This window comes from Arachis ipaensis, chromosome B4, assembly GCF_059453495.1.
Source record: "Arachis ipaensis isolate K30076 ecotype BB chromosome B4, ASM5945349v1, whole genome shotgun sequence".
NCBI lineage: Eukaryota > Viridiplantae > Streptophyta > Magnoliopsida > Fabales > Fabaceae > Arachis > Arachis ipaensis.
In genome coordinates, this window is record NC_142439.1 from 68,477,262 (window position 1) to 68,549,350 (window position 72,089).

The following is a 72,089-nucleotide window of genomic DNA, read 5'->3' on the forward strand; positions in this document are numbered from 1 at the left end:
CCTCTCATTTATGGATGCATATTCCGGATACAACCAAATCCCCATGTATCCACCAGATCAAGAAAAGACCTCGTTTTTTACGCCAAAAGCAAATTACTGCTACATTGTGATGCCTTTCGGTCTCAAGAATGCGGGAGCTACTTATCAAAGGCTAATGAATAAAGTCTTTTCAGATCATATCGGAAAAATCATGGAAGTCTACGTGGACAACATGTTAATAAAGACACAAAGCGAAGAAACATTATTTTCCGACCTGGCCCAAGTGTTCGACACTATAAAGAAGCATAACATGCGACTCAATCTCACAAAATGCACCTTTGCAGTAGAAGCGGGCAAATTCTTAGGTTTCATGCTCACACAAAGAGGAATTGAAGCAAATCCAGACAAATGCCAGGCTATACTCAACATGAAGAGCCCAACTTGTGTCAGAGAGGTACAACAACTCAACGGGAGATTGGCAGCCTTATCCAGATGCTTAGCAGGATCAGCTATAAGATCTCTCCCCTTCTATGCCACTTTAAGGAAAGAAAAGAAGTTTGAATGGACAATGGAATGCGAGCGAGCCTTCCAGGATTTTAAAAATTTCCTGGGACGACTACCTATCGTAACTCGACCATGAGAGGAAGAACCACTCGTATTATACCTTGCAGTAGGAAGTCAGGCAGTAGCCTCAGCACTGGTTTGAGAGGACGACAAAGGGCAACAGCCTGTATATTTCATCAGTAAAGTGCTGCAGGGATCCGAGCTGAATTACCAAAAATAAAAAAGTTCACCTACACTCTCATACTGACATCTCGACGACTTCGCCCGTACTTCCAGGCCCACACCGTTAGGGTTCGGACCGACCAGCCCATAAAGGGGATACTGCAGAAAACAGATCTAGCAGGCAGAATTTTACAATGGGCAGTCGAGTTATCCGAGTTCGACCTCCAATATGAAGCTCGGACAGCCATTAAATCACAACACTTGGCCGATTTCATCGCAGAATTCACAGATACCCTAGAAACCCCCACAGAATGGAATCTCTACGTGGACGGGTCTTCAAATAAAACTGGAAGCGGCGCATGTGTGATAATAGAAAGCAACCAAGGAACCCAAGTTGAGCTTTCCCTTAAATTTGGGTTCCCAGCCTCAAACAACCAGGCGGAATATGAAGCGTTACTAGCTGGTTTGAAGCTGGCTAAGGAGGTTGGAGCTCAAAAACTCAACATCTTTAGCAATTCACAAGTAGTCACCTCACAAATAACAGGAAACTACCAAGCCAAAGATCCCACCATGAAAAAGTATTTGGATAAAACCAAGGAACAGCTCGGACAATTCAGGGAATATAAGATCTGCCATATACCCCGTGAACAAAATGCCCGAGCCGATGCACTCTGAAAACTAGCCAGCACCAAACCAGGGGGCAACAATAGATGCCTCATCCAGGAAATGCTGCAGAATCCATCAATCTCGGAAGAGGAAAAAGTCCTAGCCATAACAAGTCAAGATCAAGGATGGATAACCCCCATAATTAATTACCTCAAAACAGAAACACTCCCCACAAATGAGAAGGAGGCAAAGAGGTTAAAACGGGAGGCTCAGTACTACACCATCATAAACAACACCCTATATAAAAGAGGGATCTCAACACCACTACTAAAATGTGTGCCGACCTCCAACACAAGGGAAGTTTTAGAGGAAGTACACAGTGGCATTTGTGGCAATCATCTTGGGGCACAAGCTCTCACCAAAAAGGTACTTCGGGCGGGATTCTACTGGCCAACTCTACAAAAAGAAGCTACAGAGTTTGTAAGAACATGCCCACCATGCCAGAAACATGCCAACTTTCACATCGCCCCGCCAGAAGAGCTCATCAGCGTAACCTCACCTTGGCCATTTGCAAATGGGGACTTGATCTTCTCGGACCCTTTCCCCAGGGATCAGGACAAGTCAAATTCCTCATAGTCGGAGTAGACTATTTTACAAAGTGGATTGAGGCAGAGCCCCTAGCCAACGCCACTGCTCAAAGAAGCCAGAAATTCCTATATAGGAACATTATCACGAGGTTCGGAGTTCCATACTCCATCATCACAGACAATAGCACTCAATTCACAGATGCAGGCTTCAGGAGATTAATAGCCGACTTGAACATAAAGCACCAGTCCACCTCCGTCGAACATCCTCAAGCCAATGGACAGGCCGAAGCTGCCGACAAAGTCATATTGGCTGGGTTGAAATGGAGACTGCAAGATGCAAAGGAAGCTTGGGCCGAAGAACTTCCACAAGTCCTATGGGCATATCGAACAACGCCACATTCCACCACAAACGAATCACCATTTCGACTAGCATATGGAATGAAGGCAATGATCCCAATAGAGATCGAGGAATGGTCGCCTAGAGTAGTCCACTACAATGAAGAAGCCAACTCTCAACTTCAAAGAGAAGAGCTCGACCTACTTCCGGAAATCCAAGAAAGTGCCCGGATCAGGGAAGAAGTGCTAAAGCGAAAAATGGCTTCAAGATATAATCAAAGGGTAGTGCCAAGAGGTTTCGCTGAGAATGATCTCATCCTAATCCGAAATGATATTGGGACAACTCGACCCGGAGAATGAAAGCTGGCAGCAAACTGGAAAGGACCCTACCGAGTCATAGAAGTACTTGGAAAAGGCTATTACAGACTCGCCGAACTCGATGGACGAGAGCTTCCCAGATCATGGCACGCCTGCAACCTAAGAAGGTATTATAGCTAGAGAAGGTAACAGATCTCGGATGCACTCTTTTTCCTGAAAAGGTTTTTTAATGAGGCACCAAGTTGAGATCCAGAAATTATACGACTTAAAGGGATGAAAAACTCCCGCATGAATATATTTGCACTTGCTTTTGAATAAAATATATTTTTAGATATTCTACAAATTCTCAAGACACATTAATCTGAAGCATTCATCGTCCGATTATAAAGCAACAGATCGGAAGAAAGTGAAAAACAGATTCACTGCACGATCACAATGGAGGACCAATAAAGGTCGACCGAAGAAAGACAGAAACCACCTTCTACAAATCGGCAAAGATGAACACAGAATAATGCAAGAAGTTATCGAAAGTGATCCAAAAAAAGAACCTGACGAGGTCTTATGGATTGCTAAATAATAACTTAAAGACTGGCCGACATAGAGAAGTCAGACCAAGTCAACCCAAGTTATCAGCAAATCCCTGGAAAGAGGTCTGGCCAACCCTATAAAAGAGAAATTGCTATAACTTAGAAGAGATCGACCTAACGAAGTCGGTCTCCTACAAAAATAAGTTATAAAAGTAATCCCTGAAAGAGACTTGACAAAGGTCCAAGAAAGAGGATTACAAAATAACTTAGAAGAGATCGACCTAACGAAGTCGGTCTCCTACAAAAATAAGTTATATAAGTAATCCCTGAAAGAGACCTGACAAAGGTCCAAGAAAGAGGATTACAAAATAACTTAGAAGAGATCGACCTAACGAAGTCGGTCTCCTACAAAATAAGTTATATAAGTAATCCCTAAAAGAGACCTGACAATGGTCCAAGAAAGAGGATTACAAAATAACTTAGAAGAGATCGACCTAACGAAGTCGGTCTCCTACAAAATAAGTTATATAAGTAATCCCTGAAAGAGACCTGACAAAGGTGTAAGAAAGAAGATTACAAAATAACTTAGAAGAGACCGACCTAACGAAGCCGGTAACCTACAAAAATAAGTTATAAAAGTAATCCCTGAAAGGTACCTGACAAGGGTCCAAGAAAGAGGATTACAAAAATAACTTAGAAAGAAGACAACATAAAGAAGTCGACCTCCTACGAAAAGTTATAAAAGTAGTCCTTAAAAGAGACCTAACAAAGGTCCAAGAAAGAGGATTACGAAATAACTTAGAAGAAATCGACGTGACAAAGTCGGTCCACTACAAAAATAACTTGGAAAAAGACGACGTAAAGAAATCGGTTATAGATAATTACAAGCAAGTAAACCGAAATACAAATTGGATCCACACATCTACGACCTCCAAGTACAAAGCAGTTCAAAGAGGCCGAGCAGCAAGGCTCCAGTATTCTAAAAACCCAGAAAAGTGCCAAGACAAGTGTAAACAAGCATGCTATACAATATTATAAACCTTTAGGGTCAAGCCCAAAAGCTTGAAAGCTACTTTTTTTTAAAACAAAAGTTGCTAAAGAAGCAACCAAAAGGAGTACCAGCAGTCAGAAAAATATTCAACTATACAAAATAAAGAGTTTTAAAGCCCACAAGCCGGGCCAACTACGCAAACATCCAAAGAAAATTCAGCTAAGATTAGAAGACTTCTCGGCAGCATCAGTCTGAGGAGAAGGAAGGCGAGTCTGAATAGGCACAGCATCCACGGTTCCATCATCCCGGTTCAGAATCTGGCAATCTTGGTTAGACATAACTGGAGGAACTGAAGAGGTTGACACTTTGGCAGAAGACACAGGGGGAGGTTCAACATCATCATCATCCTGGTCATCAGGGACAATCTTACCATCCTTCACAACATTATCCAAGCTAAAAAGAGTAAGGCCGGCCTCAGGAGCAATAATCCGAACCTGCTCCCTCAAGCTCTCATAGGCAGCAGTTATGCTCCCAACAAGATGACCTTGGAGCTCGGAGTAATCAGCTCGGGCATTCTCCAACTCCTCCCTCAGGCGCACCACCTCCCGATAAGATGTCACATAACTGTCCTTATGCCTCAATGCCGTGTCCTCGGCCAACCACATAGAAGCCGCCAGAGCAAGGGAACTCGCCTTTTCGTTCTCCAGATCCTTCTCCAACTTGGCTATCTTTACCTCAAGCTCTTCCTTCAGGCCCTTCATCCAGTCGAACTCCTGTTTAGCCTCCTCCATAAATTCCTTGGTGGCATGGAGAGGAAGATTCTGAGCAGTTCGGTACAGGGCGGCCCCCATATATGCCATTTTAACACTGTTTCGGGTCATAAAATCCAGATGGCGAAGGATTGACACATCATCCATGGGGAGGATACCGTAGGGACCGATTTGCTGATCTACGAATTCGATTGCATTAAAATCAGGTGCGTCAAGGTTAAAGGCCTCAATTGTTTTCTGTTTCTTATTGGGAGGAGCACCAGAAGCAATGGCAGAAGCCTGTGGAGGACCAGTTAGACGAACTCGAGGAGTGAGAATCACTTTCCTTGGCCTAGGAGAACTTGGCATGGGCGGCTTCACTGGAACTTGAGAAGACCCCTCTCCGGCCGCCTTGGCCGAGATGTTTTGAGCAGCAGAAGCCTTCTTCGCCTTCTTGTAGGCCTTCATGGAATCATTATTTTTTGACATCTCTGAAAATACAGAATCAACCATAAATGATGAGTTACAACATAGGAGAAGAAAAGCTCAGACACAAGCATAAAAACAAGTCAGACAGTACCCAAAGCAGTTCGAACCAAAGATGGGTCACTCAAGAATCTTTTTGTATCCAGATGGGGTGGTTCCCCCCACAAATCTTCAAGAACGACTACAAAAGCCCGCTCAACCTCATTAAGCATCTCCCAGTTATAATGTGGCACTCTCACATTCTTTTGCCACTCTAGAGGAAAAGTAGGCTCGTCATTCTCATCAAGAAAAAAGGGGCAGACCCCCTCAACAGCACGGACTCGGAAGAAATATTTTTTAAAATCTTTAAAAGACTCATCATACATGGCAAAAACTTTATGATCCTGGGCCGATCTGAAAAAAACCCAGGAAGCTTTCTTTTTGGAAGAACCTCCGGGCTTGGCCGAGACAAAAAGATAGAGGAAAAGAGTTTGAGAATGTGTTATGCCTAACTCTTGGCAAAACAGTTGAAATATCTTGATAAAACCCCAGGAATTCGGATGAAGCTGGGATGGAGCAATGTTACATGACCACAACAAGTCGGTTTCGAAAGCAGTAAAAGGAAAAATAACGTCCAACTGGCTGAAGAAATATTCATAGGCGTAGAAAAAGGGACGCTCCCCCTCGACGAAAGTAGGAAAACAAGCCCTCTCATCAGAGTCAGAAGCTACAAGCTCATAATCCCTCTCCCAAGCACTGTTACCACAGATCCTATGACGTTTCCTCAGTTCTACACAAAATTCAGCATCCACGACAGAGACACACATTAGGATAAGGGAGTCCAGCCAATCGAACATCCCCTCGGGAAGTTTGGAAGACACCTCTACAATGTTAGTGCGAGATGACATGAGGCCAACTAATACTACAAAAAGAAAAAAATATTGGATTACTAAAAAACATCTCGGAGGAAGGGCAAAGCAACTTGACTAATGTGATACAGACGAACAAACAGAAAAGGAAAACCCCAAGACTCAAACTAAAGTCCTGGGGCATCCTTTGAAGGCAGTGGCAAAGAAAGGTTTCAGGAAAAATCTACATCTTACGTCTCGGCATCCCCCAAACAAAAAGAAGATTTCAAACAGCAAACATTTTCATAGGAGAAAGACAAAACACAAAAAAGTACAAAAAGTCATCAAAGCCACTGTCTTTTTACAAAAAGCTTCGACAACACCAAACATACCAAGCAGAGAATCATCAAAGACACAGCCTTTTCTCCAGAATCAAACAAAAACCATCATCGAAAGCACAAGCAGAAACGGTGATAACATGCAAAATCCCTAGAAGCATCAAGTAACAGGAAAGGCGAAAAAGTTCATACGAAAGACGAAGAAACTCCCAGAACGTACCATACAACAGCAATTAGGCACAACAAAAATAGAAAGATCCAAACTTTCTCCAAGCAAAATCAAAACTTCACCACAAAACCAGAGCCAAAGCAACAAAAGAGAAAAGTAATTGCAAAATGGAACTAACCTGGAGAAATGAGAAGTTTCGGAAGAAGTAGAAAGGAAGGAATCACTGGACCACTGGAAGGCACCGCAACGCAAGAAAAGACAGAGACAGAGAAAACGAAGGAGTTACAAAGAAAAAGGAAGAAGAGAAATCATTTTTCTGAGGAAGCAAAATTCAAAATAAGGCCAGGAGAAACGGGGCAATTAATACGAATTAATGAAGGTATTAAACCCTCGCACGTTCCCTAGAACAAAGCGCTAACACAAAGCGTGCATTTTTAGAGAAAAAACGTTCTACATTCAAAAAAAGCTCTACAAAGAAAGGAATCAACAAAAGTGCTTGAGTTCGGCTTCGCTATAAAAAGTTCGAAGTCAAAAAACTCGACCTCAAAGCAGAAGACCGAGCTCAAGCAGGGGCACTGTTCATACCCTGGGTCGAGCTATCCGACCTGTGATGATTGGCGACAAAGCGACCGACCTCTTCAGGTCAGGCTACCCGACCTCTTCTCAAAGAGGTCGGCCAAATCGACAGGAAAGCCCAATAAAGGGCCCAAATAGAGGAACACGACCCAAATCCAAAAGCAATCTAAGCCTACAGAGATAAAGGCGGTTCCCTTAAAGATAAGCTGACTTCACCATAAGATAAGATAAGATAAGATAACTAACTTATCTTATCGAGAAAGGTCAGCCCACAGTATTATAAATACACTAGAGCACCTAGGTATAACTCATACTCTGATTCTACTAAAAACCTGTTTAATACCCATGCTAACTTAAGCATCGGAGTCTCTTGCAAGTACCCCCCACCCTCCGGTGACCAAGGATCAAAGGTGCAGCCAGTCCAACAAGTCGGACACAACAGTACCGGCCACAACTAGCCAGCCGAACACGTCATCTCTGACCAGTACAGAAGATCTCATTCGAGATCGACCTATAGTTACAGGTAACCCTCGGAACAACAAGAAATTAAGGAGATGACTAGCGAGAAGCGACGCGGACGCATGGCTTACGTGACCGCGCGAAATGGAGAAATTGTAGTGATGCGCTCGCGTGCCTGACGCGAACACATGGATTGGAAACTGCACAAGTGACGCGAATGCATGGACGACGCGCATGCGTGGCAAGGCAAAATGCTGGATGACGCGAATGCGTGGATGACGCGATCGCATGACGTGCGCGATCTGCAGAATTCGAAGAATTCGTTGGGGGAGATTTTGGGCCATGTTTTGACCCAGTTTTTGGCCCAGAAAAACAGATTAGAGCCAGGGAACATGCAGAGACCAGGGGAGATTCATTTCGCATGATTTTTTTAGTTTGAGATCTGATTTTACTCCTCTTCTAGATTTTCTCTCTACACATTCATAGTTCTTAGGATTTTGTTTTTATTGCTTTTTGGATTGGGATATTGAGAAGAGTTGTTACCTCCACCAAGACTTCATCATTCTAGTTTGTTTCCTTACTTGTCACTTACTCTTTCATATCTTTAATTTGTTCAGAGTTACTATTGGATTATTTTTAGAATTTATTAATACAAGAACTATTTTTTTTTTAATTAATCTTTTTTATTATTATTCATCATGTTTTCCTTTATTTCCCTTTCGTATTTTGTGAAGTTTACATTCATAATGAGCGAGTAGTTCCATAACTTAATTGGGAGTGATTGAAAGGTGAACCTTGAGTTAGAATGCTCAAGAGTAAAATTGTAATTGGGTTTATTGTTGGATCGCTCTCTAATCACTGACACTAATCCTTCCCAAGGGAGAGGATTAGAACTTGTGAATAGAAATAGACTTCCAACTTGCTTGACTTTCCTCTACCTGGTAAGGGATAACTAAGCAGAACAACCTTCAATTATCGATTAATCTTGGGAGAACTCCAACAAGGATAGGACCTCCGACTAATCTACTCCCGGTCAAGATTTTTATTTAAATTACATAAATTCTCTGATTTAATTTCCTGTTTATCAACTCAAAACCATTTTTGAAAATATCTGATTAATAAAATAGCACATCTTTCTGCAACTCATTGGGAGACGACCTGGGATTCATACACCCAGTATTTTAATTCTAATTTTGTGATAACCCTTCTAAATTGATAAGTGAATTTTTGTTGGTTAAGAACTGTACTTGCAACGTATCTCTTACATTAATTTCTTAATCCGCCAATTTTTGCCACGTCAATTTTTGGCACCATTGCCGGGGAGTTGCAATAGAGTGCTAAGTTATTGATTGGAATTTATTTATTTGAATTTTATTTTATTTTGCTACTATGAGCTGCATGTTTCTTTTATTAAATGACGCGTTCACTTCCTGATCCAAGCTTGCCAGTATTTGATCCTGAGATTGAAAGAACTATTTCACGTATAAGGCAAGCTCGGCGTCGGTTAGTCCTCTCCGAGGGCGAATCTGAAACGTCACTTGAGGAAGAAACAAGCTCCCTTTCTACTGATTTGGTTGATTTACGTGCAGGTGACATGGCAGCACCTAGGAGAGTTACTATCCAGGAGGCTGGAGCCCATGATTTTACACTGCAACCGTTTCAAGCGCAGCACCCAGCGGTGGCTACAGATTTTGAAATAAAGACTGCACTACTTAACTTGATGCCTAAGTTTCATGGCTTACCTACTCAAGAGCCTATCAAGCACCTTAGGGATTTCTAGGCAGCCTATTCTACTGTCAGGCGTGATGGTGCAGATGAAACTTCTATTCTGTTAAAAGCCTTCCCATTCTCTCTTGAGGGAAAGGCGAGAGAGTGGTACTAGACTCAACCCGCAGCAACTGTTTCTGACTGGGATATGCTTAGAAGAGAATTTTTGGAAAAATTCTTTCCAGCTGAAGTTACTGATAAACTGAGGAAAGACATTTCCGTGATTGTTCAGGACGAATCCGAGACTCTCTACGAATACTGGGAGCGCTTCAACAATCTTCTGGAAGCATTCCCCCACCATATGATTGACAAGATAGTGTTGCTCGGCTACGTCACACAGGGCATGAGGCCTCAAGATAAGACCACATTGGAAAGTGCTAGTAATGGGTCTATGAAAAAGTACAAGACCACCGATGAGGCATGGAAATTGATCAGCGATTTAGCTGAATCTACTCAGAAACACAGGCAGAAACAAAGCCGGTCAAAAGCTGTTGCAGAGGTATCTTCTAGCAAAGAGACTACTGCTCTGACTCAGAGTATATGTGAAATGACCAACTTACTGAAGCAGATGCAGTTGAGTCAACAACAGGCTCAGTAAAGCCAACAGTTAGTCCCACAGAGAGTGTGCGGAATTTGTGCTGATTATAGTCATTATACTGATGAATGTCTGCAGCTCCAACAGGAAGACAATACTGTAGCAGCCACTCTTAACTTTTATGACTGCCCCAATCAAGGATACAATCAAGGTGGCAGATACAACCATAGATGGCAGGACAATTCCAACCAAGGTTGGAGAGATAATTCTAACCAGGGCTGGAGGGACAACAATAACAGAGGAGGCAGAGACAATTAGGGAAATCAGAGGTGGAATAATAACATCAACAGGTAGCAGAACCAGAACCAACCTTACAGAGCACCTCACCTGAGGCAATCCCAAGGACCACAGCACAACCAACAACAAGTTCCTCAGATCACTTATTCTAATTCCTCTCCAAATGACGAGGTATTTTAATCTCATATGGGATCATCCAATACTTCAAACACTCAACATGCAAGCTCCAGTGGAATTCCTTTTCAACCCTTACCCAATCCAAAGGGTGGCATCAATGCCATCACCCTAAGGTCCGGAACCACACTGCAAGAGAGGAATCAGGAGGAGCCAAACCCACCAGAACATGCCTCAGCTGAAGAGGTGGTGGAAGTAGAAGATGCTGAAGAGGAAGAGGACATACAAGACATGGTTGAAGAAGAAGAAGCTCAACCACAGAAAGAAGCACCAAAGGATGCTGACGCTGCAGAAAATGCCCTTCCTATTCCATTTTCACAAATTGCAAGGAAGCCCAGGAAGAAAATGGAACTTGATCCCAAAATGGTAGAAATATTCAAAAAGGTTGAGGTAACTGTTCCCCTTTTTGATGTTATTCAGTAGGTACCTAAATACGCAAAGTTTCTAAGAGATTTATGTATACATAAAGACAAAATTAATGAATTAGAAACTATTCCTTTAGGTAGTTCTATATCTGCTTAATGGGAGGTATACCTGAAAAGTGTAGTGATCCAGGTCCATGTATGGTTAATTGTACTATTAGAGGTGTGATCTTTTTTGACTGCATGTGTGATTTAGGAGCATGTGTTAGTATAATGCCTTTGTCTATATATGATAATTTGAGGCTCCCTCCCTTAAAAAGGTCGGCAGCTCATTTTGTGTTAGCAGATAAAAGCATTATTACAGTGGTTGGAATTGCTGAAGATGTATTAGTGAGCATTAAGGGGCTCATATTTCCCATTGACTTCTATATCCTGGAAATGCCCCCTAATGACTCAGGAAGGCCATCATCAATTCTGCTTGGAAGACCATTCTTGAAGACTTCAAAGTTCAAGATGGACCCATTTTCAGGAACTTATTCTTTTGAAATAGATGGCAGAATAGTAAAATTCAGTTTAAATAAAGCTATGAAGCACCCTCCGGATGATCATTCTATCTCCCAGTGTGACATCATAGATGAAACCGTGGCTGAAGTTCACCAGGAGGAATTAGAAGAGAAGTACATAGGATAAGGTCCAAGTGTGGGGACATTTTCAGAGGACAATGAGAGCACTTCACCATTATCACCAGCTCCAGATGATCCAGACCCTGGCTATAAGCAGAAGTTAGAATTAAAACCCCTCCCTCCACACCTCAAGTATGCTTACCTTGAGAACAAGCAGAAGTTTTCAGTTATCATTGCAAGGGGACTCACTTCCCAACAAGAAGAACAGCTACTCAGTGTGCTGAGAAAACACAAGAAAGCAATTGGATGGAGCCTAGTAGATATAGTGGGCATCAACCCTCAAGTTTGCGAGCACAGAATATTCATAGAAGAGGGAGAAAAGCCTGTCCGTCAACCTCAAAGAAGACTGAATCCCACCATCTTAGAAGTTGTCAAGAAAGAAGTGACCATACTACTTGAAACAGATATTATTTACCCCATCTCAGATAGCGAATGGGTCAGTCCAGTACAAGTGGTGCCCAAGAAGTCTGGAATCACAACAGTGAGAAATGAGCATGGAGAGCTTCTGACAACTAGAGTGCAGAATTCATGGAGAGTTTGCATTGACTATAGGCGTCTCAACCAAGCCACTCGCAAGGATCATTATCCCTTGCCATTCATTGATCAGATGCTTGATCGCCTGTCAGGTAAATCCCATTATTGCTTTTTAGATGGTTATACAGGCTATTTTCAAATCCATATAGCTCCTGAAGATCAGGAAAAAGGCTACTTTTACATGTCCTTTTGGAACTTATGCTTATAAGAGAATGCCCTTTGGCTTATGCAATGCACCAGCCACTTTCCAAAGGTGCATGATGAGACTTTTCACTAACCTTATTGAGAACTGTATGGAGGTTTTTATGGATGATTTTAGCGTCTAAGGTGATTCATTTAGCCTTTGCTTAGATAGTTTATCTAGAGTATTAGATAGATGTGTTAGTACGAACCTTGTATTGAATTTTGAAAAATGTCACTTTATGGTAAAACAAGGGATTGTACTAGGACATGTTATGTCTAGTACTGGCATTTTTATAGATCCAGCAAAGGTGGATGTTATTTCTAGTTTACCTTACCCCTCCTCTGTGAGGGAAGTCCGTTCGTTCCTTGGCCATGCAGGTTTTTACCGGAGATTCATTAAGGACTTCAGTAAGATAGCACTACCCTTATCCAGACTACTACAGAAAGACACTGAGTTCGAGTTCAGTGAGGATTGCAAACAAGCGTTTGATAAGCTGAAGACCGCCCTGACTCAAGCTCCAATTGTGAGAGGACCAGACTGGAGCCAGCCATTTAAAATCATGTGCGATGCTTCCAATCATGCAGTAGGAGCGGCGCTGGCTCAGCGTGAAGGTAAGGATCCTTTTGTAATTGCTTATGCGTCTAAGACTTTAGACGCCACTCAGTCTAATGACACTACTATGAGAAAGAGCTTCTTGCTATTGTTTTTGCTCTGGATAAATTCCGAGCCTATTTACTTGGTGCTAAAGTAGTAGTGTACTCAGACCACGCAGCTCTAAAGTATTTATTAGCTAAAAAAGAGTCCAAACCAAGGCTTATACGTTGGATACTGCTACTACAAGAATTTGATTTAGAAATTAAGGATAGGAGTAGTAATCAGAATCTAGTGGCAGACCACTTGAGTCGCCTTGAGCACATTAGGGATGACTCCACTCCTATAAATGATAATTTCCCATTCGACAACTTACAAGTAGTATCTGAAGTAGTCCCTTGGTATGCGCTTGTAGCTAATTATCTAGTTAGCCACACTTTTCCTCCAGACTTTACTAAGCATCAAAGAGACAAGCTGAAAGGCGAGTCCAAATATTATATATGGGATGACCCATATTTATGGAGATGTGGCGCTGACCAGGTAATTAGACGGTGTGTGCCTCAATCAGAATTCCAGTCCATTTTTGAGGCCTGCCACTCATCTGAGAGTGGAGGACATTTTGGCCCTCAAAGAACAGCTAGAAAAATTTTAGACTGTGGATTCTGGTGGCCTACTCTTTTTAAAGACGCTGCTGAATTTTGTAAATCTTGTTCCCCATGCCAAAGGTTTGGTAATATATCCAAGAAGGATGAGATGCCTCAACAGATTATGCTTTTCTGTGAAATTTTTTATGTTTGGGGCATTGACTTCATGGGTCCATTTCCAAATTCTAAAGGTTATTTTTATATATTGTTAATTGTAGATTACGTTTCTAAATGGGTGAAAGCAATTCCTACCCGCACTGATGATGCTAACACTATTGTTTCCTTTGTTAGAAACCATATTATTTGTCGCTTTGGATCACCACGAGCAATCGTGAGCGATCAAGGCACCCATTTCTGTAACAGGAGACTAATAGGATTACTGAAGAAGCATGGGATAATTCATAAAGTGGCAACAGCCTACCATCTCTAGACCAATGGGCAAGCCGAGGTGTCTAACAAAGAGATAAAGCGTATATTGCAGAAGATAGTCAAACCTCATAGAAGAGACTGGAGCACCAGGCTACAAGATGCACTATGGGCATACATAACAGCATACAAGACACCCATTGGGATGAGTCCCTTCCGCTTAGTTTATGGAAAAGCCTGTCACCTCCCAGTTAAGGTAGAGCACAAAGCCTTTTGGGCAGTGAAGGAGTGCAACATGGGATTCGAGAAAGATGGAGCTGAAAGGAAGTTGCAACTGCAAGAGATAGAAAGCCTTCGCCTAGAAGCTTATGAGAACTCAAGGCTGTACAAGGAAAAGATGAAGGTTGTGCATGATAAGCACATCAAGAGGAGAGAGTTTAAACCTGGGGACTTTGTCCTCCTTTACAACTCTAGACTGAGGCTCATGCCAGGCAAGTTGAGATCAAGATGGGAATGTCCATATAGAGTAGAGAAGGCTGGGCCATACGGAGTTTTCCACCTGAGTCATCCTTCAAGCTCTGAATTCATCAAAATTAATGGACATCGCTTAAAGCTATATCATGGTGAGAAGGTGATGAAAAACAAGGAGCTAGAGATCTTTCTCTTGGAGGATCCACCCACAGCAGAAGACTGAGCTAGTGGAGCGTCCAACTTAAGGACGTTAAAGCAAAGTGCTAGGTGGGAGACAACCCACCATGCTACGATCGTTCCTTTCTTTCTTCTTAGTTTTCTTTTTTTTCAATAACTCTTCTCATTTTTAGCACATATAGTTTGCATCTTCATTTGCATAATTGCATATACAAAAAAAAAAAAGCGAAGAGAGAGGAAGAAAGCGGCATGTGACGCGACAGCGTCACCGACGCGTCCGCGTCGTATTGGCCCTGGGAAGAAAAAGCAAACTTAACAGAAAGTCACGCGAGACCGTGGCTGGAGGCGTGCCTGTGGCACAAATTGACCCACGCGACCGCGTCATTGATGCATCCACGTCATGTGGGAGAAATGCCTCCCACGCGTCCGCGTCAAGCACGCGAACGCGTGCCCTGAAAATTGACATAAGAAAGGGTGCACGGCAGCAAATTGTGATGGAGTGGCGCTAGAATAGTGCTAGTTGCACAAGCCCTACCACGCGAACGCGTGCCCAACGCGTCCGCGTCGTCTTCCAATATTGGTCATCCACGCGATCGCGTGCACCACGCGAACGCGTCACCCTGGAATTTGGCAACAATGAGTCTCGAACAGAGAGTTGTGCGAGCGCGAGGCTGCCCTCGCGCCAGTAGCACAGAACGAGTCACGCGTCCGCGTGAGCAACGTGTCTGCGTCGATTCATCTAAGCCCCATTCACGAGAACACATACCCCACGCGTCCGCGTCGCTCGCGCCGCACAGCTTATCCAAACCTGCCAAAATATCTTATCTTTTTCTTCCCCAAATCCTACTTTTCTTTTCCCTCCTTATTTTCTTCCCCTTCCTTCCTTCTTCCTTCTTTCTCACTTTCTACTTTCTCTCTCTCACCACCATTATCAAGGTTTCTTTTCTTCTTTCCTCCTTACTTTTCTATCCTTCTTCTTGTTTCTATGTTTTCTTCTTTTCTTTTTCTTTTTACTTTCATTATCCATGTTTCCTTTTTCTTTCCTTTTCTTTTAATTGGTGTTGGAAATTTATTTGGGTCATTCTTATTTATTATGATTTGCTTGTGAATTGTTACAAATCTTGTTTGACAATTTTATATTAATTTTTAAGGGTTGGTTGCATGTTCAATCTAATACTTTCAATAGTTTATTTACCATGCATGCTATGTGTTTGTGAAAACGCCCGTATGGCATTGTTCACTATTTTTAGGATTTCTTTTATTCTTCTACTTTAAATGCTTTCTTTTCACAAAACCCTTTTTATATTATATTATTTCAATATAATTGTTATTACAAATAGGTTATTAGTTTGAAAGGCTTGGTAATCTAACTTGGACATTGAATGCTTGATCTATGCTACTCATGCCTTTGCCGGCATGCCAATAAACACCTTGCATTTCATTGTCATCATATGCACTTGCTATATTTCTATTGATGATTTTTCACATGTAGTCATGACCATGTGTTAACATCATTCATCTTTTAATGTGCATTGATTACCACCTTTCCTGTTCTCTTCCTTGCCCTAACCCTTGACATTTTAACATACTTTCTTTTTTCTTTCTTTTAGGATGGCCACCAAGAAAGGCAAAGAAAAAGCTACCCCCAAACCACCAGCAAGAAGAGGAATAAAAAGAGCTTTAGTGGCAGAGCCATCTTCAACTGCAGTCAAGCCCTCAACAAAAAGAACTAAGAGGATTATAAAGGTTGATGAAAAAGAGAGAGCCTTCCCAGCAAAGGACACTGCGTGATTTACCAACCGCTACTGTGAGCAGATGTTCCCCATCCTGGCAGAAAGGAGTTACAACAACGAATACCTTCTTATCCTCCCGACCCGTATTGCTGAATTTGTTGAGCCGCGAATTCAGCGCTGACAATGGGTTTCCTACAGAGACAGCCACGGCAGGTTAATCTTTCTTGGGTAGTCGAGTTCTACTCTAATTTTCACCTGCCATTCCTGTAGTCTGTCTATGTCTATCAGAAGCAAGTCCCCATTACAAAAGAGGCCATTCAACGAGCTCTAGATCTCCGCCTACTCCAGAAGGACTGGATGCATTTCAAGAAGCCTCACTCAAGCGCCAGACGTACTAATTTGACTGGAACGATGTTCTCAGAGTTATCGCACTACCTGGCAGCAGATGGATTTATGGATACCATCGTTTCTTACCTAAAGGGATATCGGCTTCAGCACTTACCCTGGAAGCTCGAGTATGGGCACAGATCATGTCACATTATGTCTTTCCGAGCACCCACGAGTCCTCCTTCACTGCAGACATGGCTGTTTTACTTTGATGTATCCTTACAGACCAGCACCTAAACTTACCAAGACACATCCGGAATGCCATGGGACACGTACAAATTACGGGTAACTTACCTTTTCCCGCCTTAGTCTCAGATCTTATCTCAGCAGCCGGAGTCTCCTACAGAGCTGGGGACACCAAAGCCATGCTTTCACGGGATGATCAGTACGTCCCTAACGGGAAATATATCAGGCCTCCAGCTGTCACTACAAGCCTACTTACTGAACCGGCTGAAGACATTCCTCCTTCAACACCACAAGCACCTACAACAACCCAACTGCTCCATCAGATACTTGAGAGGTTGGATCGGCAGGAACACAAAGCAAAGCTAAGAGAGCACCGTAACAAGCGTCGATTCACATACCTCAAGGAGCTACTTATGGAAAATACAAAGACCCAGACACCCCGGACCCCACTTCTTTTACTAGCACAGGGAGCCATGACGGTCCCGACTGTGGAGATACTGCTACCAACCCACCTTTGTTCCTGATAGATGGCACCGAGGACGGTGCAAAGCCTTAAGTGTGGGGAGGTCGGTCAGTACCTGACTTCCGGAGGTAATTTCTCTTCCTTAACACCAATAAAATAGGATATTTAGTTAGTGTTTCTTTTGTAGAATAGGATAAATTGCAAAGTAATAGGTTAGTTGCATGCATGTTCTACTTGATTGAAAGGATAATAAGTTTCTTTTAAGATCCTATTTTTTTGAAAATTTTTTTTCACTAATTTAAATAAATAAAACCTTTATATTAAATTTGTTTGAAGTTGTAATTGGAACATGGTTTTTGAGCTAAAGAACACACAACCTGTGAGACTTTGAGCTTAGTTACATGGTTACATTATTTAACCATAAATATTTTATTCTTGTGTGTTTACTTCTCTATGATTGTAAGCTATATTTTGTTTCACCCTATATGTCCAATGTTTAATATATTTATATGCTTGCATATAATTGAGGCCATTATTTGTTTAGCTCACTTATCCAAATTAAGCCTACCCCTTAAGTATTAATTGTTAGCCACTTTGAGCCTTTGAATCCCATTTATTCTGTATTTTACCACATTACTAACCTTAAGCGGAAAAATAATTACATATCCCAATTGAATCTTTGGTTAGCTTAAGATAGAATTATGTGTTAATTGAGTATGGGAAGATTGGGAGAACAAAAGATAACAAGGGAATGTGTCATGATAATATAATGGAAATTTGGGTACCTACTCATGTGAGACTATAAAAATTAGAAATCCATGTGCATTGATAAGCTATGTTTAATTTTTATTTAAAAAAAATCCAAAAATATTCAATAAATAAAATAAGGGGGCAAAATTACCCCAATGCTATTTTAAAATTTAAAGATCAATGCACATATGATAAAATCAAAATAAAGGTTGATGCATGAGTATGGAATGTGAAAGGAAAATTTTGGGTAGCTAGGTATGAAATTTAAAGTTATATAGAATATACATACATGATCAGGTGAAAGCTTAGTTTAATTAAAGATTCAATTTATAAGCTCACTTAGCCATATATGTATCCTTACCTTTACCTTAACCCCATTACAACCTTGAAAAGACCTCATGATGTTTGCATTGGTACATTAAATGTTGTTGATTGGTTAGGTGAAGAACAAAAAATTAGAGAGCATGATTAGAGAAGGGTAGAGTGATTACCCTATACACTAGAGAGATTAGAGTGTACATACATCATCAGTGAGGGTTCAATGCTTAAATTCTATGTTCCTTGCTTTCATGAGCCACCTTCTTGAATTTTTATCTGTTCTTACTGTATAAGAATTGAATTAGTGGAATTTGATTTGTGATTGTCTTGAAGAGCTTATTTACTTTTAACCAAGTGGACAAGAATCATATAGTTGGATTCATATGTATAGGCTGCATTGCATTGCATGAGTTTTACATGTTCCTACTCATTTATTTTATCTCCTTCAACTAAGCATGAGGACATGCTAATGTTTAAGTGTGGGGAGGTTGATAAACCATTATTTTATGGTTTATATTGTGTTTAATTGTGTGGTTTTATCAAATCTTTACCCACTTATTCATATGATTAGCATGTATTTACAATTCCTTCCCAAAATTACTCCATGGTTGAAAGCTTGCTTCCTATAGACTTTTAATTATGTATTTTAATTCTCCTTTATTCCACTCGATGTCGTGACCCCTGTGTTAAGTGTTTCAGGCTTTATAGGGCATGAATGACTTGGAAATTGGAGAAGAGGCTTGCAAAAATGGAAGGAACACAAGAAATTAAGGAGATGACCAGCGAGAAGCGACGCCGACGCATGGCTCACGCGACCGCGCGAAATGGAGAAATTGCAGTGACGCGCTCTTATGCCTGACACGAACGCATGGATTGGAAACTGCACAAGTGACGTGAATGCGTGGATGACGCGCACGCGTGGCAAGGCAAAACGCTGGATGACGCGAACGCGTGGATGACGCGATCCCGTGACGTGCGCGATCTGCAGAATTTGCAGAATTCGCTGGGGGCAATTTTGGGCCATGTTTTGACCCAGTTTTTGGCCCAGAAAAACATATTAGAGCCAGGGAACATGCAGAGACCAGGGGAAATTCATTCAGCATGATTTTTTTAGTTTGAGATCTGATTTTACTCCTCCTCTAGGTTTTCTCTCTACACATTCATAGTTCTTAGGATTTTATTTTTATTGCTTTTTGGATTGGGATATTGAGAAGAGTTATTACCTCCGCCAAGACTTCATCATTCTAGTTTGTTTCCTTACTTGTCACTTACTCTTTCATATCTTTAATTTGTTCAGAGTTACTATTGGATTTTTTTTAGAATTTATTAATACAAGAACTATTTTTATTTTTAACTGATCTTTTTTATTATTATTCATCATGTTTTCCTTTATTTCCCCTTCTTATTTTGTGAAGTTTACATTCATAATGAGCAAGTAGTTTCATAACTTGATTGGGAGTTGATTGAAAGGAGAACCTTGAGTTGGAATGCTCAAGAGTAAAATTGTAATTGGGTTTATTGTTGGATCGCTCTCTAATCACTGACACTAATCCTTCCCAAGGGAGAGGATTAGAACTTGTGAATAGAAATAGACTTCCAACTTGCTTGACTTTCCTCTACCTGGTAAAGGATAACTAAGCAGAACAACCTTCAATTATCGATTAATCTTGGGAGAACTCCAACAAGGATAGGACCTCCGACTAATCTACTCCCGGTCAAGATTTTTATTTAAATTACATAAATTCTCTGATTCAATTTCCTGTTTATCAACTCGAAACCATTTTTGAAAACATCTGATTAATAAAATAGCACTTCTTTCTGCAACTCGTTGGGAGACGACCTGGGATTCATACTCCCAGTATTTTAATTCTAATTTTGTAACAACCCTTCTAAATTGATAAGCGGATTTTTGTTGGTTAAGAACTGTACCTGCAATGTATCTCTTACATTAATTTTTTAATCCGCCAATTTCTGCCACGTCAGCATCAATGACTAAAGAGGTCAGACATGATTAAAAGCTCAAAGAGTTGTTTCCTTAGTCATATGCTTGTGGTGTTCTTGTGTCAAGTAATCCTTGAGACAGAATATTTAGAGTCGAGACCAAATGCATTTGGCAGAGTATGCCCAAGGCTTTCAACACCACTGTCTGGGAGTAATTGAAAGAAAAATCAGAACTTAAAGAGAGTTCCACAGTTAAGTGCTTGTGGTGTTTTTGTGTCAAGTGAAACTTGAGACAAAACATTTAAAGTCACGGCTAGGCTCAAGGTGCAAAGCACCATAGAAAAGAGAATTAAAGGAAATTTGTTGTGTTCAAGGATTAAACTGAAGTAGAAAGATCAGAGAATTCATAATATAATCCAGATTCTAATTCCGAATGACAGTGATAGTCCTCTGATTTAAAGGAGAGTGAGATGCCAGAACTGTTCAGAATTGCAGGAGATAAACCCCACTTTAAGAATAGACTTAAGCATAACTGAACTCTCACTTCTCATGCAAATTCACATCTTAATCATGCACTTATTTTGGTTGCTTAAGGACAAGCAACAATTTAAGTTTGGTATTGTGATGCGTGAGCATCTTATCTATCTTTTCCTTGTGAATTTGCACTTGAATTACTAAGTTTAATCAAAATTTAAATATCTTTTGGCCACTATGGATGCTACTTTGAGTTTTGCACAATTCTATTTATTTCAGGTAGCATTTGGATGGATTTGACGGAGTTTTGTAGCAGAAAAGGAAGAAAGCGAATGATGCTGTCAATCCTGACCTCCTTATACTCAAACAAGAATAACTTGAGCTACAGAGGTCAAATTGATGTGATTCTAGCGACATTGGAAAGTTAACTTCTAGGGCTTTCCAAGGAAATATAATAATGCACATTTCTCTTCCTGCAACCTCTGCATCATCCACGTTGAACTTGGTTCTTGCCAAGTTCAGCGTGGATTTGAGAACTCCCAGGGAAGCACACGCTGCCTTCTCTACGCTGAACTTGGGAAAAGCCAAGTTCAGCGTGGATTCAAAGGAACACGCTAAAGACCACACTGCCTTCTCCACGTTGAACTTGGAAAAAGCCAACTTCAGCGTGGAGATTAATGAATCCATGGTCCCCACGCTCCTCAAGCCCTGCACGGATCAATCAAATTAATTTTGATTCAACTTTTATTTTATTTACAATTAGAAAAAGATATTATTTTAGTTTTAGACAATGTATTTTACATTAATTAGGATTAGATATAAAAGGGAAAAGAATCAGCCCTTCGGGCTCTCTCTTCTCTCCTACCTCATTCCATAATTTACTGTTTTTCAGAATCCTTATTTTCTCTTTGAACCATGAGCAACTAAACCTCCATTGTTAAGGATAGGAGCTCTATCTATTGTATGGATTGATACTATTATTTTTCTATTTTAATTCATGTATTGATTTCTTTTTCAAGAATCATTTTCGTTCTTTATCTTATGAATTTGGGTGGAACGAAAGTATGACCCTTATTCTAATTGAGTTCTTGTATAACTTGGAAAAGCTCTTTACTTGAACAACAGCTTGAAAATAATTTCTCCTAAACTTCTAATTATCTGGACTTAACGGGATATGTGACATATAATCCTTTTATATTTGGGTAATTAGAGTTTCTGTGGTACATAAATTAGAATTGAACTTCATCCTCTAATTGGAATTAAATGACCAAGGAATTGGCGGTTGATGAAAGTTAGGGTTGACTAAGAAGGTCTAAGGAATTAGGGCTTAGTCATATATTGTTTGCCATGAATTAAATCTTGCATGATTAAAATAGTTAGTAAGAAAAGTCAATCTAGAAAATAGATATCTCTGAAGCTTTAACTATTTTCTCATATATTATTCATTTCAATTTTATTGTTTGTTTTCTGATATTTTGAAATTACTGTTTATGCTTTTGAACCTTCAACACCGTTTTCTATTTGTCTAACTAAGTAAATCACTTAACCATTGTTGCTTAATCTATCAATCCTCGTGGGATTGACCCTCATTCACCTGAAAACCACCACGAATTTGTCCAAAAAGGCATGAAACACTCAGTTCATGTAATCCATGAAAACAGCAGGTGCATTCGGTAACCCAAAGGATATCACCGCAAACTTGTAGTGTCCATAGCGCGTCCTAAACGCAGTCTTAGGGATATCATCCTCCTTCACCCTTATCTGACGGTAACCAGATCTCAAATCAATTTTGGAAAACACTCCGACTCCTTGCAATTGATCCATCAAGTCATCTATCCTTGGCAGCGGGTACTTGTTCTTCACAGTTACTTTGTTTAGCTGTTGGTAATCCACGCACAAACGCATTCCTCCATCTTTCTTCTTCACCAATAAAACTGGCACTCTCCACGGTGATACACTCGGTCGAATGAACCTCTTGTTCAGAAGTTCCTCTAACCGAGTCTTTAACTCTGCCAGCTCTATCGGAGCCATCTTATACAGCGTAATTAACACTGGTCCAGCTCCTGACACCAATTCAATCGCAAACTCAATCTCCCTTTGAGGTGGAAATTCAGGAATATCCTTCGGAAATACCTCCGAATAGTCTCTAACTATCGGAATCTGATCTAAGTTCTGGGCATCACCCAATACATTAGCAGCCAACAGAATATAACCCTGACACTTGATGCGCATAAACTTGATATGCTACGATTTAGGAAATTGCACGATCGGCAAAATTCCTTCCGGCAAGTGCACCGGTTATCGTCAAGTAAAAACTCACAATAGAGTGAGGTCGAATCCCACAAGGATTGGTTGAGTGAGCAATTCGGATTAGAAGTATGTTCTAGTTGAGCGGAATCAAGATTTAGATGAGAATTGCGGAATGTAAAATTGCATGAATTAAAGAGCGAGAAGCTAAATTGCTGAAATTAAAAGGGATGGGGGTGATTGCATGAATTTAATTGCAGAATGTAAAGAGAAAGTGGTAAATCAGAAATGGGGAGTTCATTGGGTGTTAGGAGATATTGAGATCTCCGAATCAAAACAACTTTTATCCCTTCCTCAACCAATGCATTCATTGAATTTTGCTTGGCAATCTTATATGATTGGATCCCAATCCCTTGGCTCACCAATTCTCTCTAAAAACAAACAAATTCCCAATCCCTTGGTTTAAATGTTCATAAGAAGAGATGATGCTCGATCACTGATTATACCACACAGTTTCATGAACCACAATTTGGTAGGATTACATGTCACAATATCCATCCAAACCCCAATCCAATTCACTGTGAGAAAGCTTCTCTAGCATGAATCCTCCATTCCTTTCCCAAGGTTCCGAAGGATTCCAATTATGGGTAGTTTCTTTCCCAAGACAACTACCCAATGGAATTAGATCAAGAAGCTTTCTAACAAAATTCAAGAGAAAAGATTGAAGAAGAAGATAAAACTATTATTGATTCATTGAATTACAATAGAGCTCCCTAACCCAATGAAAGGGGTTTAGTGAGTCATAGCTCTGAATTCAATTACAAAACTAAAGAAAAATGATCCAAAGTTCTCTGTGTGTAAAACTTCCTCCTTACTAACTTAAATTCTATCCTATTTATACACTTTCTAAATTGAGCTTCTGTTGTGTTTCTTGGGCTTTGAGGCCTTTCCCTGAATTCCTTTTGCTTTGGGTTTATGGTCCATAATCCTGATGAGGCTGTGATCCAATTCTGTAACATTCATTGAGCAAACTTAGTGATAAACAAGTAATGACACAAGACTCAACAAATTAAAGCTCCAGACTCATCAATTCTTCAGGCCCAATCCCATAAACCATGATATTCAATTGGGTTTCATACCATAATACGTTTAAGTTAATGTTTGTGCTCAAATGCCAACTTAAACTTCAATATATTTGGCCTAGAAATCCTTTCAAAAAGTGGCGTTTAAGTTGAAGTTGAAGTTTTAGTTTAAGGTTAAACTGAAACTTAAACGTGGAAATGGAAGAAAGCAACCCAGGAGTGTGAAATGTCGAACACGTTTAAGCTTCAGTTTAAGGTTAAACTGAAGCTTAAACGTGGAAATGAAGAAAGCAACCCTGGAGGAGCAATTGGGTCGAACACGTTTAAGCTTCAGTTTAAGGTTAAACTGAAGCTTAAACGTGGAAATGGGAAAGCAACCCTGGAGGAGAGAAATAGTCGAACACGTTTAAGTTTCAGTTTAAGGTTAAACTGAAGCTTAAACGTGGAAATGAGAAAGCAACCCTGGAGGAGAGAAATAGTCGAACACGTTTAAGCTCCAGTTTAACCTTAAACTGGAGCTTAAACGTGGAAATGCTCCTGGTGCCTGTCTTACTTCTGGCGTTTAACCTCCAGTTTAAGGTTAAACTGGAGGTTAAACGTGGAAATGCTCCCTTGGTGAAATTCTCATTCTGGCGTTTAACTTCCAGTTTAACGTTAAACTGGAGGTTAAACGCCAGTTCCAGCATTTCTTAGCCTTCATGATTCTGGCGTTTAAGCTCCAGTTTAAGCTTAAACTGGAACTTAAACGCCATTTCCAGCATTATATGGCTTGGTAGTTTAAGTTCCAGTTTAAGCTTAAACTGGAACTTAAACTCCACATGTGATATTCAAGCTTCCTTTATTGATTTTGTTGCTTCCTTGCCTAGCCTCTTCTTCCCTGAAATCATCCAAACAATTGCATCAAAGTCTTGCAAAATTTCATGAGAAATCTTCCATTCATAGCATTCAAGTAATATAACTAAAAACTCATGGAATTTGCATCAAAATCATACTGTTTGGATGGTTCATTGCTTTGTTATTCATTTAACCATTCTTGGTTACTTTAAGCTCAAGAAAATGCATAAAACAACTAAAACTAACAGAAAAATGCTAGTGAAACTAGCCTAAGATGCCTTTGGTGAGAATTTGTGTCGAACACGTTTAAGCTCCCTTGGTGAAATTCTCATTCTGGCGTTTAACTTCCAGTTTAAGGTTAAACTGGAGGTTAAACGCCAGTTCCAGCATTTCTTAGCCTTCATGATTTTGGCGTTTAAGCTCCAGTTTAAGCTTAAACTGGAACTTAAACTCCACATGTGATATTCAAGCTTCCTTTATTGATTTTGTTGCTTCCTTGCCTAGCCTCTTCTTCCCTGAAATCATCCAAACAATTGCATCAAAGTCTTGCAAAATTTCATGAGAAATCTTCCATTCATAGCATTCAAGTAATATAACTAAAAACTCATGGAATTTGCATCAAAATCATACTGTTTGGATGGTTCATTGCTTTGTTATTCATTTAACCATTCTTGGTTACTTTAAGCTCAAGAAAATGCATAAAACAACTAAAACTAACAGAAAAATGCTAGTGAAACTAGCCTAAGATGCCTTGGCATCACAACACCAAACTTAATACTTGCTTGTCCCTAAGCAAGTCCTGAGTTATTTGAGAAGAAAGTTTGAAACAGAAAGCAATTATATTGGCTATATTAGCAAGCATTTGAAGTTCATCAGAAGGGTTTTATGCAGAAAGTTGCAGCATCACTTTTTCATTCTTATCAGGTAAGATTATCACTTTTTCATTGCATCCATCAAACACTGCTATGGCCTCTTGTTATTCTTATGTCCTTGGCACTTTTCTCTTCTTTGTTTTTCTTTTCTTTTTCTTAGAGCTCCTTTGCTCCTTGTTTGCTTAGTGTCATGTGTTGCACAAGCCTTTGGCATTTTCTTTTTCTTATCAGTGCACTACACATATCCACTCCAGGCATTTTAGTTCACATTTCTTCTTGAGACATTGGTGCCCAGCACCTCTTTGTGTGACTAAATGTTTTGTATTTAGGTTGCTCTTGATAATGGACTTTTGGTTGATAATCCCGGGTTAGTTAACCCAAGTTACCAAGTGTTGAAACACTCCTCAGAACCTATTCATCCAAGCATATCCTTAATACATAAACACCACAGGCATTTGTCTCAGAAGTTCAAACCATTGGTGCCTAGCTTATTTTCTCAATTTTTTTGCTTTTTGGTTGCCCTTTTTCAGTGGCTTTTTCTTCTTCTTTTTCTTTCTTTTTCATGGCCAAAGACATTTATTCATTAAGATCCATAGACAGTTTTCAATTTCTACACAAAAAATGATAATTCTACACTCTATTTCCAGTGATCTGACTAAACAATCAAGCATGCATACCACCACTTAATTCTACTTGATTTGTCACTAATTGAGCCAAGTTACTTTTGTTCAAACTTTTTCTTTTATTTTTGGAAACAGAACAAGCATGGCAAGCATTTGTTTAAGAAGGTGAAGTTATATCCAAACATCTAGGCATTCACTTTATTCAAAGCAGTAAACAGACACTCATACTAAAAACTTCACATTCCAGAAAGATTCAACAATTACAGTTTAAACCAGAACAAGCATGCTTTTGTTTGCCTTTTAAAGAATGGTCAAGGAACACCACCACCTTGTGAAATTTCTTGTTTTCTCTTTGTTGCCAGGAAACAATTTGATTTCTCCTTCTTCTCCTAATTGTTGCTTCATGTTCTTTCTCAGATCCTTGTTTCCTTTCCTGCAAAGAGTGATGAAGTTGCTTGCTTCTCAAGCACTTGAGTGGTTAGCTCAACTATGTATGGGCAAGTGTCTGAGTCTTAAGTTGGTGTGTGAACACCAAACTTAGTCTCCTACTTACTCCTCTGCTCTTTGAGTCCTTGAATTCTCCTTGGAATGAAGTTGCTGCTAAGGATTTTAAGCATTCCTGTGATTGCTTAGAATGGTTGCTCCTTTCATATAATTCAAAGGTTGTTGTGTTCAGTTGATCTGTGTGGTGGAACACCAAACTTAGAGTCACACATTCCCCTTTGAATTATTGATCCACGAATTCATTGTTTGGTGTGAAACACCAAACTTAATTCTTTGCAATGCACAGAAACTACTTCACCTTTTTATTGAAACAAATAAAAGAAACAGCAAGGGAGTATTACCTCAGGTTGGGTTGCCTCCCAACAAGCGCTTCTTTAACGTCATTAGCTTGACGGTTGCCCCTTGTTAGGGTGGATTGTAGTGCTTGATGTCCTCTCCTCTCACTATGAAAACGTCCCCATTTGATTCCTTCATGATTTCCAAATGTTCCATAGAAAGAACTTTCCTGATTGTGAACACTTGAGGGAGCTGGGAAGGAATGGTTTTGAGGCCAGGTGGGATTGGCAGATAATGACTTGATATCACTTTATCTCCCGGAGAGAAACCTTCAGTGGGAATTTTCTTGTTTCTCCACCCTCTTGGCAATTTCTTTACAATTCTTCCCTTTCTCTTGAGGATTTCTTCATTGACCCTTATGCCAGGAGGATCCTTCTGATCTGTTTCTATTGATTCTTGTGGCTTTAACTCTTGCAATTCTTGTTTGCCTTCCAAGGACTGTTTCAGAGTTTCAGCTGCTGGATTGCTTTCCTCCAAACACAGATGGCTACTATCATCCTTAGGCTTTTCAGGTTCTGGTTCAGGCTCAGATGCAGGTTTGAAAACATTGAAAATGAGCTGTTCATCATGTATTCTCAAAATTAGCTCTCCTTGTTCTACATCTATGAGCGCTCTAGCAGTGGCTAGAAATGGCCTTCCCAGAATGATAGGGTGTAGGTAGCTTTCCTCCATGTCCAAAATGACAAAGTCTGTGGGGAAGAAATAATTTCCCACTTTCACCAGCACATTCTCAACTACCCCTTCAGCTTGCTTCCGAGTTTTGTCAGCCAGTTGTATGATTACATCAGTGGATCTCACCTCATTCAGTTGTAGCCTCTTCATAAGAGTCAGAGGCATCACATTTATGCTAGCTCCTAGATCACAGAATCCTCTGTCAATTTTTGTTTCCCCTATGATGCAGGGGATATGAAAACTTCCTGGGTCTGTTTTCTTAGAGACTATGTCCTTCTTGATGAGGGCACTGCATTCTTTGTTCATTATTACAGTTTGTCCTCCCTTCAAAACTCTTTTCTTGCTCAGCAATTCCTTTAAATACTTGATATGTGTAGGCATCTGCTGGAGAATCTCAAGGAAGGGAATATTGATATGGAGAGACTTAAATGTCTCTAAAAACCTTGAATAGGTTTTCCATTTTTCACCTCCTCCTAACCTCTGAGGAAATGGTGCTTTTGGTTGGTATGTTTCCAGCATGCCTTTTTGCAGTTCCTTGGCTTGCTCAGTTTCACTTTCCTGCTTAGCTTCTTCCACACCTTCCTTCAAGATTTCTGGCTCCTGTTCTGAGGGTCTGATTCCTTCTTCTTCTGAGACTTCCTTCAATATGGTGATGGCCTTGCATTCTTCCCATCTCACTCCCTTTTGTTCCCCTTTAGGATTCTTTTCTGTGTCACTAGGGAACACTGCAGTTGACTTGGGGGCCTGTTGAGATAGCTCTCCTACTTGAGACTCCATCCTCTTGAGTTTTTCACCATGGTTTCTTAAGGTAGATCTCACATCATCCCTAAAGCTTTTCAACTCACTTATGTCCTGACCCATGTTTGCCAGCATTCCTTCTATCCTGTTTAATTGATCTTGAAATTGTTGGTTCGGATTAGGTTGGGTAGGTTGATTATTTTGGCCATGATATGATGGTTGGGAGTAAGTGTTTTGTGTGGCTTGGTATGATCTTTGGTTGGAGTTTTGGTATGTGGACTTGTTATGTTGGTTTTGCTGGTTTCCCCACCCAAAGTTTGGGTGGTTTTTCCAGCCTGGGTTGTAACCTGGGTTGTAAGTGTTAGAATGTGGATCATATGGTTGCCTTTGTTGATTTCCTACATAATTGGCCTCTTCCCAATCACCTCCTTCAGTGCTTACTTCCTCTTGATCTTGTGTGTGTATTGCAGCCACTTGCTTTGTTTCTAATTTCCTGGTGAGCTCTGCTAGTTGCTTGGCAAACACCTTGTTTTGGGCTAAAATTGTATCAACATGGTTCAGCTCCATGACTCCCTTAGTGTTGTGTCTCTCTGAAGCATAGTAGTACTCATTCTCAGCGACTGTCTCAATCACTTCAATGGCTTCTTCCACAGTCTTTTTCCTGTTCAATGAACCTCCTGATGAATGGTCTATAGCCTTCCTTGATTCATAAGAAAGTCCATCATAGAAAATATGCAATTGCACCCAGTCATGGAACATGTCTGGTGGGCATTTCCTTGTCAAATCCTTGAATCTCTCCCATGCCTCATAGAGAGTTTCACCATCTTGTTGTCTAAAAGTCTGAACCTCAGATCAAAGCCTATTGACCTTTTGTGGGGGGTAGAAACGTGCCAGAAACTTGCTTTCCACCTCATCCCAGGTTGTTAGGCTCCCCCTTGGGAATGATTCCAGCCACTTAGCTGCCTTGTCCCTAAGTGAAAATGGGAACAAGAGCAGTTTATAGGTATCTTCCTGGACTCCATTGGACTTCACAGTGTCACAAATTCTCAGGAATTTTGTGAGATGTTGGTTTGGATCTTCATTAGCACTCCCACGAAATGAACAATGATCCTCCACAAGTGATATTAGCTGTGGTTTGAGTTCAAAATTGTTGGCCTGAATGGGTGGTTTCTGAATGCTGCTACCACAATTCCCAGAGGTTGGGTTTATGTATGAACCAAGAACCCTCCTCTCAGGAATGGCATTGTTTCCATCAGCTCTCTCATGGTTGTGAACTTCTCTATCCATGTTGAGATCTAGAGCTTCCTCAAAATTGTCCTCAGATTCTCCTTCAGATTCTTCTTCTCCCAGTACTCTCTTCCCTCTTGCTTCCCTTCTAAGTTTATGAAGGGTCCTCTCTGGTTCGGTATAATGAGGAGTTGATGTCTCTCCTCTCCTACCTGTCATACAAAAACACAGCACAGGCAACAAACAAGTGAAATACTCTTGGTTAATGGAAGAGTATGGTTAGAGCAGTTGAGGAATTAATTCAAATAGTTAGTGAGTCAGTGAGTTAGTTGCTTGAATTTAAAGGCATAAAGAAAGAAAGCATGTAACAGAGTGCAGAAATTAAAATTCAACAAGTAACTTGAACTGAATTAACAAAGCAAGAAAAATGCTCAATCTAGTTAACTTCCAATTTGAGAATTGTCAATCGAAAACCAATCCCCGGCAACGGCGCCATAAACTTGATGCGCATAAACTTGATATGCTACGATTTAGGAAATTGCACGATCGGCAAAATTCCTTCCGGCAAGTGCACCGGTTATCGTCAAGTAAAAACTCACAAAGAGTGAGGTCGAATCCCACAAGGATTGGTTGAGTGAGCAATTCGGATTAGAAGTATGTTCTAGTTGAGCGGAATCAAGATTTAGATGAGAATTGCGGAATGTAAAATTGCATGAATTAAAGAGCGAGAAGCTAAATTGCTGAAATTAAAAGGGATGGGGGTGATTGCATGAATTTAATTGCAGAATGTAAAGAGAAAGTGGTAAATCAGAAATGGGGAGTTCATTGGGTGTTAGGAGATATTGAGATCTCCGAATCAAAACAACTTTTATCCCTTCCTCAACCAATGCATTCATTGAATTTTGCTTGGCAATCTTATATGATTGGATCCCAATCCCTTGGCTCACCAATTCTCTCTAAAAACAAACAAATTCCCAATCCCTTGGTTTAAATGTTCATAAGAAGAGATGATGCTCGATCACTGATTATACCACACAGTTTCATGAACCACAATTTGGTAGGATTACATGTCACAATATCCATCCAAACCCCAATCCAATTCACTGTGAGAAAGCTTCTCTAGCATGAATCCTCCATTCCTTTCCCAAGGTTCCGAAGGATTCCAATTATGGGTAGTTTCTTTCCCAAGACAACTACCCAATGGAATTAGATCGAGAAGCTTTCTAACAAAATTCAAGAGAAAAGATTGAAGAAGAAGATAAAACTATTATTGATTCATTGAATTACAATAGAGCTCCCTAACCCAATGAAAGGGGTTTAGTGAGTCATAGCTCTGAATTCAATTACAAAACTAAAGAAAAATGATCCAAAGTTCTCTGTGTGTAAAACTTCCTCCTTACTAACTTAAATTCTATCCTATTTATACACTTTCTAAATTGAGCTTCTGTTGTGTTTCTTGGGCTTTGAGGCCTTTCCCTGAATTCCTTTTGCTTTGGGTTTATGGTCCATAATCCTGATGAGGCTGTGATCCAATTCTGTAACATTCATTGAGCAAACTTAGTGATAAACAAGTAATGACACAAGACTCAACAAATTAAAGCTCCAGACTCATCAATTCTTCAGGCCCAATCCCATAAACCATGATATTCAATTGGGTTTCATACCATAATACGTTTAAGTTAATGTTTGTGCTCAAATGCCAACTTAAACTTCAATATATTTGGCCCAGAAATCCTTTCAAAAAGTGGCGTTTAAGTTGAAGTTTAAGTTTTAGTTTAAGGTTAAACTGAAACTTAAACGTGGAAATGGAAGAAAGCAACCCAGGAGTGTGAAATGTCGAACACGTTTAAGCTTCAGTTTAAGGTTAAACTGAAGCTTAAACGTGGAAATGAAGAAAGCAACCCTGGAGGAGCAATTGGATCGAACACGTTTAAGCTTCAGTTTAAGGTTAAACTGAAGCTTAAACGTGGAAATGGGAAAGCAACCCTGGAGGAGAGAAATAGTCGAACACGTTTAAGCTTCAGTTTAAGGTTAAACTGAAGCTTAAACGTGGAAATGAGAAAGCAACCCTGGAGGAGAGAAATAGTCGAACACGTTTAAGCTCCAGTTTAACCTTAAACTGGAGCTTAAACGTGGAAATGCTCCTGGTGCCTGTCTTACTTCTGGCGTTTAACCTCCAGTTTAAGGTTAAACTGGAGGTTAAACGTGGAAATGCTCCCTTGGTGAAATTCTCATTCTGGCGTTTAACTTCCAGTTTAAGGTTAAACTGGAGGTTAAACGCCAGTTCCAGCATTTCTTAGCCTTCATGATTCTGGCGTTTAAGCTCCAGTTTAAGCTTAAACTGGAACTTAAACGCCATTTCCAGCATTATATGGCTTGGTAGTTTAAGTTCCAGTTTAAGCTTAAACTGGAACTTAAACTCCATATGTGATATTCAAGCTTCCTTTATTGATTTTGTTGCTTCCTTGCCTAGCCTCTTCTTCCCTGAAATCATCCAAACAATTGCATCAAAATCTTCCATTCATAGCATTCAAGTAATATAACTAAAAACTCATGGAATTTGCATCAAAATCATACTGTTTGGATGGTTCATTGCTTTGTTATTCATTTAACCATTCTTGGTTACTTTAAGCTCAAGAAAATGCATAAAACAACTAAAACTAACAGAAAAATGCTAGTGAAACTAGGCCTTTGGTGAGAATTTGTGTCGAACACGTTTAAGCTCCCTTGGTGAAATTCTCATTCTGGCGTTTAACTTCCAGTTTAAGGTTAAACTGGAGGTTAAACGCCAGTTCCAGCATTTCTTAGCCTTCATGATTCTGGCGTTTAAGCTCCAGTTTAAGCTTAAACTGGAACTTAAACTCCACATGTGATATTCAAGCTTCCTTTATTGATTTTGTTGCTTCCTTGCCTAGCCTCTTCTTCCCTGAAATCATCCAAACAATTGCATCAAAGTCTTGCAAAATTTCATGAGAAATCTTCCATTCATAGCATTCAAGTAATATAACTAAAAACTCATGGAATTTGCATCAAAATCATACTGTTTGGATGGTTCATTGCTTTGTTATTCATTTAACCATTCTTGGTTACTTTAAGCTCAAGAAAATGCATAAAACAACTAAAACTAACAGAAAAATGCTAGTGAAACTAGCCTAAGATGCCTTGGCATCAACACTCTTCCCCACTACAGTGCATTATTACAGAGTTCAGATAATATCTCGTAGCTACCACTGCTCCATTTTCTCCTTCCGACATAAACCGAATTGACCGCTCAAAGCAATCTAAAAAAACCCGATTCTTCGACAACCAATCAAACCCCAAAATCATCTCCAATCCAATCATTTGCAAACAGATCAAGTCATGCATAAAGTCTCTACCCTCAAGCCTGAAACCTACTTGTCTACAACCTGACCTAGTCATAACTGTCTGATGCGGAGTATGTACATGCAAATCAAATGGTAACTCCGACACTTTCAAGTCTAATTCCTCAAATTTAGCAAACAAAATAAAGGAATGCGAAGCCCCAGTATCATACAATGCAATTAAAGTCTTATCACCAATTAAACAAATACCTCTCATCAACGGATCCGCCTTGGAAGCATCCTTGGTATTCACAGTAAAGACTGGACCTTGATGCTGACTCTGGCCCACATTCTGGTTCCTCCCACGAGTGCAATCCCACGAAATGTGGCCAGGCAACCCACAACTGAAGCAACCACCTAAACCAATCTTGCATGAGTCATAAGGATGAAAACGCCCACAACGCACACAAGTCAAATCCGAAGAATTCTTACTCTGATTTCCTCTCCCCTTAGCATACTAAAACTGATTCTGATTGTTCTTTCTAAAGCCTCCTTGCCCTTGAGGCGGATATCCTCCTCTCTTGAAGCTTTGACCTCTCGGATGGAAATACTTGCCACGTCCTCGACTAAACCTCCCTCCGTGAGTTTCCTTGGATGAAGCCACCGTCTTGGCATACTCCTCCACCACTCTTGCCTTGTTACCAAGTCGGAGAAGACACGGATCTCCATAGGCGCCTGATAAACCACTATTTTATGGTTTATCTTATGCTCAATTGAGTGATTTTTATCAACTCTTTACCCACTTATTCATACTATTTGCATGGTTTTACTTTTTCCTTCCTGATTTTGTGCTATGATTTAAAACATGCTTTTTTGATCTTATATTTGCTAATTATTAATCTTCTCTTATTACCATTCGATGCCTTGATATGTGCGTTAAGTGTTTTCAGAGATTACAGGGCAGCAATGGCTTGGAGGATGGAAAGGAAGCATGCAAAAGTGGAAGGAATACAAGAAGTTGAAGGAACTGCAAAGCTGTCAGCCTGACCCTCTCGCACTAAAACGGTCATAACTTGAGCTACAGAGGTTCAAAATGAGGCGGTTCCAGTTGCGTTGGAAAGCTAACGTCCGGGGCTTCGATTTGATATATAATTTGCCACAGTTTCCTTGACGCTAGGTGACATGAACGCGTGCTCCACGCGGACGCGTCGCAGCGACAAAAATCAGCATGGCAGATTTCTTCTCTAGCGATTTCTGGGCTGTTTTCGACCTAGTTTTCAGCCCAGAAAACACAGATTAGAGGCTATAAAGTGGGAAAATACATTCACTCATGATCATCAGCTCATAATTGATGCGGGAAAAACTTGTCTCTCAACAAATCTTCCTTCGGCAAGTGTACCGAAGTTGTCGTCAAGTAAAAACTCACAATAGAGTGAGGTCGAATCCCACAGGGATTGATTGATCAAGCAACTTTAATTAGAAGAATGTTCTAGTTGAGCGAATCCAGAAATTGGGTTGAGAGTTGCAGAAAATAAAATGGCGGGAATATAAATAACAGAAAAGTAAATGCTAGAATTAAAGGACTGGAAGTAAATGACTGAAAATAAATTACAGAATTATAAATAGGAATGGTGGATTTGCTCATAAAAGTAAATCGCAGAAATTAAAAAGAATGGGTAAGATTAGAGATGGGGAGTTCATTGGGCTTAGGAGATGTTGCAATTCTCCGGATCAAGTTCATTTTCATCTCTTCCTCAATCAATGCACTCATTGATCTCCTTGGCAATCTTAAGTGATTGAATTGCAATTCCTTGCAATTCAATCTCTCAAATCTTGATCAATAGCCAATTCCTTGGTCAATTGCTCATGAGAAGAGATGAAGTATGGTCGCTGTTTATACCACATGCATTTCCCAAACCAAGTATTGAGAGGGTTACAGTCACATACCCATCCAAACCCAATTTGGTCCAGCATGAGAAAGCATTTCTAGCTTGATCTCTTCATTCCTCTTCCAAGGTTCAAAAGAGATCTAAGTTTGAATAGCTTCTCTTCCAAGATAACTACTCAATTGGATGAAGATCGAAATCTTTCAAGTAAAATCAAGAGGAAAGATAGAAGAAGAACAATGAAAATTAGTATTGATCCATCAAATTACAACAGAGCTCCCTAACCCAATGAAAGGGGTTTAGTTGTTCATAGCTCTTGAAAATGAAAACAAAGATGGAGAATACATCATAAAACTAGAAATTGCAAAGAAAGTAAAATACAGAGAGTGGTTCTTCAGCCTCCAGAACTCTCTTACAATTCAAAGCTACTCCTATATATACTACTCTTCTCAGCTTCTAGTTCACTCTTCAAATCTTGGGCCTTTGGATCTTGAGTTTGAAGCAATTCCTTTCTTTATTTGGGCTTGGCTTTACTTGCAGAGAGAAAGTGCGGAGTGGGCAGAGACTTAAGCTCAGGGTGTAAGGAGTGTTAATCATTTAGTGAAAGTCCAAGTTCGGGAACGTTAATGACACTTAACATTGTCACTAACGTTCCAATGCACCCTTTTGCCTCACGTTAAAACCCACGTTAACTAGGTTAACGTGGCTTTTAACGTTTCCTTGTCAACCTTCGAGAACGTTAGTGACACTCAACATTGTCACTAACGTTCCAGTGTGCCCCTTCTTGCTTCACGTTAAAGCTCACGTTAACTAGGTTAACGTGGCTTCTAACGTGGCCTTTGCCATCCTTCGAGAACGTTAATGACATTCAACATTGTCACTAACGTTCCAATGTACCCCTAGGTCTCACGTTGGAGTCCACGTTATCTAGGTTAACGTGGCTTCTAACGTGGCCATTTTTCAGCCATCCCAACGTTAGTGACAATGTTGAGTGTCACTAACGTTGGCTCATCCTTCATTTCTCATCGTTAACTTCCACGTTAACCAAGTTAACGTGGAAGTTAACGTGACTCTTGGGGGTTGTGTGGTTGCTTCAACGTTAGTGATAATGTTGAGTGTCACTAACGTTGTCGATAACTCTTCATCTTCTACGTTAGTTCCCACGTTAACCAAGTTAACGTGGGAGTTAACGTGATACTTTGCACCATAGGCCAACGTTAGTGACAATGTTGAGTGTCACTAACGTTGGCTTCTCTTCCCCCCTTTAACGTTAGAGGCCACGTTAACTAGGTTAACGTGGCTTCTAACGTGGCCACTTATGAGTGATTGCCAACGTTAGTGACAATGTTGAGTGTCACTAACATTGGCTCAACTTCTCTTCTCCACGTTAGAGTTCATGTTAACTTGGTTAACGTGACTCTCTAACGTGGGTATTGATGGCTTTTTTGAGAGTGTTATTGGCAATCACTTTTCTCATTAATCTTGCAAGTTACCTCCCCTTTTCTTGCTTCTTTTTGGTCCTGAAATCAAGTAACGAAATGCATCAAAGCTCTAGTCCAAGTCATGAGTAATGCAACATAATATTTGTCACTAAACTTATGCAAAATCCTCATGAAATCATGTAATATGCACAATGTATGCTTGAGTCAAGGCATAAGTGAATATTTACCCAAAACTAGCTTATTTCCTAAAGAAATGCATGAAACTAACCTAAAAATAGTAAAGAAAAGGTCAGTGAAACTGGCCAAGATGCCCTGGCATCACAACACCAAACTTAAAGCTTGCTTGTCCCTAAGCAAGTACTGGAACAAGAAAATGATGAATGGAATATCCAGAGGAATGAGTCATTCCTGTGGAAGTCATATTACTGATTTTATGGTGGTTTCATGCATAGCAACTTAGGTTCATTCCATTACTGGCTTTCAGACCTTTATCATGTCCCTAAACACTTACTTTGTTTATATCTCATGAGACTTTTATTCATTGATCCTTTTATTGTTATTTCAAGGGTTATTTGTGTTATTTAGGCTAAGTGCTCTGTAAGGGGGCAACTCTTTAAGATAAGCTTTCAGCCAACACTCCCGAACCAGTTGGTTCAAGGTGCGAGGTGTTGAAGCACCCCTAAGGACTTACTCCCTCAAGTCTCTCCCCCATACATACACACTACAGGCATTTAGTTTATTTATTTTCTTTTCTTGAGACCTTGGTGTCCAGCACCTCTTTGGGTTACTAAGTGTTCTGTAGTGAAGGTTACTCTTGATAGTGGACTTTCAGCTGATAATCCTGAGTTATTTAACCCAAGTTACCAAGTGATAAGGAACCCCTAAGAGCTTATTCATCCAAGTAGATCCCTCACACAGGAGCTCCACAGACACTTGCCTCAAGATTAAACTATTGATGCCTAACCTTATTGCTTACTCTTTTTCTTTTGTTTTTCACTTCCATTGTTCTTTCCCTTTTCTTTTCTTAGGATCTTGTTATTATCTTAGTCTCATGAGTATATCCAAAGTCAAGTATTTAGGATAGATAGTTGTCCTCCTAGCCTTGTGGTTGAACTAACTTAGCTAACTTATGACTACCCCAAAGATTCATGAATGCACTTCCACAATATGAACCCTACTCTGGTCTTTTAAAAACATAAACATTCTCTTCTTCATTTGATAAAAAGGGACAAGCTTACAAGTAAATAAGGGAATAATGCAGTGACATTTAAACCAGAAATCATGGACCTATTCAGAAAGAAAACTTAAAAGACAGAATTTTTTTTTTTAACATGACATGGAAGCAGGTTCTATTTCATACAAGATCTTCCTTATTTAAAGCATAGAAAACGATGGACTAAAAGGAACTCCACCACCTTTCATTCATGTGGATGCCCGTGCTCCCCTCCTTGCTTGTCCTCATTGTGTCTCTCTTGAGTGCTTGTGCTCCCACTTCCTTTGCCTTTTCCAAGCAGCTTCTTCCAGAAACCACTATCTTCCATCTTCTTTTTGAGTGTCTCCTTTTGCTGTTTCACTTTCCTCTCTTCTTGTTCTACAAATTCTTTTTGGACCTCATCATATGTGGGGATGGCATAGTGTAGATGATGCATATTACTGGTCATGTAGTTCAACTCGGCTTGAGTGTTTACATAGAACTCCTCCCTATGTAGTTGCCTTCCTTCATTGAGTACACTGAACTCATTGAAAGTTTTCATTTGGGCTATCTGCCGCTGGTTGAGCTCTTGCAAGTGCTTCTCTTGAGTCTCTTGCTTCTCATTCACTTGGTTGATGGCTTGAGTGAGCTGGGAGTATTGTTCCTGCTGCTGCTCCATTTGTTGTTTTTGCCATGCTTCCTGTTGACTCAGCCGGTTCAGTATTTGCTCTTGTCCTTCCATATGTCTCTGTCCTAAATCTTCAATGGCTCTTAGAAGGTGAGTCATATTCAAGTTGGCTGGGTCATGATGCTCTTCTTGTTGATATTCTTCCTGATGGTATTCTTCTTGATGAGCTCCTTCCTGGGCCCTTTGCCTTCCTATATGTGGCCTTCTTAGTTGCTGAGCTGGTGTGGTATAGACCATTCGCTCGAGTGTGACTGGCCTCCCTGGGTTCACCCAGTCTGGGCTGCTGTCCTCAAATATTACCTTGGCCTTGTTGCACAAGCGGAGAATGGTGCTGGGGTACCAAAGTCTGGCACCTGAGTCAGCTTTCTCAGCTGACTCTTGAATCCCTTCGGCAATGAGCTCATGCACTTTGATTTCCCCACCTTGTACTAAGCATTGTACCATAGTGGCTCGATTGATGTTGACCTCTGAATTATTAGCAACTGGTAGGATGGACCTCCTTACAAGCTCAAACCACCCTTTAGCCTCAGGGTGGAGGTCTCCCCTTTTTATGAATTTTGGTCTTCCATCTGAATACCTCTCCCAGTCAGCGGCTATGACACAGATATCTGATGCTATCTCTGAAAGCTCATCCTTATCGGGGCTTCTACTTATCCTTGCCTGATAACTCTCCTCATCAAAATGAGGTGATTTCAAGTGAAGAGCTCTTGTTATGGCACTTGGGCTGAAGTCCACCTCCCTTCCTCTCACATAGCTTTTGAAGGTTGGGGCTTTGGTCTTATCCTCTCTAACTGCATTTGCATAGAATTCTTTGATGATGTTTCCATTGATCTTCCCCTCTGGACTGGTGAGCAATTGCCACCCTCTCGGTTTGATTTTTCTCCAAATCTGTGGTGATTCATTGGCATTGATTTGGAAGATTAATTCTGGCAATATCCTTCTGGCACTTATCCGCTCAAATTCATGCTCATGAAAGGCAGTCTTGAATCTTTTGTCATCAAAAGGAGTACTCACCATAGGTTCCTTCCTCTTTTGCCTCTTTGAGCTTGATGATGCCATGACTTGAGTTGTTGTTTGAGGGGGTTTGAGGCTTCGGATAGATGAAGAGTGGGTTGGTTAAAGCAATGTGTGATGAAGGGTTTAATGTGCCAATAGAAGTGTGGAGAGTGGGGATTTGAATGTGAGGAGTGAGCATGCACTAAGGTTCACTTATATAAGAAAATCATGAGTGAATGAAGGGTGTGGATTGCATGAATGTTTACTAGATGGACGGATGGGGTTGTGTATGAAGGAAAGACAAGGATCATCACTTAATGAGAGTGATTGGTTCGGTCTTCAAGGGTCTTGTTTCTCCAATGTTGCATGGCAGCATTTCCCCATGCGTTCCCTCTTGAGACATGTGTGTAGTGCTCTTCATTAAGTGGCGAAATCTCCCCCATTTAAGTGTCCAATCAATCCCTTTTTATGCTTCTTTTCCTTTCCTATAAAGATTTGAAATAAGGGAATTAATATATAAGAAAATTAAAACTCTACGGCTAGAATAAAATGAAAGAAAGGATTTGATTGTTTGTTTATGAATTTCAACTAACTAACTAACTATTGGTGGTTCCTTATATGCATTTTGGTGGCACCATGGGGTGACACCAAACTTAGTTTGAAGCACTGTGATGAAAGTTTTGTGTTCAAAGCTCCTAAGACTAATATGCAACTTGGTTTGCTTTGAACACCAAACTTGTTCCTCACTATATTCTACATAAGAAGATTTTCACCAATTATTTGTTAAGTTTGGATTGAAGCTCATAAAGATTGACTTATTCATTATCATCTGAAAGCATATAAAACATGGGTTGCCTCCCATGAAGCGCTTCTTTAGCGTCACTAGCTTGACATTTTTCTTTCATCACGGTGGTTGGTAGTGCTTAAAGTCCTCCCCTCTTGCTGTGGACTTGTATCCATTGGTTGGATCAATGATCTCCACATGTTCCAGGGAAAGAACTCTGTTGATAGTGAAGACCTTGGGTAATTGAGATAGCACAGTAGGGAGATTAGGGGGAATATCTGGGAAGTAGGCTGAGACAACTCTATCCCCTGGAGAGAAGTCTTCCGTAGGGATCTTCTTGTTCCTCCATCTCCTTGGTACCTTCTTCTTTGTTTCTTTTGAGGTTGCCTTCCCCTTGGTGACCTCTTTTCTCCAAGGAGTTGTGACGCTGTCTTCACCTGCCTCTAGAGGTTTGGGTTCCTCCAACTTTTCCTTGAGCTGTGGCAATTGTTGTTTTCCTTGTTTGTCAGTTAAGGGGGTCTCAGAACGAACTAGCTATGCTTCAGTGCTTGTTTCCTCCTTTAGTGTCTCATTATCATTTGTGCTTAGTTCCTTGTCCTCTTGATCTGTTTCTTGTGAGATTTTGAAAACATTGAAGCTGAGTCGTTCATCATGGATTCTCAATATTAGCTCCCCTTTCTCTACATCGATAAGTGCTCTGGCCGTAGCTAGAAATGGTCTTCCCAATATGATTGGGTGAGTGTGACTTTCTTCCATGTCCAGAATGACAAAGTCTGTTGGGAGAAAGTACTTCCCAACCTTTAGCAACACATTTTCCACCACTCCTATTGCTTGCTTTTGAGTTTTGTCAGCCAGTCTGATAATGACATCTGTAGGCATTATCTCATTGATCTGCAGCCTCTTCACCAGGGATAAGGGCAGTAAGTTGATGCTGGCCCCTAAATCGCATAGTGCTCTGTCAAACATGTTTTCACCTATGGCACAAGGGATATGAAAACTTCCTGGGTCTCTTCTTTTTGTAGGCAACTCAGGTTGAATAAGGACACTACATTCCTTGTTCATCACTATGGTCTGCCCTCCCTTGAGTGAGCTTTTCCTGGGAAGAAGTTCCTTCATATACTTGATGAATGCAGGCATTTGTTGAATTGCCTTGATGAATGATATGTTCACATGCAGAGATGCAAACAAGTCTAGGAACCTTGAGTATATTCTTTTTCCCACAGCACCATTGAGCAGTTGAGGGAATGGTGCATAGAGCTTCAGCAGCTCTTGTTGTGAGATTTCTGGTTCTTTGTGATCTCTATCCTCCTCCTTTGTTGAGTTGTCTTCAGGTTGTTTGCACATTTTGCCTTGCTTGTCTTCAATCTCTTGATCACTTGTAGTGACCATTTTGCAATCTTCCCATCTTACTTTCTTTGCTTCTCCCTTGGGGTTTTTCTCAGTGTCACTTGGGAAGCTATCAGTAGGTTTGGGAATCTTCTCAGCTAAATATCCCACCTGGAATTCCATCTTCCTAATGGTTTCTCCCTGGTTCATAATATTGGCTCACACCTCCTCTTTGAACACCTTATTTTCTTGAATCTCTTGGCATATTCCTTCAAGTAAGGCTTCAATCTTAGAGAGCCTGTCATCAATTGATGAGTGGTTCGGAGCAGATGTGCTGTTTTGGTTTTGATAAGTATGTGGAGAAGTGTTGTTGTGGGGGTGTTGAGATGTCCTCTGGGTGAATTGTTGGTGAGCTGCATTGTTGTTGGATTTGTAACGTCTCTGGTCTTGGTTTTGATCTTGCTCACTTCCCCACCCAAAGTTCGGGTGATTTCTCCATCCAGGGTTGTAAGTCTTGGAGTATGGATCATAGTTTTTCCTTGGTGAATTCCCAATGTAGTTGGCTTGCTCCTGACTCCCTTCTGCTTCTTGGTTTACTCCTTCTTGTGTTGTTGATGAAGTGGAGATTGCTGCTACTTGGTTCATCTCCATCTTCTTAGTGAGGTCAGCCAGCTACTGGGTAATGAGCTTGTTTTGGGCCAACAGAGCGTCTACATTGTTTAGCTCCATCACTCCTCTTGTGTTCCCTCTTTCGGAAGCATAGAAGTAGTCGTTTTCTGCTACTGTTTCAATAACATCTATGGCTTCCTCAATGGTCTTCTTCTTGTTCAAGGACCCTCCAGATGAATGGTCTACTGCCTTCTTTGACTCATAAGAGAGCCCTTCATAGAAAATGTGCAGCTGCACCCATTTGTTGAACATGTCAGGTGGACACCTCCTTGTTAAGTCTTTGAACCTCTCCCATGCTTCATACAGAATCTCACCATCTTGTTGCCTGAAAGTTTGAACCTCAGCTCTCAGCCTATTGATTCGTTGAGGAGGGTAGAATCTTGCTAAGAATTTGTTCACCACATCCTCCCAAGTTATCAAGCTCTCCCTTGGGAAGGATTCCAGCCACTTGGCTGCCTTGTCTCTGAGTGAGAAGGGAAATAAGAGCAATCTATAGGCGTCAGGATGAACACCATTAGATTTCACTGTGTCACATATTCTCAGGAAGGTGGTCAAATGTTGGTTGGGATCTTCTTGAACACCTCCTCCAAACGAACAGTTGTTCTGAACAAGGGTGATGAGCTGTGGTTTAAGTTCAAAGTTGTTGGCATGGATTGTTGGCTTTTGGATGCTACTTCCACAATTTCCTGGGTTTGGATTAATGTAAGAGCCCAAAACTCTTCTATCCTCCCCAGCATGATTTGCTCCACCTCCTCTGCCATGGTTGTGAGTCTCTCCTTCATGATGATTTTCCATGTTTTCTTCCATGTTTGGTTCAAAGTATTCCTCAAACTGTTCCTCCTCTTCTTCAGCACCAACTACTCATTTTCCTTTTGCCTCCCTCCTTAGTCTAAGGAAGGTTCTCTCTGGTTCAGAATCAAAGGAAGTTGAAGCCCCGCTTCTTCTCCCTGTCATACAACCAACAAGTACAAGCAAAGAAAATAGGTGCAGACAGTATTTGTGTCAGAGTTATTGTTAGTTGTGGGTGATGCAATATATCAAACAGTTAGTGGGTTAGCAAACAGAATTGAAAATAACAAAGAAAAACAAAAGAGTAGATGGAGAAGGGAAGAAGTTTAGCTAAAACCAAAAAGTAAATCACTCAAACAGAAAAATGAAATTCACAAAATAAAATGCTCAATCTAGTGATCTTCCAATCTAATCATTGTTGATGCAAAATCAATCCCCGGCAACGGCGCCATAAACTTGATGCGGGAAAAACTTGTCTCTCAACAAATCTTCCTTCGGCAAGTGTACCGAAGTTGTCGTCAAGTAAAAACTCACAATAGAGTGAGATCGAATCCCACAGGGATTGATTGATCAAGCAACTTTAATTAGAAGAATGTTCGAGTTGAGCGAATCCAGAAATTGGGTTGAGAGTTGCAGAAAATAAAATGGCGGGAATGTAAATAACAGAAAAGTAAATGCTAGAATTAAAGGACTGAAAGTGAATGACTGAAAATAAATTGCAGAATTATAAATGGGAATGGGGGATTTTCTCATAAAAGTAAATCGCAGAAATTAAAGAGAATGGGTAAGATTAGAGATGGGGAGTTCATTGGGCTTAGGAGATGTTGCAATTCTCCGGATCAAGTTCATTTACATCTCTTCCTCAATCAATGCACTCATTGATCTCCTTGGCAATCTTAAGTGATTGAATTGCAATTCCTTGCAATTCAATCTCTCAAATCTTGATCAATAGCCAATTCCTTGGTCAATTGCTCATGAGAAGAGATGAAGTATGGTCACTAATTATACCACATGCATTTCCCAAACCAAGTATTGAGAGGGTTATAGTCACATACCCATCCAAACCCAATTTGGTCCAACATGAGAAAGCATTTCTAGCTTGATCTCTTCATTCCTCTTCCAAGGTTCAAAAGAGATCCAAGTTTGAATAGCTTCTCTTCCAAGATAACTACTCAATTGGATGAAGATCGAAAGCTTTCAAGTAAAATCAAGAGGAAAGATAGAAGAAGAACAATGAAAATTAGTATTGATTCATCAAATTACAACAGAGCTCCCTAACCCAATGAAAGGGGTTTAGTTGTTCATAGCTCTTGAAAATGAAAACAAAGATGGAGAATACATCATAAAACTAGAAATTGCAAAGAAAGTAAAATACAGAGAGTGGTTCTTCAGCCTCCAGAACTCCCTTACAATTCAAAGCTACTCCTATATATACTACTCTTCTCAGCTTCTAGTTCACTCTTCGAGTCTTGGGCCTTTGGATCTTGAGTTTGAAGCAGTTCCTTTCTTTATTTGGGCTTGGCTTTACTTGCAGAGAGAAAGTGCGGAGTGGGCAGAGACCTAAGCTTAGGGCGTAAGGAGTGTTAATCATTTAGTGAAAGTCCAAGTTCGGGAACGTTAGTGACACTTAACATTGTCACTAACGTTCCAATGCACCCCTTTTGCCTCACGTTAAAACCCACGTTAACTAGGTTAATGTGGCTTTTAACGTTTCCTTGTCAACCTTCGAGAACGTTAGTGACACTCAACATTGTCACTAACGTTCCAGTGTGCCCCTTCTTGCTTCACGTTAAAGCTCACGTTAACTAGGTTAACGTGGCTTCTAACGTGGCCTTTGCCATCCTTCGAGAACGTTAGTGACATTCAACATTGTCACTAACGTTCCAATGTGCCCCTAGGTCTCACGTTGGAGTCCACGTTAACTAGGTTAACGTGGCTTCTAACGTGGCCATCTTTCAGCCATCCCAACATTAGTGATAATGTTGAGTGTCACTAACGTTGGCTCATCCTTCATTTCTCATCGTTAGCTTCCACGTTAACCAAGTTAACGTGGAAGTTAACGTGACTCTTGGGGGTTGTGTGGTTGCTTCAACGTTAGTGACAATGTTGAGTGTCACTAACGTTGTCGACAACTCTTCATCTTCCACGTTAGTTCCCACGTTAACCAAGTTAACGTGGGAGTTATCGTGGTACTTTGCACCATAGGCCAACGTTAGTGACAATGTTGAGTGTCACTAACGTTGGCTTCTCTTCCCCCCTTTAACGTTAGAGGCCACGTTAACTAGGTTAACGTGGCTTCTAACGTGGACACTTATGAGTGATTGCCAATGTTAGTGACAATGTTGAGTGTCACTAACGTTGGCTCAACTTCTCTTCTCCACGTTAGAGTTCACGTTAACTTGGTTAACGTGACTCTCTAACGTGGGCATTGATGGCTTTTTTGAGATTGTTATTGGCAATCACTTTTCTCATTAATCTTGCAAGTTACCTCCCCTTTTCTTACTTCTTTTTGGTCCTGAAATCAAGCAACAAAATGCATCAAAGCTCTAGTCCAAGTCATGAGTAATGCAACATAATATTTGTCACTAAACTTATGCAAAATCCTCATGAAATCATGTAAAATGCACAATGTATGCTTGAGTCAAGGCATCAGTGAATATTTACCCAAAACTAGCTTATTTCCTAAAGAAATGCATGAAACTAACCTAAAAACAGTAAAGAAAAGGTCAGTGAAACTGGCCAAGATACCATGGCATCAATAATTAACAATTCTAGGTTTTTAGATGTAGTTTTTAGAGAGAGAGGCTCTCTCCTCTCTCTTAGGATTTAGGATTAGAATTTCTCTTAATTTTAGGATTACTTCTCTTCAAGTACAGGTTTAATATTCCTTTAATTTATTTTCTATTTTTATTTATTACTTTAATTATTATTTATCTTTTCAACTTGACTTATGCTACATTCATGTTATGATTTTCTTATTTAATACACATTATTGAGGTATTTCAGATTTAAGATTGCTTTGCTTTATTTATATTGATACTTTTAATTTAATTTAGATATTTTCTTCCTTTTGGCTTTGGTTAAGTAATTGGTAACACTTGAGTTGTCAAACTCAGCAGTGGTTGACAGATTACTAATTGATCTAGATCGCTCTGAAGCTAGTCTTCCCACAGGGATTGACTAGGACTTGAGGATCAAACTAATTAGTCCACTTGACTTCCCTTTGCTTAGCAAGGGTTAACTAAGTGGAATTAAAACCCAATTCTCATCACATCTGATAAGGATAACTAGGACAGAACTTCCAAATTCTTATACCTTGCTAAGAGATTTTATTATTATTAATTTATTTTTCTTGTCTTTTAAATTACCTGTTCCTTATCTTAAAAATCCCCAATTTACAAGACTCATAACCAATAATAAGAACACCTCCTTGCAATTCCTTGAGAAGACGACCCGAGATTTAAATACTTCGGTTATCAATTTTAAAGGGGTTTGTTACTTGTGACAACCAAAACTTTTGTAAGAAAGGAATTCTTGTCGGTCTAGAAGCTATACTTACAACGGAAATTTATTCGTGAAAATTCTAGATCGCGCGAGAGTTCCGCTCTTTTCAAAATGGCGCTGTTGCCGGGGAATTGCAAATGTGTGCCTTATTATTGGTTATTGTAAATATTTGCTTTTAAATTGATTTTTTTCGAAAATTTTTTTTTTAGATTTTTAATTTTAAATTTTTTTTATCTTATCTTAGTTTTAAATTTCAAAATCCAAATTTTTTCAGAAAATCATATCTTTTTCAAAAAATCTTATCTTATCTTATTTCAAATTCAAATTTCAAATTTCAAATTTCAAAATTCAAATTTCAAAATTTAAAATTCAAATTTCAAAATTCAATTTTCAAATTTCAAATCTTTTCTCTTATTTATTTTATTTTATTTTATTTTCCTTTGCTTGTTTATTTGTTTTTATTTTTAATTTTTATTAGGTACTATGAATTCTCACCCCTTTGGCTATGAGTTTGGTTACAATCATGTTACAGGAAGAGGAGATTACAATGAAAGCTTGGGTCATGGATGGGACAATTAAAGATGGGAGGAGCCACAAGGATTTGATCAATCCTCTTGGCAACAACTACCTCCAAGGCACTATCAACAACCATTATATGATAAGCACCAAGACAATGGTTATGGTGGACCTCTTCGTGACAATCAATACCCACCAAAAAATACCTATAAACCTCCTCCTCCACGTAATTTTGAACCACCATACTCACAAGCCCCTTACCACCAAACACCACAATATAACCCTAACCCGTATCCACCATACCAACCACCTTATGAGCCAAATGAACCATACACAAAACTACCCCCATTCCAACACAACTACGTTCATGAACCACCACCTCAATATACACCATCTCCTTATCATTATCAAGATGAACCACCTTCCTACCATGAACCCTTTCTCCCAACAAATGAACCCTCCTATCCACCCCAAACCTCTATGGAGAAAGCACTTACCGATCTAAACTCTACTATACAATCTCTCATCGCCCAAATCGGACCACCAAATACCTTTAACAATCAACCCTCAAGCTCTAGTACACTTCCTTTTCAACCACAGAATGATCTCTCCATCCCATCACCACCATCCATGGAAGAGCACCCACATCTATCAATCCAAGAGAAACATGATCCCAATGATGCTATTGACATGGAACAAGAGAGAAGGGATCATCTTCGCAAATCCATACTTCATAAGGAGCAAGAGGAGGCCCTAAAGGTGAAGGTAGTAAAGACCCTTGAAGTCAAAGGAGTGGTTGAAGAATTAGTAAAGGAAGACATCAAGGAGGAGTCTGATTTTGTCTTAGAGCAAGAGGAGGCCCAAAATGTGGAGATAAGAGAGACCCTTGAAGATGAAAGAATTGTTGAAAGGAGTTGCATGGAAAGAAAAACATAAAGGATGAGTACGATTTTATATTAAAACTACTGGACAAAGCAGTAATTATTGAAAAGGAAGAAGTGGTTGAAGACTTGGGAGATGCTGAACCTCCATGGGAAGGTCAAGACATAGAGCCTCCTTCCACGACGGCTGCATTTGATGTTGAAGAGGGTGTACAACCTCCGAGGCATATCATGGTTGAAGACTTGGAAGAGGTTGATCAAGAGATGGAGACTAAAGAAGCAGAAGCATAGCCTCCCATGCCCTTGGTAAGCAATGAAGAAGAGATTAAATTGGAAGAAAGCTACCAAGAAGAAGAGGTTGATATTGAAGAAGCTTGCAAAAAGATGGAAAGTGTCAAGAAAGCACTCACGGGAGTAAAGCCTGCAATTACCTTGCCAAAGTTGTTGGAGATCCCTCCCCCTAATTTGCCATCATCCTTCACAACATTCAAGTGGGTAAAATTCATATCCCTTAGCTTTCTAATTCCACTTGAATATGGGCTACTAGAGACGGATGGTCAACTTAGAGCTCTTTGTGGCAATAAGAGTAAGAGGAAGATGGTTAGTGGTTGGAGTTGTCAAGCAAGGTTCAATATGGTTGCATACTCAAAGTTTAAATGCAAGGGTTGGTGTAAACCTCAACTGAATGGGTCTAGGAAGTTGTTTGGCCGCTTTAGTGAGAATTCAGATTGCTTGCTACCCGGATGGAATCATAATGATCAACAAGAAGACGGGTGCAAAAGCAAGATTTGGGACCCCGGAATTCATTCTGGCAATCAACACTCTTAGGGCCTTGTCACTTGCTTTAACTTACTTGAAGGCTTTCTGCGCCTAGTTTGGGATCCCGGAGGCTACTGGAATTCCAAACATTGGTGGAGATTTTTAGATAAATTCAAGCACAAGCCACCATAACAGGAAGCACACCAAATGTCCAACTTAAGGACTCTAACTAAAAGTGCTAGGTGGGAGACAACCCACCATGGTATGATCGTTCCTTTTTCATTTTTATTTAGTTTTATTTGTTTTTGAGATTTATTTTATTTTATTGTATTGAACCTGGAGTTTTGCATAACATTCATATTAGCATTGCATTCTGCATACTGCATTATTGAAAAAAAAATAAAAAAAATGGCATGCAATGCGACAGCGTCGCCAACGCGTTTGCGTCATCTGTGCCTTAGGAAGAAAAGAAATTTTACAGAAAGTCACGCGAAAGCGTGGCTGGAGGCGTGCCTTTGGCACAAATTGATCCACGCGACTGCGTCGCTGACGCATCCGCATCATGTGGAAAAAATGCCTCCCACGCGTCCGCGTCACCCACGCGAACGCGTGGCCCTGTAAAATCGACGTAAACGGGTGTTTGGCAGCAAGTTAGGCTGGAATGGGGCTGGAACGGTGCCAGAAGCACAAGCCTTACCACACAAACGCGTGCCCCACGCGTCTGCGTTGTTTTGCAAATATGGCCATCCACGCGATCGCGTTACTCACGCAAACGCATCACCCTAGATTTTTGGCAAAAATGCATTTAAACAGAGAGTTGTGCGTACGTGAGGCTGCACTCGCGCCAATTGCACAAATCTGGCTACGCGATTGCATGACCCATGCGTCTGCGTCACTTTATAGAAGCGTTATCCGCGCGAACGCGTGACCCACGCGCTCGCATCGCCTGCGCCGCACAACTTATCCAGATCAGCGCCAATTATCTTATTTTTTCTTTTCTTATCCTAATTTCTTCTATCTTTTCTTCTTTCTTCTTCCTTTTCTTACTTTCTTCTTCTTCATCTCTTTAACTTCTCGTCCCTCTTCACTTCCATTCTATTTCATTTAATTTATTTGCATACATTCATTCATTGCATTATTTTCATTGGTGTTAGAAATTTATTTGGGTCATTATTTTCTATATTTTTGTGGATTATTAAAGGAATTATTTGATAATTATATATTACCTTTTAAAGGGTTGCTTGCATGTTCAATTTAATACTTTCAATAGCTTATTTACCATGCTTGCTATGTGTTTATGAAAAAGCCCGTATGGCATTGTGCACTATTTTTTGATTTCTTTCTATCTACTACTCTAAATGCTTGCTTTTCACAAAACCCTTTTTATATTTTATTACTTAAATATAATTGTTATTACAAACATGTTGTTAGTTTGAAAGACTTGGTAATCTAACTTGGACATTGAATGCTTGATCTATGCTACTCATGCCTTTGCCAGCATGCCAATAAACATCTTGCATTTAATTGTCATTACATGCACTTGCTATATTTCCATTAATGAACTTTTCACATGTAGTCATGACCATGTGTTAACGTCATTCTTCTTTATTGTGTATTGATTACCACCTTTTCCGATCTCTTCCTTGCTCTATCCCTTAGCTTTAAAAGTTACTTTCTTTTTCCCTTTTCCGGATGGCCACCAAGAAGGGTAAAGAGAAAGCTACTCCCAAACCACCGGCAAGGAAAAGAAAAAAAGGAGCACCAGCTGAGGAACCACAACCCCCATCCACTTGCACATCTTAGCATGCACCGAGGAAGGTGCAATATTTAAGTGTGGGGAGGTCGATACTGACTTCCAGGGGTTAGTTACCTTCTTTCCAACACCAATACTCTATTTTCTTTGTTTGTTCATTGTTGCATTTGCATATTTGTTTGATTTTATGCATTTAGTTACTACTTGGTTGAAGTAATATTTTCTTTTTCAAGAAATTTTTATATTATTTCACTAATTTAAATTGAAAAAAAAATTTGTGTTAAACTTGTTTGGAAGTTGTATTTGGAACATAGTTTTTGAGCCAAAAGACACACAACCTGTGAGATTTTGATCTTATTTACATGGTTACATTATTTAACCATAATATTTTTATTCTTGTGTGTTTCTTCTCTATAATTGCAATCTTTACTTTGTTCCACTCTATATGTCCATTATTTAGTGTATTTACATGCTTGCACATGATTGAGGCCATTACTTGTTTTCACTCACTTATCCCAAATAAGCCTACCCTTTTATGTCACCCTTGTTAGCCACTTTGAGCTTTTTAACCCCCCTCTATTCCATAACCACATTACTAGCCTTAAGCAGAAAAATAAAATAAAAATCCCAAGTTGAATCCTTGGTTAGCTTAAGATAGATATTGTGTATAATTTAAGTATGGGGAATTTTATGAAAACATGGGATGATAGAAAAAAAAGGAATTAAATTGAGTAAGTTATTTGAAAATTTGGGAAGCATGCTCATGTGAAATCAAAATAATTAAATTACCATATGCATTGAAAAAAAAATATTACCCCAAATGCAAAATAAAAAAAGAATCAATGCACATGGGACAAAATTCAAAAATAAGTTTGATACATGAGCATGTAATACAAAAGTGGGAAAAATTCGGGTAGCTAGGTAAAGAATTTTAAATTATATAAAGTATGTATTTGTTAGGTGAGATCTTAGACTAATCAAGGATTCACTTTGTTAGCTCACTTAGCCTTATATGTATATATCCTTACCTTTACCTCTCCATTACAACCCTAAAAAGACCTCATGATGTTTGCATTGGTATATTAAATATTTGTTGATTAGTTAGATGAAGAACAAAGTTTAGAAAGCATGACTAGAGAAGAGTAGAGTGAATTACCCTATACACTTGAGAGATTAGAGTGCATATACACTACCAGTAAGGGTTCAATGCTTGATTCTATGTTCCCTACTTTCATGAGCTGTCTTCTTACAAGTTTACTTGTCTTTTATTGTATGATTTAAATTAGTGGAATCTAACTTATGTTTGTCATGGAGAATTTATTTACTTTTAACCAAGTAGGTAGAAACATTTTGCATGTAGTTGCATTCACAAAGATAGGCTGCATTGCATACTCTCTATCATTCCTCTTCACCCCTTTATAACTTCAATTGAGCTTAGCATGAGGACATGCTAATGTTTAAGTGTGGGGAGGTTGATAAACCAATATTTTATGGCTTATCTTATGCTCAATTGAGTGGTTTTTATCAACTCTTTACCCACTTATTCATACTATTTGCATGGTTTTACTTTTTCCTTCATGATTTTGTGCTATGATTGAAAACATGCTTCTTTGATCTTATATTTGCTAATTATTAATCTTCTCTTATTACCATTCGATGCCTTGATATGTGAGTTAAGTGTTTTCAGAGATTACAGGGCAGGAATGGCTTGGAGGACGGAAAGGAAGCATGCAAAAGTGGAAGGAATACAAGAAGTTGAAGGAACTACAAAGCTGTCTGCCTGACTCTCTCGCACTAAAACGGTCATAACTTGAGCTATAGAGATTCAAATAAGGCGGTTCCAGTTGCGTTGGAAAGCTAACGTCCGGGGCTTCGATTTGATATATAATTTGCCATAGTTTCCCTGACGTTAAGTGATGCGAACGCGTGCTCCACGCAGACGCATCGCAGTGACGAAAATCAGCGTGGCAGATTTCTTCTCGAGCGATTTCTGGGCTATTTTCGACCCAGTTTTCGGCCCAGAAAACACAGATTAGAGGCTATAAAATGGGGGAATCCATTCATTCATGATCATCAGCTCATAATTCACAATTTTAGGTTTTTAGATGTAGTTTTTAGAGAGAGAGAAGCTCTCTCCTCTTTCTTAGGATTTAGGATTAGGATTTCTCTTAATTTTAGGATTACTTCTCTTCAAGTACAGGTTTAATATTCCTTTAATTTATTTTTCATTTTTATTTATTACTTTAATTATTATTTATCTTTCCAACTTGACTTATGCTACATTCATGTTATGATTTTCTTATTTAATACACATTATTGAGGTATTTCAGATTTAAGATTGCTTTGCTTTATTTATATTGATGCTTTTAATTTAATTTAGATATTTTCTTCCTTTTGGCTTTGGTTAAGTAATTGGTAACACTTGAGTTGTCAAACTCAGCAGTGGTTGAAATTGGCAGATTACTAATTGATCTAGATCGATCTAAAGCTAGTCTTCCCACAGGGATTGACTAGGACTTGAGGATCAAACTAATTATTCCACTTGACTTTTCTTTGCTTAGCAAGGGTTAACTAAGTGGGATTAAAACCCAATTCTCGTCACATCTGATAAGGATAACTAGGACAGGACTTCCAAATTCTTATACCTTGCCAAGAGATTTTATTATTATTAATTTATTTTTCTTGTCATTCAAATTACCTGTTCCTTATCTTAAAAACCCCCAATTTATAAGACTCATAACCAATAATAAGAACACCTCCCTGCAATTCCTTGAGAAGATGACCCGAGGTTTAAATACTTCGATTATTAATTTTAAAGGGGTTTGTTACTTGTGACAACCAAAACTTTTGTAAGAAAGGAATTCTTGTTGGTCTAGAAGCTATACTAACAACGGGAATTTATTCGTGAAAATTCTACATCGCGCGAGAGTTCCGCTCTTTTCAGCGCCATAGCAGTCATAATGCTATCCTTTAAACCCCTCTGGTACTTAATGCACTTCCAGCTCTCGTAGGTCTCCAGGGCACCCTAACATACCCTATAGAATCTACAAAGCTCCTCAAACTTGTTGGTGTAGTCCGCCACAGATAGGGAACCTTGCTTCAGCTACATCAGTTCCATTTTCTTTGCTTCCCTTATAGACTCGGGGAAGTACTTCTTATAAAAGGCCGTTTGGAATACGTCCCAGGGAACATCGGCGTTCTGAAGCTATAGCAAGTGACACGCAGCTTGCCACCAGTGCTGGGCCTCTTCCGCAAGATGATAGGCGACAAACTCGACATACTGATTGTTCGGAACGTGCTGTGCTTGTAAACCAGGCTCCATAGCCTGGAACCAGTTGACCACTTCAGTAGGATTAGTTGATCATCAGAAAGTGGCGGATGAACCTTGAGGAACGTCGCCAAGGTCATCGGAGCACCACCCGTGTTATCGCTGTTTCCCTCAGCATTATCATTAGCATTTCCTTCACCGTTTCCAATGCCATTCCCAGCCGGTTGGCCTAACCTTTGCACAGCTTGCAGAGTCGCAGCAGCATTAGCTTCCATGGTGTTCGCTAAGTTAGCCATGGCCGTCATGAATTCGGCATGATTGTTAGCTGGTTGCTCATTCCTACTTTCTCATGAAAGTGCTCGACCTCATTCGCGAGTGGCCATTAGGGTTTCTGTCTACACCAAACAATCGATTTCAAGGTGATCAGTCTCAATATCAAAAGTCTAGTGCTTCAGTTATCCCAAACAGGCACTCACAAACAAGCATGCTATGTATATATCAAGTAGATAATCTTAATAGCATCAAAGAAAAGACACACAGAGTATGCAATGAAGCACAATCGGTCCATCCCTCATGGTCACGAGGACGAACCGCTCTGATACCACTAAATGTAACACCCTAATTAGTCTACGCTTTACCTCGCATTGTAAAGCAAGGATTAATCAGAGATTACGATAGTTCTAAGCTCATACATAATATATTTATAGAAAGAATAGTATAATCTAGAAGCCTGATGAATGACATAGCTCAAAAATAGGATTTGAAAAGTGCAAAACGTATAAACGAAGATACTAACTTAAGCACAATATATAAATAAGATATATCAAAATATAATAGTAGAATATCATAGGAATCTAGCCATGGCTCGCGGAGTTTAAGCCGGCTAGCCATATACAGACCAACAAAAACCTGACAGTAAAAACCGCTTATACAAATTTTGTTCTATAAAATACAAGCCTCTAGGCAAAACAAAATACAAAGATGAGAGACATATACAAAATAAGCTAAAAGACTCAAAAGAGATATCTGGATCCTCCGCTTCTGTCACCAACCAGACAACTCACCAAGATGGGTTGCGACCTGCATCTGAAAAACTTAACAGAAATATGGTACGAGAACCGGAGGTTCTTAGTATGGTAACAGTGCCTAGTGATGTAAGATATAAGACCTCGGGACGCTAAAGGCAATCCTAAGCTCCATATCTATCACATGATTCAAACTTAAAGCATACTAAAACAGTTAAGCATAATGTAAACCTTAACATAAATAAACTGGGTAGTCTATCTTAAGGGATTTCTATTCTAACAAACACTGCTGTTCCACAGCCTTCACCAATCGATTCTCCACGCGATCCCATCGCCACCGCCTTCCAAAACTCCTCAATCCCAGTAGAAAACATAAGTAATATACAAGGCAACTAAACCACAAGTATTGACATGTAAGGCAAATAATTCACATAGCAAATAGGCATGTTATACAAATAGGCAAGCCATTTCAAGTAGTCAAAGCATACAAGCAGATAGAAAATGCATATGATGAATGCCTGTCCTAATGGCTGTGATATCACATTGTCGGTTCAACTGTCAACCTGACACATCTCCATGGAGATGTCGACCTTCGGAATCATCAATGGGAACCCCTGAGGTATAGTGCTCGGATCACTGTCCCAGGTTTCACGCCTGCACGCTCTATTGATCCGAAGGGATGCGAGCGGGATACGCTTGCCTCAAACCTCACATCTCAACGTAAGCGGGATTAACCACCATCCTTACGCCGCCGCTGCTACCTCGACAAGCGGGATTGACCACTGTCCCTGCCGGGCGCATAGCGTCTTATAAGCTCAGTACAAATCAATACCTCAGTGGTTTTCAAAAAATATTTTCAGTATACATAGATCCATCATCTCATTCAGAGTCATCGACTCATCTCAACCACTGTCAATTCACATTTCAGTTTCCAATCATCAACAGTTCATCATTCCTCATCTCATATATCAATCATCCTTCATATAACGTCAAACCATCTTCAGTACACCCGAAACCTAATTCTCCATTTTTCTAATTTTTCCAAATAAAATTCAATTAAAACCCTTAGATTTTTTCCCATGTTTTAAATGTCAAAACTAGGCCCAAGAGTCCTAAAATGGTGTTATGGAAGCTTATAACCTTGTCGAGAAGGTAGAATAGTTGAAAACAAAGGAAAATTTGAGAAACAGGGCGTGTGCGGCCACACAGGAGTGTGCGTGCACACGCCTGATGAGGAAAAATGATTCCACACAAACTCACCGGCAAGTGTACCGGGTCGCATCAAGTAGTAATACCTCACAAGAGTGAGGTCGATCCCACAGGGATTGATGGATTGAGCAACTTTAGTATAGTGACGAATTTAGTTAAGCGAATATTTGATGCTTTGAGTGAAATGTGATTAACAGAAGTAAAATTGCAAGGAAACTAAAGTGCGGAATTGAAATTGGCCAAATCTTAAATTGCAGAAGAAATAAATTGTTGAAACGTAAGGTGCAAGAAATTAAAAGAGCTAAAGCTTAAATTGCAAGAAAGGTAAATGACTGAAATTTAAAGTGCAAGAAATTTAAATTACTGAATCTAAATTGCAAGGGAACTTAAATTGTATGAAGAATAATGGGATTTGGGTAATGAGAATCAAAAGAGAACAGAAAACTGTAAATTGCAGTAAACTAAAGAGCTTTCAGATGACAAAACTCAAATCAGGATCTAAGTACCAAAACGGACATGGAAAAAAAATGCAGGAGAATCTAAAGAGAATGAAAACTTAGGTCCACTTTAAATTTCTAAGATAGAAATTGACAATTGCAATAGAATAACAAAATAGAAGGAAAATTTAGATCTCAATCGTTCTCTTAACAAACAGAAAAGAAATTGCAGAAGACAGTAAAATAAGAAGTGAACTATGATCAGATCTTCAATTCTAGGAACTCAACTCTAAGAATTATGAAAGGAAAAGTAAACGATGACTCTCAAATGAAGAAATTCAGCAGAATTCTTCAATCCAAGTTCAAGACCCAAAATAGAAGAGTAAAAGCTGCAGAAGAGAGAAAGCAAAACGGAAAGGAAAATTCAGATCTGATCCTAATTCTAAAATGCTAAAAATGAAAACTAAAAAGAGAGCTCCCTAATGAAATCAAATTCCTAGCTATTTATACACTTTCCAATTGTGGCATCGAGTACTTGGAGTGGGCTTTCTGGCTTGTGAAGAAGTGGAACAGAATGGCACTTGGTTGCTGCTCCCAGGGAAATGTTGTGGTCTCTAAGTGAGCGCAGCATTCATTCATACATGCGTGCGCGTCTTTTTTGCATTTTTGCTCATCGACGCGTACGCGTCATGTACGCGTACGCATCACTGATAGCATTAACTTAGTGAGCGCTACATTGACTTAGTGAGCGTTGTCCACGCGTGCGCGTCCTTTGCGCGTGGGTAGCAAAATATTCATTCCATGCTTCAGCGCCAGTCACACGTGCGCGTCAAGCACGCGTGCGCGTTGATTGCAAAACTTTGCCTCCAAATTTGAGGTTGCCCGAAAACGCTGGATTAGTGAGTGTGGCACTCTCTTTTGAAAACGAGCGCCAAGCATACCCACGCATACGTGTCATGCACGCGTACGCGTGGATCTTCGAACTTGCTTCCATGATGCGTAAGCGACCTGCACACGGGTGCGTCGCTGCTGAGTGTAGCGCTCTTTATTTGAACACAGCGTTACTCTGTACTGCATCACCTTCTCTTTATTTTCTTACCTGAATCCAATCAAAACAAAATCAAAGTCTCACCAAAATCACAAGAACTTGCATCATTCATAATAATCATTTAATTCTTGCATAAATGTCATGATTTTGTATAAAATAATTGATGTTTGGTTGAATCACAATAATCATAAAATTCTACTACAACCACTTACTTTTTGTGCAAGAAAGTGCATAAAACCTAATGATACAAATGAAAAATGCTTGTGAAACTGGCATAAGATGACTTGTCATCACAACACCACACTTAAATCTTGTTTGTCCCCAAGCAAGCACTAGAACATAAGGAAATTGTATGAAAACAGAGGGAGTTATAGGCCCTTTATTGGGGGACATTCAATACTGGTTAATAGAGTTTCCATGCATGGTGCCTTAGTGATTTTTGTTCTGTGGTTAAGGTATCAACACTCCTTTGGATCCTTACTTGAATTACAAAAAAAATGAGACTTGTTATTGCTTGGTCCTTTTTTCTTTGGTTTTTCTTTTGATTGAGCTTTATTGCTTGCTGAGGTTAAATGCTATGTGTTAAGGCAGCTCTTTAGAGTAAGTTTTTAGCCAACATTCTCGCCCCAGTTGGTTCAAGATGTTAGGTGTTGAAACACCCCTATGGGCTTACTTGCTCAAGCCTCTCCTTAGCATACACACATCATAGGAATTTAGCTTTGTTTTCTTCTTTGAAAATTGATGCCCAGCACCTCTTTGGGTTACTAAATGCTTTGTCTCAAAGTAGCTCTTGCTGGTGGACTTTCGGTTGGCAATCCTGGGTTAGTTAACCCAAGTTGCCGGGTGATGAAGCACCCCTTAGAACCTAGTTATCCAAGCTTATCTTTGTACAAGAACATCACAGGCATTTATCAAAATTTCCAGCCATTGGTGCCCAGCCTTGTTTATTTCTTTTTGTTTCTTTCTCTTGAATTTTCTTTCTTTTATTTTGGACCTTTTTCATTTGTCAAGTCTCATGAAATGCAACTCAAGTTCATATCACAAAGGCATGCCAACATTTAGCCTTATTTATAAATCAACTAAAGAACCAGCACATACCACCACATAATCTTATTCTGTCTCATATCATACCAGACTTTTACTCTTTCTCTATTTCATAGTTATTTTTCTTTTATTCAAGCATGAAAGTATACATTCAAGTAGGGTAAAAATGTAACAAATACTTAGACTAGCACACTTAGTTGACAAATAAAAAGACAGTAAACAAACATATTGCAGACAAGTTAAACTGATCAACAAGGGTACACTTAGACTTCCAACTAGAGCATTTTAAATCAGGGAGAATTAAGTAACAATACAACCTCTTAGTGATGTCTTCTGATTTCTCCTTCGTCCATATCATCCATAGATTTTGTACCCTTCTTTGTGTCTCTGGATGATGCATAGATTTTCCAAGAGGTTGATTGAGTTCCTGCAGTGTTATTGGAAGTTGCTTGTTCCCCAAGCACTTGAAAAATAGTTAGCATGCATGTATACTTGTGATTTTCTGAACATAAGTTGGTGTGGGGATACCAAACTTAGTTCCTTGCCTACTTCTATATGCAGTAGAGTTAATACATGCATGAAACCTCAAGTACTTTTATTAATAAAGTAAACTATGAACTGGAAAAACAACTAGGGAATAGAAGCTAGACAACTGTTGAGTAGTTTCCCTGATTGTTTGCAGCTGTCAACTAGTCATGCTGAGGGTGCAATGTGTTCTTAATGAAATCTGTGGTGGAACACCAAACTTAGAATCACATATTCACCCTTAAATTCCTTTGGTGTGCAAAACCAAACTTAGCTCCTTGCAATACAGAGAAATTTACTAAACTTTCTTATTGAAACAGTAAAGGAAAAGAAAACTACCTTTGGTTGGGTTGCCTCCCAATAAGCGCTCGTTTAGTGTCATTAGCTTGACATCTTGTCCTTTGGTCATGGAGGCTGAAAATCATAGTGCCTTAGCTTTTCTCCTCTTACTGTGAACTTCCTTCCGGTCTCCTCTTTGATGATCTCTAGGTGTTCAAGTGAAAAGATTCAGTTCACAGTATAGTACTCAGACAATTGTGGAGACACCTTCATTGGTTGGGTGTTTAACATCACTTTATCCCCTGGTGAGAAGCCTTCAGTGGGGATCTTTTTGTTTCTCCATCCTCTTGGCCTCTTCTTCTTTTCTTTCTCAGAAGATGATTCATGCCTTGGTGGTTCTTTATCTGGGGGCTTCTTGTTAGAGATCTCAGCTGGGGGTTTTGGATCTAGTTCCTCCTTGACTTCTTTGGTCTGTTGCACCATTTCTACTTCTTTTAAGTATGGGTTTAGAAGCCTTGGAGTAATCTCCTTAAATGTCTCCTTTAAGCTATGATCTCTGGCCTTATCCTTCTTGCATCCTTCTTCTTGAGTGGGCTCATGAAGGGTCTTGAAGACATGAAATGCTAGGTGCTCATCATGCACTCTTAGAAACAATTATCCTTTTTCAACATCTATCAATGCTCTGCCCATAGCTAGAAAAGGCCTTCCCAGGATGATGGGAGTGTTAGGGTCCTCTTCCATATCTAAGATAACAAAGTCAGCAGGAAGAAAGAATTTTTCCACTTTTACCAGCACATTCTCCACAACTTTCAGTGCTTGCTTAATGGATTTGTCAGCCATTTGGAGAGCTATTTGAGTGGATTTCAGCTTAAGGATTTGAAGTTTCCTCATAAGAGATAGAGGCATCAAGTTTATGCTTGCACCAAGGTCACAGAATGATTTCCCAATAGTTATGTTTCCTATGGTACAAGGTATATAAAACCTTCCAGGGTCATTCTTATTCTCTGGTAAACCTCTTTGGAGAATAGCACTACACTCCATTGTCCTCTCAACAATTTGTCCTTCTTTCAAGGATCATTTCTTTGTTAGCACTTCTTTCATAAATTTGGCATATAATGGTATCTAGTGCTTCTAAGAAAGGAATATTGATGCTGAGTGTTTTGAATATGTCCAGGAATTTTGACTATTGCTTATCCTTGTTTTCCTTCTTAAACCTTTGATGGTATGGAATTTTGGAGACATATGGATTCACCCTTCCTTCTTCTCTTACAGCTATGGTTCAATGATGTTCTTGTTTCCTTCTGAGCTTTGTGCATTCTTGGTCTTCTTATCCTCTTTACTTCTTTTCTCTGTCTCTTCTTGTGGAACTTCTATGTGGTGTTCTCTCTGAATGATAGCTTCTTTGTCCATAGTCTTCTCACTTTCCACTATGATTGCTTTGCACTCCTCCCATTTTGTAGCTTTTCCTTCGTCTCTTGGGTCTTCAGTAGCACAAGGGAAGGCTTTTGCTTGCTTCTTACCCATCTCAGTAATTTGTTTAGCCATTTGTCCCATGTGTCTCTCAAAATTTTTGATTGAAGCTTTTTGATCTTGTCTGGCCATCTCTTGAGTTTTGATGAGTTTTTCCATCAATATTTCTAAGTTGGAGATCCTTTGAGATTATGGATGGGGCTGTGTAAAATGGGATGGTTGTTGCTGGAAGTTGGTTGAACTGTTTGCAAGGGTATTTTGTGGGTAGAATGTGGATGTGAGAAAGTTATTCTGGTGGTTTTGTGAGTTGTTATGGGGTTGGTGATATGTGTTTTGTGGGTTTTTGAATTGGTTAGTATTTTTGGATGAATGGCTTTGGTTGTTTGTGTTGCTGAGGCTGTTAGAGTTGAAGTCCCTTTATCCTTGATTCTGATGCTCACCCCACCTCAAGTTAGAATGTGTTCTCCAGGATGGATTGTGTGCATCACCATGGAAGTCATGTTGGAATAAACTTGAGGTGTTATTCATGTGTTGTACCTGTTCAGGGCCTTATTGCTCATAGTTGAGTGTCCCAAGACCTCCTTCAGATTGATTCCATCCATGTGAGGTTTGAGATTGGCTTTGTGTATTCACTGCAGCAAGTTGTAGTCCATCAATTCTCTTGGTCATCATCTCCATTTGTTGCTGAAGTTGTTGATGCATCTGCTTGTTTTGAGTCAGAATTGCATCTACTCCTTCAAGTTCCATCATTCTCCTCTTTAGATTTGTGTTATGGTGCCTCTCAGATGAGTAAAAATATTGATTGTTGGCCACCATATCAATGAGATCTTGTGCTTCTTGGGCGGTTTTCATAATTTGGAGTGAACCTCCAGAAGAGTAATCTAATGCTTTTCTTGATTTCAAGGTCAATCCTTCATAAAAGTTTTGAAGTTTCACCCACTCACTGAACATCTCTGGTGGACATTTCCTTATCAGGGCCTTATATCTTTCCCATGCCTCATAGAGTGATTCTCCCTCCTTTTGTATGAAGGTTTGCACCTCTGTTTTCAGCTTGATGATCCTCTGAGGTGGGTAGAACTTGGCTAGGAATTTTCTCACAAAATAATCCCAATTGTTGATGCTCTCCTTGGGAAAGGTTTTCAGCCATTGAGCAGCATTGCCCCTCAAAGAAAATGGTAATAGAAGTAATTTGTAGATGTCAGGATGTACCCCATTTGTCTTGACAGTTTTACAAATCCTCAAGAAAATAGACAAATATTGGTTAGGGTCTTCAAGAGGGCCACCTCCATAAGCACAATTATTCTCCACTAAAGTGATTAGTTGAAGCTTCAACTCAAAGTCATTTGCATGAACATTTGGGGTGAGGATGCTGCTCCCATAGTGTTTGGGATTGGGGATAGTATAAGAGGCCAACACCCTTCTTGCAGGTTGAGCATTGTTGCTCATTCCCTCTTCACGCACCTCAGCCTCCATGACTTGCAAAATCACAAACAAACCAAATGAAACCTGGACATTCTAATGCTAGAATGTGGTTAGAGGGTTAGGTGACACAATCTGTCAAATAGTTAATATGCTAAAAAGGAAAACAAAAGAAAAGTGCTTAATCTAGATTATCACCTACTTAATCATTGTCAATCTAAATCAATCCTCGGCAACGGCGCCAAAAACTTGATGAGGGAAAAACGATTCCATACAAACTCACCGGCAAGTGTACCGGGTCGCATCAAGTAGTAATAACTCACAAGAGTGAGGTCAATCCCACAGGGACTGATGGATTGAGCAACTTTAGTATAGTGATGAATTTAGTTAAGCGAAAATTTGATTATTTGAGTGAAAGTTGATTAACAGAAGTAAAATTACAAGGAAACTAAAGTGCAGAATTGAAATTGGCCAAATCTTAAATTGGAGAAGAAATAAATTGCAGAAACGTAAGGTGCAAGAAATTAAAAGAGCTGAAACTTAAATTGCAAGAAAGGTAAATGACTGAAACTTAAAGTGCAAGAAATTTAAATTGTTGAATCTAAATTGCAAGGGAACTTAAATTGCATGAAGAATAAAGGAATTTGGGTAATGGGAATCAAAAGAGAACTGGAAACTGTAAACTACAGTAAACTAAAGAGCTTTCAGATGACAAAAGTCAACTCAGGATCTAAGTACCAAAACGGACATGTAAAAAAAATGCAGGAGAATCAAAACAGAATGAAAACTTAGGTCCACTTTAAATTTCTAAGATAGAAATTGACAATTGCAATAGAATAACAAAACAGAAGGAAAATTTAGAACTCAATTGTTCTCTTAACAAATAGAAAAGAAATTGCAGAAGACAGTAAAATAAGAAGTGAACTATGATCAGATCTTCAATTCTATGAACTCAACTCTAAGAATTATGAAAGGAAAAGTAAAAGATGACTCTCAGATGAAGAAATTCAACAGAATTCTTCAATCCAAGTTCAAGACCCAAAACAGAAGAGTAAAAGTTGCAGAAGGGAGAAAGTAAAACGGAAAGAAAAATTCAGATCTGATCCCAATTCTAAAATGCTAAAAATGAAAACTAAAAGAGAGGTCCCTAATGAAATCAAATTTCTAACTATTTATACACTTTCCAATTGTGGCATTGAGTACTTGGAGTGGGCTTTTTGGCCTGTGAAGAAGTGGATCAGAATGGCATTTGGTTGCTGCTCCCAGGGAAACGTTGCATTCTCTAAGTGAGCGCAACGTTCATTCATCCACACGTGCGCGTCTCTGATGCGTGCGCGTCCTTTTTGAATTTTTGCTGTCATGTATGCGTACCCGTCACTGATAGCGTTAACTTAGTGAGCACTACGTTGACTAAGTGAGCGCTGCCCACGCGTGCGTGTCCTCTGCGCGTGCGCGTGGGTAGCAAAATATTCATTCCATGCTTCAGCGCCAGTTATGCGTGCGCGTGATTCCTTCCAGATGACCCATCGACGCGTGCACGTCAAGCACGTGTGCACGTCGATTGCAAAACTTTGCCTCCAAATTTGAGGTTGCCTGAAAACGCTAGATTAGTGAGCGTGTCGCACTCTTTTGAAAACAAGCGCCAGACATACCCACGCGTACGCGTCATGCACGCGTACGCGTGGATCTTTGAACTTGCTTCCATGATGCGTAAGCGACCTGTGCGCGGGCGCGTCGCTGCTGAGCGTAGCGCTCTTTATTTGAACGCAGCGTTCCTCTATATTGCATCACTTTCTCTTCATTTTCTTACCTGAATCCAATCAAAACAAAATCAAAGTCTCAACAAAATCACAAGAACTTGCATCATTCATAATAATCATTTAATTCTTGCATAAATCTCATGATTTTGTATAAAATTATTGATGTTTGATTAAATCACAATAATCATAAAATTCCACTTCAACTACTTACTTATTGTGCAAGAAAGTGCGTAAACCTAATGACACAAATGAAAAATACTTGTGAAACTAGCATAAGATGACTTGTCATCAACGCCCAGGAAAGATTTTAAAAGTGTGCGTACGCACAAATGAAAAATGCTTGTGAAACTAGCATAAGATGACTTGTCATCAACGCCCAGGGAGATTTTAAAAGTGTGCGTACGCACAGGTCTCAAAACTTTCAATGTCTGTTCGCTCGCACGAGCTGTGCCAGTGCCTCCAGCAGACTAGCCTTCCCAATGTGTGCGAGTGCACAGGGCTGTGCATACGCACAGGTTGTAATTTCTGATTGGTGTGTACGCGCACCAATTGTGCTAGCACTACAACCAGTAAGCACTTTCTCTGCCTGTGCGTGCGCATAGGTATAAAATTTTGCAGGGTTGTGCGTGCGCACAAGGCTGTGCGTGCGCACATACCAGAAATCTCAAAATTCTGCAAATTAGCAAAATTTCAAATTTTCAACACCAACTTTAAATGATCATAACTTCCTCTACAAAATTCCAAATCTTTCAAACTTTATATCGTTTCGAAGAATTTTCAATAGGCTTTATTTCTAAACCAATTTCAACCGATTTTGAAAACCGAGGCAAAACTTATGATCAGACAAAGTTCACCAAAAACCCACTTTTACCAAACTTCACAATTTCCACAATTTCTTACCATACACATCCAAACCATACCAAATCATTCAAAACTCCATTTTTCATCAAAATTAACCCTTTGTGTCATAATACACCAATACTACCACATTTCCATTTACATTTCACTTTTACCATTTCATTAACCTCAACATTACATCTATCATCATAAACCAACTTCCAATCCATACAATCATTCATGATCATCATATCATTGTCACTCATCATAATTGAACCCAACATTCATCAACTCATCATAAACCATCATACATCAATCAACATTCAACATATCAACAATCATTTTATTTCAATCCTATCCTATGGGTCACTAGCCTAAGTGTCCATGAATATTATATACTACATAGAGGAAACTGAAACCATACCTTGGCCAATTCCCTATATGCACCAAAACCCAAAATGAGCATAAGCAAGCTCTCAACTCCAAACCAAGCTTTCAATTCTACTTCAACAAGCACCAATATATTCCAATAGCTCCCAAACTCACAATAATCAAGCTATATACATATAAATCACCACAAATCAACCTAGGGTTCAACATAAACATAATCTCACAAAGGATCAAGAGCTTTTACCTTTCCCAATAGCTTTGGAAGCCAAAAACCAATGCTAAGCAAGGATTAAAGTGAACCTAAACAAGTAAATCACAAAAACTCACTTAACCAAAAGCCCTAAATACCTAAAATTTGAAAGAGAAGAACTGAGGGGATTTTGAGCTTTACTTACCAGTTTCTTATATGGGTTTTGTAGAGCTCTTCACAAGAAACGCGTAGCTACAAACGATGCGGCGATCGGAGCTCTATAGCTCAAGATATGAGCTTGGAAAGAAGATGATGAATAGTGCTCAACGGTTCTCTTCTTCTCCTTCTCTTTCAGCTGGGTGTGTGTGTGTGTGTTTGTGTTGATTGGTTCATTAAATCAACCTTATATATATTGGGCTTGGGCCCAGTCCAACCTGTTAGCGTTTTTAGCCCGTTTGGCCCAACTTCAGGCCAAACCCTTAAAATTAATGCCCGGTTTTTAACTTCTAATATTTTTCTAAGGTTTTTTACAGGTTTTCACTTTTTCTCATGGGTACCGGGCAGACTTGAACCGGTTTAACCAATTTAACTATTGGTTCGCAGTTTTTCACGATTTTTCGCAGAAAACACATTTTCTGACTCAGAAAGACCTACTGAGTCCATAAATAAACTTTAAATCCTCTATTTCTCTCTCTAACTTTTCGGAGTCTAATTTGGGCGTTATAATCACTTAATTAACCGGTTGATTAGTTGCGGTTCTTACATTGAGAGTCCAGAATGCTTTGTGTTCAAGCTCCAATGGTAGATGACAAGCCTTCCCATACAGCAATTGATATAAGGACATCCCAATTGGTGTTTTGAAGGCAATCCTGTAGGCCCAAAGAGCATCGTCCAACTTCTTGGACCAATCTTTTCTTGAAGCTCCCATAGTTTTTTCTAAGATTCTTTTTAGTTCTTTGTTGGATATCTCTGTCGGCCCCCTTGTTTGGTGATGGTAGGGTGTGGCAACTTTGTGCTTTACTCCATATCTCAGGAGGAGACTTTCTGGTGGTCTATTGAAAAAATGGCTTCCTCCATCACTGATAAGAGCTCTAGGCACCCAAAATCTGCTGAAAATGTTCTTTCTGAGAAAATTCATCACCACCTTATTATCATTTATTGGAGTTGCAATGACTTCTACCCATTTTGATACATAATCCACTGCCACCAAAATATATTTATTTGAGTATGAGCTTGGGAATAGTCCCATGAAATCAGTTCCCCATACATCAAATAATTCAAGTTCTAGGATGAAGTGTTGTGGCATTTCTTTTCTTTTGGGTAAATTTCCTGCTCTTTCGCATTCATTGCAGTGTTGCACCAATTCTTTTTCATCCTTGAAAATGGTGGGCCAAAAGAATCTATATTGTAGTACTTTGGCTGCAGTCTTTTCTCCTCCAAAATGTCCCCCACAGCATGAACCATGACAATTTCATAGGAATTCCCTTCCTTCTTCCTCTGAAATGCACCTTCTAAGTATTCCATTTGAACATTTCTTGAAAAGATATGGTTCATCCCAAATGAAGTACTTTGCATCATTAACAAGCTTCCTCCTCTGATGTTTGTTGAATTCTGAAGGCACCTCCCCAGTGGCTTTAAAATTTACAATGTCTGCAAACCATGATGCCTTGTGAACCAACATCAGTTGCTCATCAGGGAAACATTCACTTATATTCAGGCTGTGTGTGCTTTCTTCTTCATAGGGAATCCTTGACAAGTGATCTGCCATCTTATTTTTCACTCCTTTCTTGTCTTTAATCTCTATGTTAAACTCCTGCAGCAATAAGATCCACCTTATCAACCTTAGTTTTGATTCTTGCTTGGCAAGTAGATATTTCAATGCTGCATGATCAGTAAAGACAATCACTTTAGATCTAATGAGATATGATGTAAACTTATCAAATGCAAATACTATTGCTAGTAATTCCTTTTTAGGAGTTGTATAGTTCCTTTGGCTTTCATTTAGTACTTTGCTGGCATAGTATATGACATGCACTACATTCCCTTTCCTCTGTCCTAACACTGCCCCAAAAGCAACATCTGATGCATCACACATCAGTTCAAAGGGTAAATCCCAGTTAGGTGGGGCAATGATTGGTGCTGAGGAAAGCTTTTTCTTTAAAGTTTCAAAAGCCAATATGCAATCTTGATCAAAGACAAAAGGTGTATCAGAGACAAGTTACTCAAGGGCTTGGCTATTTTTGAAAAGTCTCTGATAAACCTTCTGTAAAATCTAGCATGTCCTAGGAAACTCCTAATTTCCTTGACATTACTCGGTGGAGGTAATTGGTGCACGAAATTGTGATCATTAATGGTGCCAACAACTTGGTACGCACAATTATAATCTCAACTCTTTATCACAACTCCGCACAACTAACCAGCAAGTGCACTGGGTCGTCCAAGTAATAAACCTTACGTGAGTAAGGGTCGATCCCACGGAGACTGTCGGCTTGAAGCAAGCTATGGTCATCTTGTAAATCTCAGTCAGGCAGATTCAAATGGTTATGGAGAATTGATAATTAAAGTATGAATAAAACATAAAATAAAGATAGAGATACTTATGTAATTCATTGGTAGGAATTTCAGATAAGCGCATGAAGATGCTTTGTTCCTTCTGAACCTCTGCTTTCCTATTGCCTTCTTCCAATCATTCATACTCCCTTCCATGGCAAGATTTATGTTGGGCATCACCATTGTCAATGGCTACTTCCCATCCTCTCAGTGAAAATGTTCCAAATGCACTGTCACCGCACGGCTAATCATTTGTCGGTTCTCGATCATGTTAGAATAGGATCCATTGATCCTTTTGCGTTTGTCACACGCCCAACACTCGCGAGTTTGAAGCTCGTCATAGTCATCCCTTTCCAGATCCTACTCGGAATACCACAGACAAGGTTTAGACTTTCCGTACCTTAGGAATGGCCGCCAATAATTCTAGCCTATACCACGAAGGTTCTAATCTTAGATTAGAAACCCAAGAGATACACATTCAAGCTTGATTGCATGTAGAACGGAAGTGGTTGTCAGGCACGCGTTCATAGGTGAGAATAATGATGAGTGTCACGGATCATCACATTCATCATGTTGAAGAGCGAATGGATATCTTAGAACAGAAATAGGTGTGAATTGAATAGAAAGACAGTAGTACTTTGCATTAATTCATGAAGAACAGCAGAGCTCCACACCTTAATCTATGATGTGTAGAAACTACACCGTTGAAAATACATATGAACAAGGTTCAGGCATGGCCGTGAGGCCAGCCCCCAAATGTGAAAAGGTCTATCAAAGTCTATGAAAGTATATGAAAGTATGAAAATACAATAGCAAAAGGTCCTATTTATAGAAAAGTAGTAGCCTAGGGTTACAGAAATAAGTAATTAATGCAGAAATCTTCTTCCGGGCCCACTTGGTGTGTACTTGGGCTGAGCATTGAAGCTTTCATGTGTAGAGACTTTTCTTGGAGTTAAACGCCAGCTTTTGTGCTAGTTTGGGCGTTTAACTCCAGCTTTTATGCCATTTCTGGCGTTTTGACGCCAGAATTTCTATGTTGAATTGGAACGCCGGTTTGGGCCATCAAATCCCTAGCAAGGTATAGACTATTATATATTGCTGGAAAGCCAAAGATTTCTACTTTCCAACGCAATTAAGAGCGCGACAATTGGGTTTCTATAGCTCCAGAAAATCCATTTCGAGTGCAGCGAGGTCAGAATCCAACAACATCTGCAGTCCTTTTCAGCATCTAAATCAGATTTTTGCTCAGGTCCCTCAATTTCAGCCAGAAAATACCTTAAATCACAGAAAAACACACAAACTCATAGTAAAGTCCAGAAATGTGATTTTTATTTAAAAACTAATAAAAATATAATAAAAACTAACTAAAATATACTAAAAATATACTAAAAACAATGCCAAAAAGTGTATAAATTATCCGCTCATCACAACACCAAACTTAAATTGTTGCTTGTCCCCAAGCAACTGAAAATCAAATAGGATAAAAAGAATAGAATATACAATGAATTTCTAAAACATCTATGAAAATCAATCTTAATTAGATGAGCAGGGCTATTAGCTTTTTGCTTCTAAACAGTTTTGGCATCTCGCTTTATCCTTTTGAAGTTCAAAATGATTGGCATCTATAGGAACTCAGAATTCAGATGGTGTTATTGATTCTCCTAGTACAGTATGTTGATTCTTGAACACAGCTACTTTATGAGTCTTGGCCGTGAACCAAAGCATTTTGTTTTCCAGTATTACCACCGGATACATAAATGCCACAGACATATAACTGGGTGAATCTTTTCAGATTGTGACTCAGCTTTGCTAGAGTCCCCAATTAGAGGTGTCCAAAGCTCTTAAGCACACTCTTTTTGCTTTTGGACCACGACTTTAACCGCTCAGTGTCAAGTTTTCACTTGACACCTTCACGCCACAAGTATATGGTTAGGGACAGCTTGGTTTAGCCGCTTAGGCCAGGATTTTAAGAAAGGTGATGGATTCATATGCATAGCTTCAAGGCATAGACACTTAGACACTAATGATCATGTAATAAACACACAAACATAGATAAATATAAAGCATAAAATTTCGAAAAACAGAAAATAAAGTACAAGGAAATTAAAGAACGGGTCCACCTTAGTGATGGCGGCTTGTTCTTCCTCTTGAAGATCTTATGGAGTGCTTGAGCTCCTCAATATCTCTTTCTTGACTTTGTTGCTCCTCTCTCATGATTCTTTGATATTCTCTAATTTCATGAAGGAGGATGGAATGCTCTTGGTGCTCCACCCTTAAGTGTCCCATATTGGAACTTAATTCTCCTAGGGAGGTGTTGATTTGCTCCCAATAATTTTGTGGAGGAAAATGCATCCATTGAGGCATCTCAGAGATTTCATGATGAGGAATTTCCTCATGCTCTTGTCCATGAGTGGGATCTCTTGTTTGCTCCATCCTTTTCTTAGTGATGGGCTTGTCCTTATCAATGAGGATGTCTTCCTCTATGTCAATTCCAGCTGAATTGCAAAGGTGACAAATAAGATGAGGGAAGGCTAACCTTGACAAAGTAGAGGACTTGTCTGCCACCTTGTAGAGTTCTAGGGATATAACCTCATGAACTTCTACTTCCTCTCCAATCATGATGCTATGGATCATGATAGCCCGGTCTATAGTAACTTCAGACCGGTTGCTAGTGGGAATGATTGAGCATTGGATGAACTCCAACCATCCCCTAGCCACAGGCTTGAGGTCATGCCTTCTTAGTTGAACTGGCTTCCCTCTTGAATCTCTCTTCCATTGAGTGCCCTCTTCACAAATGTCTATGAGGACTTGGTCCAACCTTTGATTAAAGTTGACCCTTCTAGTGTAGGGATGTGCATCTCTTTGCATCGTTGGCAAGTTGAATGCTAACCTTACATTTTTTGGACTGAAATCTAAGTATTTCTCCCGAACCATTGTAAGCCAATTCTTAGGGTCCGAGTTCACACTTTGATCATGGTTCTTGGTGATCCATGCATTGGTATAGAACTCTTGAACCATTAAGATTCTGACTTGTTGAATGGGGCTGGTGAGAACTTCCCAACCTCTTCTTCGAATCTCATGTCAGATCTCCGGATATTCACCCTTTTTGAGCTTGAAAGGGACCTCGGGGATCACTTTCTTCTTGGCCACAACTTCATAGAAGTGGTCTTGATGGACCTTTGAGATGAATCTCTCCATCTTCTATGACTCGGAGGTGGAAGCTTTTGCCTTCCCTTTCCTCTTTCTAGAGGTTTCTCCGGCCTTAGGTGCCATAAATGGTTATGAAAAAACAAAAAGCAACGCTTTTACCACACAAAACTTAGAAGGTTTGCTCGTCCTCGAGCAAAAGAAGAAAGAAGAGAGTAGAGGAAGAAGAAATAGAGGAGATTGAGGGGGGTTAGTGTTTCAGCCAAGGGGGAGAAGTAGTGTTTAGGATGTGTGAAAATGAAGGGGTGAAGAGTGGTTTATATAGGAGAGGGGAGAGGGTAAGGTTCGGCCATGTATGGGTGGGTTTCGGGGGGGGGGGGGGGGGGGAAGTGGTTTGAATTTGAATGGTGAGGTAGGTGGGGTTTTATGATGGATGGATGTGGATTGGTGAAGAGTTTATAGAAAAGAGGGTAGGATTTGATAGGTGAGGGGTTTTTGGGGAAAAGGTATTGAGGTGATTGGTGAAGGGTATTTGGAGAAGAGTATTATGAAAAGGTGTGAAGAAGAGAGAGAGTGAATTAAGGTTGGTGAGGATCCTGTGGGGTCCGCAGATCTTGAGGTGTCAAGGATTTCTCATCCCTGCACCAATTAGGCTTGCAAAACGCCCTTTGCTGCCAATCCTGGCATTAAACGCCAGGTTGCTACCCATTTCTGGCGTTTAACGCTAGCTTCTTGCCCTTTTCTGGCGTTAAACGCCAGTCTGGTGCCCATTTCTGGCGTTAAACACCAGTAAGCTTCTTCTCCAGGGTGTGCTGTTTTGCTTTCTATTTTTCAGTTTGTTTTTGCTTTTTCAATTGTTTTTGTGACTTCACATGATCATCAACCTACAGAAAACATAAAATAACAATGGGAAATAGAAATTTAACATAGATAAGTAAAATTGGATTGCCTCCCAACAAGCGCTTCTTTAATGTCAGTAGCTTGACAGTGGGCTCTCATGAAGCCTCACAAGTACTCAGAGCATGATGATGGCCTCTCAACACCAAACTTAGAGTTTGGTTGTGGCCTCCCAACACCAAACTTAGAGTTTGAATGTGGGGATTTTGTTTGACTCTGCATTGAGAGAAGCTTTTCATGCTTCCTCTCCATGGTTACAGA

General features: G+C 39.8%; 2 non-coding genes across 2 annotated transcripts; both read left to right on the forward strand.

Moving 5' to 3' along the window:
- The first annotated feature begins 29,376 nt into the window (after positions 1-29,376).
- Positions 29,377-29,480, forward strand: LOC148567809 (small nucleolar RNA R71). The gene has a single exon (XR_015882825.1). It is a non-coding gene; the product is annotated as a small nucleolar RNA R71 (small nucleolar RNA).
- Positions 29,481-42,381: 12,901 nt separating this feature from the next.
- Positions 42,382-42,485, forward strand: LOC148567810 (small nucleolar RNA R71). The gene has a single exon (XR_015882153.1). It is a non-coding gene; the product is annotated as a small nucleolar RNA R71 (small nucleolar RNA).
- Positions 42,486-72,089: the final 29,604 nt, after the last annotated feature.